The sequence below is a fragment of the Nicotiana tabacum genome, chromosome 6 (assembly GCF_000715075.1).
Source record: "Nicotiana tabacum cultivar K326 chromosome 6, ASM71507v2, whole genome shotgun sequence".
NCBI classification, from domain to species: domain Eukaryota; kingdom Viridiplantae; phylum Streptophyta; class Magnoliopsida; order Solanales; family Solanaceae; genus Nicotiana; species Nicotiana tabacum.
Window position 1 is genome coordinate 198,395,049 of NC_134085.1, and position 72,089 is coordinate 198,467,137.

The window sequence follows — 72,089 nt, forward strand, 5'->3', positions numbered from 1 at the left end:
TTAAACCCTAAGCTGAACTCTTTTCCTTTAGTCAGTATTAGGGTTTTAAACCCTAAACTGAACTTTTTCTTTAGTCAGCATTAGGGTTTTTAAACCCTAAACTGAACTCTTTTCCTTTAGGCAGCATTAGGGTTTTAAACCCTAAACTGAACTCTTTTCCTTTAGTCAGCATTAGGGTTTTAAACCCAAAATTGAACTCTTTTCCTTTAGTCAGCATTAGTGTTTTAAACCCTAAACTAAACTCTTTTCCTTTAGTCAGCATTAGGGTTTTAAACCCTAAAATAAACTTTTCTCTTTAGTCAGCATTAGGGTTTTAAACCCTAAACTGAACTTTTTTCCTTTAGTCAGCATTAAGGTTTTAAACCCTAAACTGAACTATTTTCCTTTAGTCAGCATTAGGGTTTTAAACCTTAAACTGAACTCTTTCCCTTTAGTCAGCATTAGGGTTTTAAACCTTAAACTGAACTCTTTTCCTTTAGTAAGCATTAGGGTTTTAAACCCTAAACTAAACTCTTTTCCTTTAGTCAGCATTAGTGTTTTAAACCCAAAACTGAACTCTTTCCCTTTAGTCAGCATTAGGGTTTTAAACCCTAAACTGAACTCTTTCCCTTTAGTCAGCATTAGGGTTTTAAACCCTAAACTGAACTCTTTCCCTTCAGTCAACATTAGGGTTTTAAACCCTAAACTGAACTCTTTCCTTCAGTCAACATTAGGGTTTTAAACCCTAAACTGAACTTTTTCCTTCAGTCAGCATTAGGGTTTTAAACCTTAAACTGAACTCTTTCCTTCAGTCATCATTAGGGTTTTAAACCCTAAACTAAACTTTTTCCTTTAGTCAGCATTAGGGTTTTAAACCCTAAACTGAACTCTTTCCCTTTAGTCAGCATTAGGGTTTTAAACCCTAACCTGAACTTTTCCTTTAGTCAGGATTAGTGTTATAAACCCTAAACTGAACTCTTTTCCTTTAGTCAGCATTAGGGTTTTAAACCCTAAATTGAAATCTTTTCCTTTAGTCAGCATTAGGGTTTTAAACCCTAAACTGAACTTTTTTTCTTTAGTCAGCATTAAGGTTTTAAACCCTTAACTGAACTTTTTCCCTTTAGTCAGCATTAGGGTTTTAAACCCTAAACTGAACTCTTTTCCTTTAGTCAGCATTAGGGTTTTAAACCCTAAACTGAACTCTTTTCCTTTAGTCAGCATTAGGGTTTTAAACCGTAAACTGAATTGGTTTTAAACTCTAAACTGAACTCTTTTCCTTTAGTCAGCATTAGTGTATTAAACCCTAAACTAAACTTTTCCTTTAGTCAGCATTTGGGTTTTTAAACCCTAAACTGAACTCTTTTCCTTTAGTCAACATTAGGGTTTTAAACCCTAAACTGAACTCTTTTCCTTTAGTCAGCATTAGGGTTTTAAACCCTAAACTGAACTTTTCCTTTAGTCAGCATTAGGGTTTTAAACCCTAAACTGAACTCTTTTCCTTTAGTCAGCATTAGGGTTTTAAACCCTAACCTAAACTTTTTCTTTAGTCAGCATTAGTGTTTTAAACCCTAAACTGAACTCTTTTCCTTTAGTCAGCATTAGGGTTTTAAACCCTAAACTGAACTCTTTCACTTTAGTCAGCATTAGGGTTTTAAACCCTAAACTGAACTCTTTTCCTTTAGTCAGCATTAGGGTTTTAAACCCTAAACTGAACTCTTTTCCTTTAGTCAGCATTAGGGTTTTAAACCCTAAACTGAACTCTTTCCCTTTAGTCAGCATTAGGGTTTTAAACCCTAAACTGAACTCTTTCCCTTTAGTCAGCATTAGGGTTTTAAACCCTAAACTGAACTCTTTTCCTTTAGTCAGCATTAGGGTTTTAAACCCTAAACTGAACTCTTTTCCTTTAGTCAGCATTAGGGTTTTAAACCCTAAACTGAACTATTTTCCTTTAGTCAGCATTAGGGTTTTAAACCTTAAACTGAACTCTTTCCCTTTAGTCAGCATTAGGGTTTTAAACCCTAAACTGAACTCTTTTCCTTTAGTCAGCATTAGGGTTTTAAACCTTAAACTGAACTCTTTTCCTTTAGTCAGTATTAGGGTTTTAAACCGTAAACTGAACTGGTTTTAAACCCTAAACTGAACTCTTTTCCTTTAGTCAGCATTAGTGTTTTAAACCCTAAACTGAACTTTTCCATTAGTCAGCATTAGGGTTTTTAAACCCTAAACTGAACTCTTTTCCTTTAGTCAGCATTAGGGTTTTAAACCCTAAACTGAACTCTTTTCCTTTAGTCAGCATTAGGGTTTTAAACCCTAAACTGAACTTTTTTTCTTTAGTCAGCATTAAGGTTTTAAACCCTTAACTGAACTTTTTCCCTTTAGTCAGCATTAGGGTTTTAAACCCTAAACTGAACTCTTTTCCTTTAGTCAGCATTAGGGTTTTAAACCCTAAACTGAACTCTTTTCCTTTAGTCAGCATTAGGGTTTTAAACCGTAAACTGAACTGGTTTTAAACTCTAAACTGAACTCTTTTCCTTTAGTCAGCATTAGTGTATTAAACCCTAAACTAAACTTTTCCTTTAGTCAGCATTTGGGTTTTTAAACCCTAAACTGAACTCTTTTCCTTTAGTCAACATTAGGGTTTTAAACCCTAAACTGAACTCTTTTCCTTTAGTCAGCATTAGGGTTTTAAACCCTAAACTGAACTTTTCCTTTAGTCAGCATTAGGGTTTTAAACCCTAAACTGAACTCTTTTCCTTTAGTCAGCATTAGGGTTTTAAACCCTAACCTAAACTTTTTCTTTAGTCAGCATTAGTGTTTTAAACCCTAAACTGAACTCTTTTCCTTTAGTCAGCATTAGGGTTTTAAACCCTAAACTGAACTCTTTCACTTTAGTCAGCATTAGGGTTTTAAACCCTAAACTGAACTCTTTTCCTTTAGTCAGCATTAGGGTTTTAAACCCTAAACTGAACTCTTTTCCTTTAGTCAGCATTAGGGTTTTAAACCCTAAACTGAACTCTTTCCCTTTAGTCAGCATTAGGGTTTTAAACCCTAAACTAAACTCTTTCCCTTTAGTCAGCATTAGGGTTTTAAACCCTAAACTGAACTCTTTTCCTTTAGTCAGCATTAGGGTTTTAAACCCTAAACTGAACTCTTTTCCTTTTGTCAGCATTAGGGTTTTAAACCCTAAACTGAACTATTTTCCTTTAGTCAGCATTAGGGTTTTAAACCTTAAACTGAACTCTTTCCCTTTAGTCAGCATTAGGGTTTTAAACCCTAAACTGAACTCTTTTCCTTTAGTCAGCATTAGGGTTTTAAACCTTAAACTGAACTCTTTTCCTTTAGTCAGTATTAGGGTTTTAAACCGTAAACTGAACTGGTTTTAAACCCTAAACTGAACTCTTTTCCTTTAGTCAGCATTTGTGTTTTAAACCCTAAACTGAACTTTTCCATTAGTCAGCATTAGGGTTTTTAAACCCTAAACTGAACTCTTTTCCTTTAGTCAGCATTAGGGTTTTAAACCCTAAACTGAACTCTTTTCCTTTAGTCAGCATTAGGGTTTTAAACCCTAAACTGAACTTTTCCTTTAGTCAGCATTAGGGTTTTAAACCCTAAACTGAACTCTTTTCCTTTAGTCAGCATTAGGGTTTTAAACCTTAACCTGAACTTTTCCTTTAGTCAGCATTAGTGTTTTAAACCCTAAACTGAACTCTTTTCCTTTAGTCAGCATTAGGGTTTTAAACCCTAAACTGAACTCTTTCCCTTTAGTCAGCATTAGGGTTTTAAACCCTAAACTGAACTCTTTTCCTTTAGTCAGCATTAGGGTTTTAAACCCTAAACTGAACTCTTTTCCTTTAGTCAGCATTACGGTTTTAAACACTAAACTGAACTCTTTCCCTTTAGTCAGCATTAGGGTTTTAAACCCTAAACTGAACTCTTTCCCTTTAGTCAGCATTAGGGTTTTAAACCCTAAACTGAACTCTTTCCCTTTAGTCAGCATTAGGGTTTTAAACACTATACTGAACTCTTTCCCTTTAGTCAGCATTAGGGTTTTAAACCCTAAACTGAACTCTTTCCCTTTAGTCAGCATTAGGGTTTTAAACCCTAAACTGAACTCTTTCCTTCAGTCAGCATTAGGGTTTTAAACCCTAAACTGAACTTTTTCCTTTAGTCAGCATTAGGGTTTTAAACCCTAAACTGAACTCTTTCCTTCAGTCATCATTAGGGTTTTAAACCCTAAACTGAACTTTTTCCTTTAGTCTGCATTAGGGTTTTGAACCCTAAACTAAACTTTTTTCCTTCAGTCAGCATTAGGGTTTTAAACCCTAAATTGAACTCTTTTCCTTCAGTCAGCATTAGGGTTTTAAACCCTAAACTGAACTCTTTTCCTTCAGTCAGCATTAGGGTTTTAAACCCTAAACTGAACTCTTTTCCTTTAGTCAGCATTAGGGTTTTAAACCCTAAACTGAACTTTTCCCTTTAGTCAGCATTAGGGTTTTAAACCCTAAACTGAACTCTTTTCCTTTAGTCAGCATTCGGGTTTTAAACACTAAACTAAACTCTTTTCATTTAGTCAGCATTAGGGTTTTAAACCCTAAACTGAACTTTTCCCTTTAGTCAGCATTAGGGTTTTAAACCCTAAACTGAACTCTTTTCCTTTAGTCACCATTAGGGTTTTAAACCCTAAACTGAACTCTTTTCCTTTAGTCAGCATTAGGGTTTTAAACCCTAAACTGAACTTTTCCTTTAGTCAGCATTAGGGTTTTAAACCCTAAACTGAACTCTTTTTCTTTAGTCAGCATTAGGGTTTTAAACCCTAAACTGAACTGGTTTTAAACCCTAAACTGAACTCTTTTCCTTTAGTCAGTATTAGGATTTTAAACCCTAAACTAAACTTTTCCTTTAGTCAGCATTAGGGTTTTTAAACCCTAAACTGAACTCTTTTTCTTTAGTCAGCATTAGGGTTTTAAACCCTAAACTGAACTCTTTTCCTTTAGTCAGCATTAGGGTTTTAAACCCTAAACTGAACTTTTCCTTTAGTTAGCATTAGGGTTTTAAACCCTAAATTGAACTATTTTCCTTTAGTCAGCATTAGGGTTTTAAACCCTAAACTGAACTCTTTTCCTTTAGTCAGCATTAGGGTTTGAAACCCTAAACTAAACTTTTCCCTTTAGTCAGTATTAGGGTTTTAAACCCTAAACTGAACTCTTTTCCTTTAGTCAGCATTAGGGATTTAAACCCTAAACTGAACTATTTTCCTTTAGTCAGCATTAGGGTTTTAAACCTTAAAAGGAACTCTTTCCCTTTAGTCAGCATTAGGGTTGTAAACCTTAAACTGAACTCTTTTCCTTTAGTCAGCATTAGGGTTTTAAACCCTAAACTGAACTCTTTTCCTTTAGTCAGCATTAGTGTTTTAAACCCTAAACTGAACTCTTTCCCTTTAGTCAGCATTAGGGTTTTAAACCCTAAACTGAACTCTTTCCCTTTAGTTAGCATTAGGGTTTTAAACCCTAATCTGAACTCTTTTCCTTTAGTCAGCATTAGGGTTTTAAACCCTAAACAGAACTCTTTCCCTTTAGTCAGCATTAGGGTTTTAAACCCTAAACTGAACTCTTTCCCTTTAGTCAACATTAGGGTTTTAAACCCTAAACTGAACTCTTTCCTTCAGTCAACATTAGGGTTTTAAACCCTAAACTGAACTTTTTCCTTTAGTCAGCATTAGGGTTTTAAACCCTAAACTGAACTCTTTCCTTCAGTCATCACTAGTGTTTTAAACCCTAAACTGAACTTTTTCCTTTAGTCAGCATTAGGGTTTTAAACCCTAATCTAAACTCTTTTCCTTTAGTCAGCATTAGAGTTTTAAACCCTAAACTAAACTCTTTACTTCAGTCAGCATTAGGGTTTTAAACCCTAAACTGAACTCTTTTCCTTTAGTCAGCATTAGGGTTTTAAACCCTAAAATGAACTCTTTCCCTTTAGTCAGCATTAGGGTTTTAAACCCTAAACTGAACTCTTTTCCTTTAGTCAGCATTAGGGTTTTAAACCCTAAACTGAACTCTTTTCCTTTAGTCAGCATTAGGGTTTTAAACCCTAAACTGAATTTTTCCTTTAGTCAGCATTAGGGTTTTAAACCCTAAACTGAACTCTTTCCTTCAGTCATCATTAGGGTTTTAAACCCTAAACTGAACTTTTTCCTTTAGTCTGCATTAGGGTTTTGAACCCTAAACTAAACTTTTTTCCTTCAGTCAGCATTAGGGTTTTAAACCCTAAACTGAACTCTTTTCCTTCAGTCAGCATTAGGGTTTTAAACCCTAAACTGAACTCTTTTCCTTCAGTCAGCATTAGGGTTTTAAACCCTAAACTGAACTCTTTTCCTTTAGTCAGCATTAGGGTTTTAAACCCTAAACTGAACTTTTCCGTTTAGTCAGCATTAGGGTTTTAAACCCTAAACTGAACTCTTTTCCTTTAGTCAGCATTCGGGTTTTAAACACTAAACTAAACTCTTTTCATTTAGTCAGCATTAGGGTTTTAAACCCTAAACTGAACTCTTTTCCTTTAGTCAGCATTAGGGTTTTAAACCCTAAACTGAACTCTTTTCCTTTAGTCAGCATTAGGGTTTTAAACCCTAAACTGAACTTTTTTCTTTAGTCAGCATTAAGGTTTTAAACCCTTAACTGAACTTTTTCCCTTTAGTCAGCATTAGGGTTTTAAACCCTAAACTGAACTCTTTTCCTTTAGTCAGCATTAGGGTATTAAACCCTAAACTGAACTCTTTTCCTTTAGTCAGCATTAGGGTTTTAAACCGTAAACTGAACTGGTTTTAAACTCTAAACTGAACTCTTTTCCTTTAGTCAGCATTAGTGTATTAAACCCTAAACTAAACTTTTCCTTTAGTCAGCATTTGGGTTTTTAAACCCTAAACTGAACTCTTTTCCTTTAGTCAGCATTAGGGTTTTAAACCCTAAACTGAACTCTTTTCCTTTAGTCAGCATTAGGGTTTTAAACCCTAAACTGAACTTTTCCTTTAGTCAGCATTAGGGTTTTAAACCCTAAACTGAACTCTTTTCCTTTAGTCAGCATTAGGGTTTTAAACCCTAACCTAAACTTTTTCTTTAGTCAGCATTAGTGTTTTAAACCCTAAACTGAACTCTTTTCCTTTAGTCAGCATTAGGGTTTTAAACCCTAAACTGAACTCTTTCACTTTAGTCAGCATTAGGGTTTTAAACCCTAAACTGAACTCTTTTCCTTTAGTCAGCATTAGGGTTTTAAACCCTAAACTGAACTCTTTTCCTTTAGTCAGCATTAGGGTTTTAAACCCTAAACTGAACTCTTTCCCTTTAGTCAGCATTAGGGTTTTAAACCCTAAACTAAACTCTTTCCCTTTAGTCAGCATTAGGGTTTTAAACCCTAAACTGAACTCTTTTCCTTTAGTCAGCATTAGGGTTTTAAACCCTAAACTGAACTCTTTTCCTTTTGTCAGCATTAGGGTTTTAAACCCTAAACTGAACTATTTTCCTTTAGTCAGCATTAGGGTTTTAAACCTTAAACTGAACTCTTTCCCTTTAGTCAGCATTAGGGTTTTAAACCCTAAACTGAACTCTTTTCCTTTAGTCAGCATTAGGGTTTTAAACCTTAAACTGAACTCTTTTCCTTTAGTCAGTATTAGGGTTTTAAACCGTAAACTGAACTGGTTTTAAACCCTAAACTGAACTCTTTTCCTTTAGTCAGCATTTGTGTTTTAAACCCTAAACTGAACTTTTCCATTAGTCAGCATTAGGGTTTTTAAACCCTAAACTGAACTCTTTTCCTTTAGTCAGCATTAGGGTTTTAAACCCTAAACTGAACTCTTTTCCTTTAGTCAGCATTAGGGTTTTAAACCCTAAACTGAACTTTTCCTTTAGTCAGCATTAGGGTTTTAAACCCTAAACTGAACTCTTTTCCTTTAGTCAGCATTAGGGTTTTAAACCTTAACCTGAACTTTTCCTTTAGTCAGCATTAGTGTTTTAAACCCTAAACTGAACTCTTTTCCTTTAGTCAGCATTAGGGTTTTAAACCCTAAACTGAACTCTTTCCCTTTAGTCAGCATTAGGGTTTTAAACCCTAAACTGAACTCTTTTCCTTTAGTCAGCATTAGGGTTTTAAACCCTAAACTGAACTCTTTTCCTTTAGTCAGCATTACGGTTTTAAACACTAAACTGAACTCTTTCCCTTTAGTCAGCATTAGGGTTTTAAACCCTAAACTGAACTCTTTCCCTTTAGTCAGCATTAGGGTTTTAAACCCTAAACTGAACTCTTTCCCTTTAGTCAGCATTAGGGTTTTAAACACTATACTGAACTCTTTCCCTTTAGTCAGCATTAGGGTTTTAAACCCTAAACTGAACTCTTTCCCTTTAGTCAGCATTAGGGTTTTAAACCCTAAACTGAACTCTTTCCTTCAGTCAGCATTAGGGTTTTAAACCCTAAACTGAACTTTTTCCTTTAGTCAGCATTAGGGTTTTAAACCCTAAACTGAACTCTTTCCTTCAGTCATCATTAGGGTTTTAAACCCTAAACTGAACTTTTTCCTTTAGTCTGCATTAGGGTTTTGAACCCTAAACTAAACTTTTTTCCTTCAGTCAGCATTAGGGTTTTAAACCCTAAATTGAACTCTTTTCCTTCAGTCAGCATTAGGGTTTTAAACCCTAAACTGAACTCTTTTCCTTCAGTCAGCATTAGGGTTTTAAACCCTAAACTGAACTCTTTTCCTTTAGTCAGCATTAGGGTTTTAAACCCTAAACTGAACTTTTCCCTTTAGTCAGCATTAGGGTTTTAAACCCTAAACTGAACTCTTTTCCTTTAGTCAGCATTCGGGTTTTAAACACTAAACTAAACTCTTTTCATTTAGTCAGCATTAGGGTTTTAAACCCTAAACTGAACTTTTCCCTTTAGTCAGCATTAGGGTTTTAAACCCTAAACTGAACTCTTTTCCTTTAGTCACCATTAGGGTTTTAAACCCTAAACTGAACTCTTTTCCTTTAGTCAGCATTAGGGTTTTAAACCCTAAACTGAACTTTTCCTTTAGTCAGCATTAGGGTTTTAAACCCTAAACTGAACTCTTTTTCTTTAGTCAGCATTAGGGTTTTAAACCCTAAACTGAACTGGTTTTAAACCCTAAACTGAACTCTTTTCCTTTAGTCAGTATTAGGATTTTAAACCCTAAACTAAACTTTTCCTTTAGTCAGCATTAGGGTTTTTAAACCCTAAACTGAACTCTTTTTCTTTAGTCAGCATTAGGGTTTTAAACCCTAAACTGAACTCTTTTCCTTTAGTCAGCATTAGGGTTTTAAACCCTAAACTGAACTTTTCCTTTAGTTAGCATTAGGGTTTTAAACCCTAAATTGAACTATTTTCCTTTAGTCAGCATTAGGGTTTTAAACCCTAAACTGAACTCTTTTCCTTTAGTCAGCATTAGGGTTTGAAACCCTAAACTAAACTTTTCCCTTTAGTCAGTATTAGGGTTTTAAACCCTAAACTGAACTCTTTTCCTTTAGTCAGCATTAGGGATTTAAACCCTAAACTGAACTATTTTCCTTTAGTCAGCATTAGGGTTTTAAACCTTAAAAGGAACTCTTTCCCTTTAGTCAGCATTAGGGTTGTAAACCTTAAACTGAACTCTTTTCCTTTAGTCAGCATTAGGGTTTTAAACCCTAAACTGAACTCTTTTCCTTTAGTCAGCATTAGTGTTTTAAACCCTAAACTGAACTCTTTCCCTTTAGTCAGCATTAGGGTTTTAAACCCTAAACTGAACTCTTTCCCTTTAGTTAGCATTAGGGTTTTAAACCCTAATCTGAACTCTTTTCCTTTAGTCAGCATTAGGGTTTTAAACCCTAAACAGAACTCTTTCCCTTTAGTCAGCATTAGGGTTTTAAACCCTAAACTGAACTCTTTCCCTTTAGTCAACATTAGGGTTTTAAACCCTAAACTGAACTCTTTCCTTCAGTCAACATTAGGGTTTTAAACCCTAAACTGAACTTTTTCCTTTAGTCAGCATTAGGGTTTTAAACCCTAAACTGAACTCTTTCCTTCAGTCATCACTAGTGTTTTAAACCCTAAACTGAACTTTTTCCTTTAGTCAGCATTAGGGTTTTAAACCCTAATCTAAACTCTTTTCCTTTAGTCAGCATTAGAGTTTTAAACCCTAAACTAAACTCTTTACTTCAGTCAGCATTAGGGTTTTAAACCCTAAACTGAACTCTTTTCCTTTAGTCAGCATTAGGGTTTTAAACCCTAAAATGAACTCTTTCCCTTTAGTCAGCATTAGGGTTTTAAACCCTAAACTGAACTCTTTTCCTTTAGTCAGCATTAGGGTTTTAAACCCTAAACTGAACTCTTTTCCTTTAGTCAGCATTAGGGTTTTAAACCCTAAACTGAATTTTTCCTTTAGTCAGCATTAGGGTTTTAAACCCTAAACTGAACTCTTTCCTTCAGTCATCATTAGGGTTTTAAACCCTAAACTGAACTTTTTCCTTTAGTCTGCATTAGGGTTTTGAACCCTAAACTAAACTTTTTTCCTTCAGTCAGCATTAGGGTTTTAAACCCTAAACTGAACTCTTTTCCTTCAGTCAGCATTAGGGTTTTAAACCCTAAACTGAACTCTTTTCCTTCAGTCAGCATTAGGGTTTTAAACCCTAAACTGAACTCTTTTCCTTTAGTCAGCATTAGGGTTTTAAACCCTAAACTGAACTTTTCCGTTTAGTCAGCATTAGGGTTTTAAACCCTAAACTGAACTCTTTTCCTTTAGTCAGCATTCGGGTTTTAAACACTAAACTAAACTCTTTTCATTTAGTCAGCATTAGGGTTTTAAACCCTAAACTGAACTCTTTTCCTTTAGTCAGCATTAGGGTTTTAAACCCTAAACTGAACTCTTTTCCTTTAGTCAGCATTAGGGTTTTAAACCCTAAACTGAACTTTTTTCTTTAGTCAGCATTAAGGTTTTAAACCCTTAACTGAACTTTTTCCCTTTAGTCAGCATTAGGGTTTTAAACCCTAAACTGAACTCTTTTCCTTTAGTCAGCATTAGGGTATTAAACCCTAAACTGAACTCTTTTCCTTTAGTCAGCATTAGGGTTTTAAACCGTAAACTGAACTGGTTTTAAACTCTAAACTGAACTCTTTTCCTTTAGTCAGCATTAGGGTTTTAAACCCTAAACTGAACTTTTTCCTTTAGTCAGCATTAGGGTTTTAAACCCTAAACTGAACTCTTTCCTTCAGTCATCATTAGGGTTTTAAACCCTAAACTGAACTTTTTCCTTTAGTCAGCATTAGGGTTTTAAACCCTAAACTGAACTCTTTCCCTTTAGTCAGCATTAGGGTTTTAAACCCTAACCTGAACTTTTCCTTTAGTCAGGATTAGTGTTTTAAACCCTAAACTGAACTCTTTTCCTTTAGTCAGCATTAGGGTTTTAAACCCTAAATTGAAATCTTTTCCTTTAGTCAGCATTAGGGTTTTAAACCCTAAACTGAACTCTTTTTCTTTAGTCAGCATTAGGGTTTTAAACCCTAAACTGAACTCTTTTCCTTTAGTCAGCATTAGGGTTTTAAACCCTAAACTGAACTCTTTTCCTTTAGTCAGCATTAGGGTTTTAAACCGCAAACTGAACTGGTTTTAAACTCTAAACTGAACTCTTTTCCTTTAGTCAGCATTAGTGTATTAAACCCTAAACTGAACTTTTCCTTTAGTCAGCATTTGGGTTTTTAAACCCTAAACTGAACTCTTTTCCTTTAGTCAACATTAGAGTTTTAAACCCTAAACTGAACTCTTTTCCTTTAGTCAGCATTAGGGTTTTAAACCCTAAACTGAACTCTTTTCCTTTAGTCAGCATTAGGGTTTTAAACCCTAAACTGAACTCTTTCCTTCAGTCAGCATTAGGGATTTAAACCCTAAACTGAACTCTTTTCCTTCAGTCAGCATTAGGGTTTTAAACCCTAAACTGAACTCTTTCCCTTCAGCCAGCATTAGAGTTTTAAACCCTAAACTGAACTCTTTCCCTTTAGTCAGCATTAGGGTTTTAAACCCTAAACTGAACTCTTTTCCTTTAGTCAGCATTAGGTTGTTAAACCCTAAGCTGAACTCTTTCCTTCAGTCATCATTATGGTTTAAACCCTAAACTGAACTTTTTCCTTTAGTCAGCATTAGGGTTTTAAACCCTAAACTGAACTCTTTTCCTTTAGTCAGCATTAGGGTTTTAAACACTAAACTAAACTCTTTTCATTTAGTCAGCATTAGGGTTTTAAACCCTAAACTGAACTTTTCCCTTTAGAAAGCATTAGGGTTTTAAACCCTAAACTGAACTCTTTTCCTTTAGTCAGCATTAGGGTTTTAAACCCTAAATTGAAATCTTTTCCTTTAGTCAGCATTAGGGTTTTAAACACTAAACTGAACTCTTTTCCTTTAGTCAGCATTAGGGTTTTAAACCCTAAACTGAACTCTTTTCCTTTTGTCAGCATTAGGGTTTTAAACACTAAACTGAACTTTTCCTTTAGTCAGCATTAGGGTTTTAAACCATAAACTGAAAACTTTTCCTTTAGTCAGCATTAGGATTTTAAACCCTAAACTGAACTCTTTTCCTTTAGTCAGCATTAGGGTTTTAAACCCTAAACTGAACTGGTTTTAAACCCTAAGCTGAACTCTTTTCCTTTAGTCAGTATTAGGGTTTTAAACCCTAAACTGAACTTTTTCTTTAGTCAGCATTAGGGTTTTTAAACCCTAAACTGAACTCTTTTCCTTTAGGCAGCATTAGGGTTTTAAACCCTAAACTGAACTCTTTTCCTTTAGTCAGCATTAGGGTTTTAAACCCTAAATTGAACTCTTTTCCTTTAGTCAGCATTAGGGTTTTAAACCCTAAACTAAACTCTTTTCCTTTAGTCAGCATTAGGGTTTTAAACCCTAAAATAAACTTTTCTCTTTAGTCAGCATTAGGGTTTTAAACCCTAAACTGAACTTTTTTCCTTTAGTCAGCATTAAGGTTTTAAACCCTAAACTGAACTATTTTCCTTTAGTCAGCATTAGGGTTTTAAACCTTAAACTGAACTCTTTCCCTTTAGTCAGCATTAGGGTTTTAAACCCTAAACTGAACTCTTTTCCTTTAGTCAGCATTAGGGTTTTAAACCCTAAACTGAACTCTTTTCCTTTAGTCAGCATTAGTGTTTTAAACCCAAAACTGAACTCTTTCCCTTTAGTCAGCATTAGGGTTTTAAACCCTAAACTGAACTCTTTCCCTTTAGTCAGCATTAGGGTTTTAAACCCTAAACTGAACTCTTTCCCTTTAGTCAACATTAGGGTTTTAAACCCTAAACTGAACTCTTTCCTTCAGTCAACATTAGGGTTTTAAACCCTAAACTGAACTTTTTCCTTTAGTCAGCATTAGGGTTTTAAACCCTAAACTGAACTCTTTCCTTCAGTCATCATTAGGGTTTTAAACCCTAAACTAAACTTTTTCCTTTAGTCAGCATTAGGGTTTTAAACCCTAAACTGAACTCTTTCCCTTTAGTCAGCATTAGGGTTTTAAACCCTAACCTGAACTTTTCCTTTAGTCAGGATTAGTGTTATAAACCCTAAACTGAACTTTTTTCCTTTAGTCAGCATTAGGGTTTTAAACCCTAAATTGAAATCTTTTCCTTTAGTCAGCATTAGGGTTTTAAACCCTAAACTGAACTCTTTTTCTTTAGTCAGCATTAAGGTTTTAAACCCTTAACTGAACTTTTTCCCTTTAGTCAGCATTAGGGTTTTAAACCCTAAACTGAACTCTTTTCCTTTAGTCAGCATTAGGGTTTTAAACCCTAAACTGAACTCTTTTCCTTTAGTCAGCATTAGGGTTTTAAACCGTAAACTGAACTGGTTTTAAACTCTAAACTGAACTCTTTTCCTTTAGTCAGCATTAGTGTATTAAACCCTAAACTAAACTTTTCCTTTAGTCAGCATTTGGGTTTTTAAACCCTAAACTGAACTCTTTTCCTTTAGTCAACATTAGGGTTTTAAACCCTAAACTGAACTCTTTTCCTTTAGTCAGCATTAGGGTTTTAAACCCTAAACTGAACTTTTCCTTTAGTCAGCATTAGGGTTTTAAACCCTAAACTGAACTCTTTTCCTTTAGTCAGCATTAGGGTTTTAAACCCTAACCTAAACTTTTTCTTTAGTCAGCATTAGTGTTTTAAACCCTAAACTGAACTCTTTTCCTTTAGTCAGCATTAGGGTTTTAAACCCTAAACTGAACTCTTTCACTTTAGTCAGCATTAGGGTTTTAAACCCTAAACTGAACTCTTTTCCTTTAGTCAGCATTAGGGTTTTAAACCCTAAACTGAACTCTTTTCCTTTAGTCAGCATTAGGGTTTTAAACCCTAAACTGAACTCTTTCCCTTTAGTCAGCATTAGGGTTTTAAACCCTAAACTGAACTCTTTCCCTTTAGTCAGCATTAGGGTTTTAAACCCTAAACTGAACTATTTTCCTTTAGTCAGCATTAGGGTTTTAAACCCTAAACTGAACTCTTTTCCTTTAGTCAGCATTAGGGTTTTAAACCCTAAACTGAACTATTTTCCTTTAGTCAGCATTAGGGTTTTAAACCTTAAACTGAACTCTTTCCCTTTAGTCAGCATTAGGGTTTTAAACCCTAAACTGAACTCTTTTCCTTTAGTCAGCATTAGGGTTTTAAACCTTAAACTGAACTCTTTTCCTTTAGTCAGTATTAGGGTTTTAAACCGTAAACTGAACTGGTTTTAAACCCTAAACTGAACTCTTTTCCTTTAGTCAGCATTAGTGTTTTAAACCCTAAACTGAACTTTTCCATTAGTCAGCATTAGGGTTTTTAAACCCTAAACTGAACTCTTTTCCTTTAGTCAGCATTAGGGTTTTAAACCCTAAACTGAACTCTTTTCCTTTAGTCAGCATTAGGGTTTTAAACCCTAAACTGAACTTTTCCTTTAGTCAGCATTAGGGTTTTAAACCCTAAACTGAACTCTTTTCCTTTAGTCAGCATTAGGGTTTTAAACCTTAACCTGAACTTTTCCTTTAGTCAGCATTAGTGTTTTAAACCCTAAACTGAACTCTTTTCCTTTAGTCAGCATTAGGGTTTTAAACCCTAAACTGAACTCTTTCCCTTTAGTCAGCATTAGGGTTTTAAACCCTAAACTGAACTCTTTTTCTTTAGTCAGCATTAGGGTTTTAAACCCTAAACTGAACTCTTTTCCTTTAGTCAGCATTACGGTTTTAAACACTAAACTGAACTCTTTCCCTTTAGTCAGCATTAGGGTTTTAAACCCTAAACTGAACTCTTTCCCTTTAGTCAGCATTAGGGTTTTAAACCCTAAACTGAACTCTTTCCCTTTAGTCAGCATTAGGGTTTTAAACACTATACTGAACTCTTTCCCTTTAGTCAGCATTAGGGTTTTAAACCCTAAACTGAACTCTTTCCCTTTAGTCAGCATTAGGGTTTTAAACCCTAAACTGAACTCTTTCCTTCAGTCAGCATTAGGGTTTTAAACCCTAAACTGAACTTTTTCCTTTAGTCAGCATTAGGGTTTTAAACCCTAAACTGAACTCTTTCCTTCAGTCATCATTAGGGTTTTAAACCCTAAACTGAACTTTTTCCTTTAGTCTGCATTAGGGTTTTGAACCCTAAACTAAACTTTTTTCCTTCAGTCAGCATTAGGGTTTTAAACCCTAAACTGAACTCTTTTCCTTCAGTCAGCATTAGGGTTTTAAACCCTAAACTGAACTCTTTTCCTTCAGTCAGCATTAGGGTTTTAAACCCTAAACTGAACTCTTTTCCTTTAGTCAGCATTAGGGTTTTAAACCCTAAACTGAACTTTTCCCTTTAGTCAGCATTAGGGTTTTAAACCCTAAACTGAACTCTTTTCCTTTAGTCAGCATTCGGGTTTTAAACACTAAACTAAACTCTTTTCATTTAGTCAGCATTAGGGTTTTAAACCCTAAACTGAACTTTTCCCTTTAGTCAGCATTAGGGTTTTTAAACCCTAAACTGAACTCTTTTCCTTTAGTCAGCATTAGGGTTTTAAACCCTAAACTGAACTCTTTTCCTTTAGTCAGCATTAGGGTTTTAAACCCTAAACTGAACTTTTCCTTTAGTCAGCATTAGGGTTTTAAACCCTAAACTGAACTCTTTTTCTTTAGTCAGCATTAGGGTTTTAAACCCTAAACTGAACTGGTTTTAAACCCTAAACTGAACTCTTTTCCTTTAGTCAGTATTAGGATTTTAAACCCTAAACTAAACTTTTCCTTTAGTCAGCATTAGGGTTTTAAACCCTAAACTGAACTCTTTTCCTTTAGTCAGCATTAGGGTTTTAAACCCTAACCTAAACTTTTTCTTTAGTCAGCATTAGTGTTTTAAACCCTAAACTGAACTCTTTTCCTTTAGTCAGCATTAGGGTTTTAAACCCTAAACTGAACTCTTTCACTTTAGTCAGCATTAGGGTTTTAAACCCTAAACTGAACTCTTTTCCTTTAGTCAGCATTAGGGTTTTAAACCATAAACTGAACTCTTTTCCTTTAGTCAGCATTAGGGTTTTAAACCCTAAACTGAACTCTTTTCCTTTAGTCAGCATTAGGGTTTTAAACCCTAAACTGAACTTTTCCTTTAGTTAGCATTAGGGTTTTAAACCCTAAATTGAACTATTTTCCTTTAGTCAGCATTAGGGTTTTAAACCCTAAACTGAACTCTTTTCCTTTAGTCAGCATTAGGGTTTGAAACCCTAAACTAAACTTTTCCCTTTAGTCAGTATTAGGGTTTTAAACCCTAAACTGAACTCTTTTCCTTTAGTCAGCATTAGGGATTTAAACCCTAAACTGAACTATTTTCCTTTAGTCAGCATTAGGGTTTTAAACCTTAAAAGGAACTCTTTCCCTTTAGTCAGCATTAGGGTTGTAAACCTTAAACTGAACTCTTTTCCTTTAGTCAGCATTAGGGTTTTAAACCCTAAACTGAACTCTTTTCCTTTAGTCAGCATTAGTGTTTTAAACCCTAAACTGAACTCTTTCCCTTTAGTCAGCATTAGGGTTTTAAACCCTAAACTGAACTCTTTCCCTTTAGTCAGCATTAGGGTTTTAAACCCTAATCTGAACTCTTTTCCTTTAGTCAGCATTAGGGTTTTAAACCCTAAACAGAACTCTTTCCCTTTAGTCAGCATTAGGGTTTTAAACCCTAAACTGAACTCTTTCCCTTTAGTCAACATTAGGGTTTTAAACCCTAAACTGAACTCTTTCCTTCAGTCAACATTAGGGTTTTAAACCCTAAACTGAACTTTTTCCTTTAGTCAGCATTAGGGTTTTAAACCCTAAACTGAACTCTTTCCTTCAGTCATCACTAGTGTTTTAAACCCTAAACTGAACTTTTTCCTTTAGTCAGCATTAGGGTTTTAAACCCTAATCTAAACTCTTTTCCTTTAGTCAGCATTAGAGTTTTAAACCCTAAACTAAACTCTTTACTTCAGTCAGCATTAGGGTTTTAAACCCTAAACTGAACTCTTTTCCTTTAGTCAGCATTAGGGTTTTAAACCCTAAAATGAACTCTTTCCCTTTAGTCAGCATTAGGGTTTTAAACCCTAAACTGAACTCTTTTCCTTTAGTCAGCATTAGGGTTTTAAACCCTAAACTGAACTCTTTTCCTTTAGTCAGCATTAGGGTTTTAAACCCTAAACTGAATTTTTCCTTTAGTCAGCATTAGGGTTTTAAACCCTAAACTGAACTCTTTCCTTCAGTCATCATTAGGGTTTTAAACCCTAAACTGAACTTTTTCCTTTAGTCTGCATTAGGGTTTTAAACCCTAAACTGAACTCTTTTCCTTCAGTCAGCATTAGGGTTTTAAACCCTAAACTGAACTCTTTCCTTCAGTCAGCATTAGGGTTTTAAACCCTAAACTGACTCTTTTCCTTTAGTTAGCATTAGGGTTTTAAACCCTAAACTGAACTCTTTTCCTTTAGTCAGCATTATGGTTTTAAACCCTAAACTGAACTCTTTTCCTTTAGTCAGCATTAGGGTTTTAAACCCTAAACTGAACTCTTTTCCTTTAGTCAGCATTAGGGTTTTAAACCCTAAACTGAACTCTTTTCCTTTAGTCAGCATTAGGGTTTTAAACCCTAAACTGAACTATTTTCCTTTAGTCAGCATTAGGGTTTTAAACCTTAAACTGAACTCTTTCCCTTTAGTCAGCATTAGGGTTTTAAAACCTAAACTGAACTTTTGCCTTTAGTCAGCATTAGGGTTTTAAACCCTAAACTGAACTCTTTTCCTTTAGTCAGCATTAGGGTTTTAAACCCTAAACTGAACTCTTCCCTTCATTCAGCATTAGGGTTTTAAACCCTAAACTGAACTCTTTTCCTTCAGTCAGCATTAGGGTTTTAAACCCTAAACTGAACTCTTTTCCTTCAGTCAGCATTAGGGTTTTAAAACCCTAAACTGAACTCTTTCTTTTAGTCAGCATTAGGGTTTTAAAACCCTAAACTGAACTTTTCTTTTAGTCAGTATTAGGGTTTTAAACCCTAAACTGAACTTTTCCCCTTTAATCAGCATTAGGGTTTTAAACCCTAAACTGAACTTTTCCCTTTTAGTCAGCATTAGGGTTTCAACTCTAAACTGAACTTCTCCCCAGCTAGTCAGCATTAGGGTTCCAACCCTGAACTGAACTATTTCCATTCCGCCAGCATTAGGGCTCCAACCCTTAACTGAGCATTTGTCTGTCAGCCAGCATTAAGGCTCCAACCCTGAACCGAGCATTTTTACCTTATGGAAATATTAGGGATCCAATTCCGGAGTTGCATTTTTGTTGTTCAATCCTTTCATCAACTCTATAAACTTCCTGGCAACTAACTCACGAAATTTTCCTAGTAGAACTGGGGCAGAAAATTTCGTTCAGTTGTTTTTCCTCGCACGTCTGACCTCGAGCCACACGGATTGAAACGACTCACAAGATGCGTCTCAACTCAGAATAAAAGAAGAAAAAGACAAAAAAGAAGATGTGCCGAGATATTCGGAAAGGCGAGGTGCGGATCGTTCAAAGTCCCGAATTCTACCAACCCCGTCTTACCCAGTCTCGGAAATAAACAAGCACCTGCAACTTGCAAGCATCAAGATTCAGATCGAAGTCTACAAGCAGAATCAGCTAAGACCCAGGATCAAGTCGCAAAAGAATCATAGATAGGAATCTTGTAACTAGCGGTTGGCATGCATACGTAGTTAGTTCAGTTTCAATTTTCCTTTGTTTGTAATAAGGGAGTCAATAAGCAGCAACAGCAGCGGCAACAGCAGTAACGGCAAGCGTTGCAGTCCCATGGTAGTCCCAGTTACCCAAAGTTTCCCGAAATACATTGACCTAATTCCTGTTTAGCCCAGCAGTAATCCGCTCACTTTATCTTTGCACGAAAACCCTTCGTGTTTCCGAACAAAGAGGGGCAACTGTGAGCACGTGATTTTTGTTTTCGCGACATTCACTCCAAAAGAAACAAAAATAATAGCAATTGGTCTTGTTGTACAATTTTTGGATTTTTACGTGGCATGTTGTTAATTATTTATGATTTTTGCCCATTTTATTTTTATTAAAACAAAATATAAAAAATGTGTATCATGTGTAGTTTGAACCGTAATCCGGTTATTAAATGGAAAATCATAAAATATGCATTTTTTGTCCTGATTATTGCCTTGTTTGATTTTACCTACTTTTAATATTTTAATATGCGTGTAATAATTACATTAAGTGTTAATTAATGGTGTTTAATTTTTATTTAATTAGGTTTTGTGTTTAAGAAAAAATTAGAAATAAAAGTAAAGGGTGCAATTTGTTTTAAATAAATTTGGGCTGGTTCCCCATTTCAAAATCTGAGGCCCAAACGAGCTGCCCAAGCCACCAGTCCAAACAGCCAATCTCCAAGCCACAAAAACGACGTAGTTTGACACCAAAACTACGTCGTTTCAATGCCAATCCATCTCGACCATCAAACCAAACTGATCCAACGGTCCAGATCTCTCACCCATAACCCCATTACCCGACCCGTTACCCGAACCAACCCTGACCCTTACTAAGCCAAACGACACCGTTTCATTTAAGCCTTCAGATCCAAGCCGTTGATCTCGATTGATCCAACGGCTGAGATCAAGCCATCCACCCCATATATAAGCTTTCCACTCATACCCCACCCCCTATCCAAATACCCCTCCTTCGTCCTCATCCTTTCCAACAGACCCAAACCCCGGAACCCTAGCCGCCCCCTTTCCCCTCACCATTAATCCCGGCGGCATGGACGCCGGTGACCCCCACTTTAACACCATAGATGCACCTCACCACCCTGAACCCAAATCCACCAACCGCTTAGCTCGAATCCCCTCCCACCTTCTCGAATCTTCATTTGAAGATTCGAGTCGGACCTCGACTTACACCGATCTACCCCAGCTTCACACCAGACAGTCCCCGGACCTCCCTCGTGACCAAACCATGCTTGGTTTGGTCCGAATCTAACCAAGGAAACCCAAAACCCAAATCTGCCCTCTAAGAACCCTAGGAATCCTCATGCCTGGTCTGTGTCCGTTTGAGCCGAGTGATTAGGGTCTAATGGACCTTAATCGAAGTGTTCTCAGTTGAAAACACTTCGATTAAAGTTCGTTCAACCCCAAGAAAGATCTATTCAAATCCAAGCTAAGGTTTTCTGATTTTTAAAGTTTTAAGGTAATTTTTGTTTTCTTTATCAGTTTGTTTTGTCTGTTGTATTTGAATGTCTATTTAGGTGTCCAAATATTTTGTTTAATTTATGTTTTGAATGTTTATCAACTATTGTTGTCCACTTTGCCCGGACCTCTGTATTTGGTCAAGTTTTTCTTTCATTTACTGATAATGTGTGTATGTGTAAGCTGTACAATCAACCGAATTTGAAGTTGGTCGATTAATTAATTCCCAAGGTCATATTTGTTTTGACAGTACAATCTGAACCCCTGCTCAATACTGTTTGATTCCAATCCTTGGCTGTTGATTGTATATGTTGTAATTAGTATAGTCGAGTCGACATACGTCGTCGATTAGTTCCAGCTGTTGAATGGTAACAATTTGTTTCATACTGTTTGTTTTCTGCTAAAGCTTTGTTTGAATGCAACTAGGAACTAAGTATAGCTGTTGGTGTTTGTTCAAATTGAATCCGAAACATTATACGGTTTAGTTTATAGTTACAGTTCAGACTTTGGTTTAAAATTGATGGCATGTGCATTCTTGGGCATCATGTGCACTGTGCTCCTTTAATATTTAGGGCAAATAGGACAGCATGTGCTGTCAGAACACACCCCTGCTGCCCATATCCTGCTTTAGTTTAGAAATAATAAACCTCACTTAAAAGGTAGATCTGCCAGGGGAATATCATGGGAGTTTGTTTATATTTAAATAGTGAGTGGAAACTGGAAAGAGAGGAGGCCACATGGGAAGGTTTCTGATGTTTTTAACAGGCTGTGCATAGCCTGATATTAGGTTATAAAAGGGGAGCAGAACTTCGATCAAAAAAAAATAAAAAAGAGAAGAGAGATATATAGAGAGAGAGAGCACATAATAGGCATATACAGACTGATTTTAGAGAGCATAGATGTAGAAAAGGGGGAACAAGAAATAAAAACAGTCAGAACAATCAGAAACTGTTTCTTCCTATTGTTGTTTGGGCTTCATTTGTTTTCAACTTGTTCAAACAATTCTGATTCTTTGAAGTTCCAATTGAGTCTACTGGTTGAGTGTTTTCATTCATTTATTGCTGGTTCTGGTCTGCCTGGAGTTTTGATTCTACTCCATTGTGGGCTGCTGTCATTTGGCTACCTTTTCTATCGGCTATAGTTGCATTCTTGCACTCAAGCCTGTTCTGCTGTATTGTTTTGTTTGCTGCTGCTACTTTGTCTGCTGCTGTTACTTTGTTTCCTATTGCTGCTGATTTTCCCTATCTCCTTCTTCTTCTCCTCTGCATTTTCAACATTCCAGGTACACATTTCGAGTCCTATATTGGTGTAACTGAAACAGTTTGAAAGCATGAAATGAAAGATGTTGAAGAAGTTTAAGTATTTGTTGTAATACTCATGGTATATTGATGGGCTCGTATAATTGATTGGTTTGTAATTCAATAGCATGGAAGGATAGTTAATTGATACTTAACTGAGTTTTAGTCTCTTGTGTTTTAGTTTATAGTTGTTTGTTGGTACAAGGTATGTAATTGTACAGTACACAGAATGCACGGATAATTGACATAGTGACTGACCAGATTCCTTTTCAGCTATAATGATATGCATAGGATAGAATACTTCAACTTCATACAATGCTGTTCTGTTTTATTTTAGTTCTTTTATCGGGTCCCGTTAGACAGTATATAGGATCACGTTCGAATCCCCATTAGTAACGATGCCTAGTAGTCAATTCCCTTAATCTAGCCTAAATAAGTTTAGTTAAATTCAATTCAAGAAATGTTTGGATGTAAGTGTAGCGTTTCATCAGCTTGTATGTAATTTTTACCAAATTAAAAGCAGGTTCCACAAGGTATGGAATTCTTCATCTTGTAGACAACTATTCAGATGATTAACAAGAAATCCGGATTTGGCTAAAAAGCATGCAACTGAATTAGCACGTACCTTTTCCTTTCTATTTTTTTTAGAGACAAACATAATAGAAATATAGCCACTTTAGGATATCCCTTTTAAAAAAAATAATGAGATGAGCCTCGTGCAAATAAAGATACACATTGCGAGGCCCTCAATAATTAATCATAATAAATATTTAGAATTTGGGATGGGCTGTCTAGTGAATTTCCCCGCCTTATCCAAAGACAATAACGCGTTAGACTCTTTAGGCGCGGTTTAATTAAATTACATTCTTAAATTCGGGTGCACATTGATGTGACCCAAATCCCAATCTCAACGGAGCCGAAATGTGTTAACAACTACGGGTGCATTGACTGTGACGTGGTTCGAGATGCATTTTCACGACGTTGCAATTCTATAAAAATACATGATAATAATAAAAGTGGTTTTTTTTAACTTAATAAAAGCACATAAGTCACAACATGTATTTAAATCAGATATTTAGCCATTATAACAATTTAAGCGACCGTGCTAGAACCACGGGATTCGAGGGTGCCTAACACCTTCCCTCGGGTCAACAGAATTCCTTACTTAGAATTTCTGGTTCGTAGACTTCATTTGGAAAAGTCGAATATTTTCCTCGATTCGGGATTCAAGATAAACCGGTGACTTGGGACACCAAAAGCCAAACCTTTCCCAAGTGGCGACTCTAAATTAAATAAATAATCCTATTTCGAATATTGTCACTTAAATTGGAAAAACTCTCTCGCGCATTTTTACCCTTCAGGGGGGGCGCGCAAAAAGGAGGTGTGACATCACTAGAGTGGTGTATTGGATTAGAGGAGATCGTTGGGAACATTAATGAATATGAATGGATTCGATTTCAGCATATTGGAAGGATAATATCGAGGTTCGGCTCGAAGAATTGCTATGGTATTTGCCAAAGGAGAAGTGGCTTCATGAATGGTTGATCTGAGAGATGGTTATGGTTTATTGCGTGTTTCATTTATCATTGGCAATATATGAAAGTGTTAGAATGAGACTTTAGTTGATAGGAGGTTTTCTACCGGTATTCGGTTGTTGTGGGCAGCTGCTATGAATAGAAGTTATCACTACGAGCATTTGAGTTACGTGGTTTATCATGTAATTGCACCTGAGGTTGCAAGTATGGGTTATTACAGCTGGTTCGAGCTTATTCTGAATATAAATGTGAAATTCCAATCGTATTGAGGATTTTAGAAATGGAAATGTGGTTCTATGGTTTATGGGCTAGATTGGGTTGTAAAATTTCAGTTACAATGTGTTATCGGACCTATATGAGATAGGGTGACGTGGGATCACCCCCGGGTATATGCATGGTAAGGTTATTCAGTGATTGGTTGGCTTTTGGAACAACTCTAAGCACGTTCGAGGACGAACATATGTTTAAGTGGGGGAGGATGTAACGGCCCGACCGGTCGTTTTGAGCTTTTGCACTTCGCTCGCTAATTCTCGGGCATGACTTGCCCCATGTGGTGTATTATGACTTATATAAATTGTTGGTGTTGGATTTCAGGTTAATCAGAATGAATTTGGAAGAACAATCTCAGTTGAAAGCTTAAAATTTGAAAGGTTTGACCAAGATTTGACTTGTGTGTATTTGATCTCAGATTGGAATTTTTATGGTTTGGTTAGCTCCTTTAGGTGATTTGGGACTTAAGAGCGTGATCGAAATGCATTTTGGAAGTTCGTGGAAAGTTTAGGCTTGAATTGGCGAAATTGAGATTTCAGCATTTTTCGGTTGATAGGTGAGATTTTGATATAGGGGTCAGAATGGAATTCCGGGAGTTGTAGTAGCTTCGTTGTGTCATTTGGGATGTGTGTGCAAAATTTCAGGTCATTCGCACGAGATTTGATATGTTTTTTGATCGAAAGCATAATTTAAGAGTTCTTGGAGATCTTAGGCTTGAATCCTATGTTAAATTGGCGATTTGATGTTGTTGTGAGCATTCCGAAGTTTTGAACAAGTTTGAACAATGCCATTGGATGTGTTGGTACAATTAGTTTGAAGTTCCGGGAGTTCCGGGTACGTTCCGGGATATTTTAGGCCGAAAATCATAGTTGTAGCAGGTCCAGAAGGGTTGCAGGCCTCGGAACCCACACGCGCGGTCCGCACAAAAAGAAGTGTGGCCGCAAAATGTGTTGTGCGGACCGCACAAAATGAAGTGCGGTCGCCGTAGGTGTTGTGCGGACCGCACAAAATGCAGTGCGGCCGCGGTGGGGGACATTTCACTGGTCCTATTTCTTAAGCTCATAACTTTTGCTCTACAACGAATTTTGAGATGATTCCAAAACAAAAGTTGTAGCTCTTCATGTCTAGTTTCCAGAAAAGTAAAGATATCGTAATTTGGACATATGTAACGAAATGTATGGCCAAAATACTAAAGTCTCTAACTACAGAGGAAAGCCTGTGCGGCCGCGGTCGTTTTTGTGCGGACCGCACTGGTTTTGTGCGGACCACGGTCGATTTTGTGCGGTCCGCGAAGGTGGAAATCTGTAGGGTACTCTATAAATATGAAATTTTGGGTTTTATTTGATATTTTGTCCTAGAGAGCTCGGATTTTGGCGATTTTTCGAAGGTTTTTCAAGAAATTCATCGGGGTAAGTGATTCTAACTCAGATTCGGTGAGAGTACATGAATCCATCATTGAATTCATAATTTAATTCGTGATTTGGGATGGAATTTGGGAAGAAAATTGTGAAATCTTCATATGGTTAGACTCGTGAGGGTATAAGGATTCTAGTTTTGTGAATTTTGTCAAATTCCGAGATGTGGGCCTGGGAACTGGGTCTGACAAATTTCTGGAATTTTGTGGTAATTCGATTGTTTCACTTGGGCTTTGTTCCCTTAGCATATTGTGACATATTCGTTCTGATTTTGGATAGATTCGACGCACGTGGAGGCTAATTCGAGGGCCAAAGGCATCGCGAGCTAGAGAATTAGCCGGTTCGAGGTGAGTAATGATTGTAAATGATGATCTAAGGGTTTGAAACCCCGGATTGCACATTGTAGTGCTATATTGAAGTGAGGCACATGCTTGTTGACGAGCGTGGGGTCATGCACTATTGGGGATTGTGACTTGGTCCGTCCCGATTGATGATTTTACCGCGTATTTGACTGAAACTTATTTGTTATCATCATGATTTGAGCTGATTGCCATATTTAGGCTTCGTGCCAACTATTTGAACCCTTCAGGGTTTTTTATTACTATTTCCTCAATGCTTTGACTTATTGATTGAACTTAGTCATGTTATTTTCCACTGTTTTACCACTCAGCCATTTTTACTCTGTTTTGAGACTAAAATGATATTCTAAATGATGTTTTGGGCTGAGAAAAATTGTTTTACTAATGCCCGAGGGGCGTGTGAGTATTTTTGACTGAGTAAGGCCGAGGGCCTAGTTGTGAGGAAACACTAATACTAATTGAGGCCAAGGGCCTGAGATAGGTACGCCACAAGGTGGCTTGTTGATATTGTTTATGAGGCCGAGGGACTGAGATATATACGCCACGAGGTGGCTTGACTGATATGGGGCCGAGGGCCTAGATTTGATGCCACGAGATGGCTTGATATTGTGTTTAGTCCATAAGGGGCCCCTCCCGGAATCTGTACACCCCCAGTGAGCGCGAGTACCCATTGTGATGTGAGATATAGTCCGAGGGGTTGATATTGTTCTATTTGATAGCCCGAGGGGCTGGTATTGTTCTATGTGATTGCCCGAAGGGCTGGTACCGTTCTATGTGATTGCCCGAGGGGCTGGTATTGTTCTGAGATATTGCTCGAGGGGTGGAGTTGTTGACATTGTGCCCGAGGGGCGAACCTTTATTTGTTTATCTTTCATATTTACTTGTCATTTTACCTGTGAAACTATGGTATTTGTGCCCGAGGGGCAAATTCCTGTGCTTATCTACACTAACTATTTTGCATTCATTTGTGTAACCGTTCAAAAAGCTATTTTCAAAGAAGTTTAAACTGAGCTAAGATATATTAAGAGATTTTTACAGCTTCACTGCTTTCTTACTGGTTTTAGACTGCTTCTATACAGTATCTTGATATGTTTTACGTGATTTCTTGCCTTCAGTCTTTATTTATTATTATTATTCACTGAGTCAGAGTACTCACATTACTCCCTGCACCTTGTGTGCAGATTCAGGTATGTTTTGGTTGATCGGAGGCAGAGTCATCAGAGTTTAGCAAGGTAACTATCGGCGGTCGCAGCGCTGCTTTTCTCTCTTTTCATTTCATTAGACTGTATTTGTACACTCCAGGTTTTCAGTTGTATTTATACCCTAGTAGATGCTCGTGACTTGTGACACCCTGTTTAGGGCTGTGTCGGGTTGTATAGCCGCTACTTTTTATCATTAAATCATGTTTAGACTGCTTTTATATTGTTTAATTGTTTTAAAAAGTGAATTGGGTTTAATTGGCTGGCCTTGTCTTCACGAGAGGCGTCATCACGACCGGGTTCGGGGTTAAGGTCATGACATTTAAGTATTAAAATTGAGTAAACATGGCTGAGTACGAACACAGCAGAAAAATAACATGAGTGAGTTCAAGTATAAAGTCAAAACAGTGAGGAAATATCAATAAAAATCCCCGAATGGTTCAAATAGTTGGCACGAAGCCTAAATATGGCAATCAGCTCAAATCATGATGATAACAAATAAGTTTCAGTCAAATACGCGGTAAAATCATCAATCAGGACGGACCAAGTCACAATCCCCAATAGTGCATGACCCCACACTCGTCAACAAGCATGTGCCTCACTTCAATATAGCACTACGATGTGCAATCCGGGGTTTCAAACCCTTAGAGCATCATTTACAATCATTACTCACCTCGAACCGGCTAAAAACTAGCTCGCGATGCCTTTGACCCTCGAATTGGCCTCCACCCGCGTCGAATCTATCCAAAATCAGAATGAGGACATCAAAATATGCTAAGGGAACGAAGCCCAAGCGAAAACAATCAATAAAGGACACAAATCCCGAAATTACCAAAACCCGACCCCCGGTCCCACGTCTCTAAATTCAGAAATTTCGACATCAATAGATTCCTCATCTCCCCACGAGTCTATGCATATCAAGAACAGTAAAATCGGAGTCCAAATGACCCCTCAAATCCTCCTTTAAAGGCCTCTTAAACTCAAGCCCTAATCCTCCATTTTAAGCCCTGTAATTCCTTTAATTACAGCCTTAACCCATGAAATACTACCATAGAAATGTGTTTTAGGTTCAAAATCCTCACCTTAACGAAGTCTCCTGAATTTCTCTCTTCAAAATCGCCCAAAGCTCTCGAATCCGTATTCAAAAATGGTGAAAACCTTCAAAAATCGCGAAGGAAGACTTATATACATTCTGCCATGGGATAGCCGCATCTTCGGTCCAAAACCTGCTTTTGCGGTACCGCATATTCGGTCAAATCCTTCGCTTCCATTCACTTACCCAGCCTATATCACATTTGCGACCCAACTTCTGCATCTGCGACATCGCAGATGCGGTCACCTAACCGCTTCTGCGGTCTCTACTCATCTGGCCCTTTTTCGCTTCTTCAATAGATCACCCCCACGTGCAGCACCGCACCTACGGTCCCCAATCCGCAAGTGCGAAAATACCAGAAGCAGCAAATTCAGCTGCTGCAATAAAATTCTAACTTCTCCGTTAACCATCCGAAATCACCTCGAGGTCCTCGGGACCTCAACCAAAAGCACAAACATAATCCAATACCTTATTCAAACTTGTTCCAATCATCTCAAACAACATCAAATCAACCAAAACACCTTGGATTCAAGCCTAAGTTTTTAAAATCCTCCAAATTCAGCTTTTGATCAAAAACCTAACCAAACTGCGTTCGAATGACCTAAAATTTTATACACACATCCCAAATAACATGATGGAGTAGCTGCAACTCTCAAAATTCCATTCCGACCCCTATATCAAAATCTCGCCTATCAACCGGAAATCGCCAAAAATTCAACTTCGCCAATTCAAGCCTAAAACTACTCTAACCCTCCAAAACCCATTCTGATCACACTTCTAAGCTATAAATCACCTCCCGAAGCTAACCAAATCATTGGAACTCGCATCCGAGCCCTCTAATACATAATTCAACATCCGGTTGACTTATCCAACTTAAATTTCCTTAAAAGAGACTAAGTCTCTCAAACCTTACCAAAATTATTCCGGACTCGATCCGACCAACCCGATACCATAAAATACAGATAACGAAGCATAAAGAAGCAGAAATGAGGGAAACGGAGCGGTAACTCTTGAGACGACTGGCCGGGTCGTCACACTAGGTTATAAGTCGATGAATCAATTATAACACATTAATTGATATAAGTCCAGACGTTTTGTTTTTAATATTCAATGATGCATCTGAGTAGGTTATAAGTCGATGAATCAATTTGCAAGTGTATCAATACCTAAAAAAATTCGGCCCTGTGTTCGAGTCACTTTATATATATATATATATATATATATATATATATATATATATATATATATATATATATATATATATATATATATATATATATATATATATATATATATACACACACACACACACACACACACACACACACACACATACACTTCACTGTAATACTATAACGTATATATAACTTGTTATAATATATGTTAGTGTGTGTATATATATAACACACACACTTCGTGCTACTTTAACTACATATATAGCATGTTATAGTACATGATATTGTATTCATTATTTGTATTGTAACAGAGTTAATGAATTACATGCATTCATCACTAGGCTATAAGTCGATGAATCAATTATAACATATTAATTGATATAAGTCGAGACGTTTTGTTTTTAATATTCAAAGATGTATCTGAGTAGGTAATAAGTCGATGAATCAATTTACAAGTGTATTAATACCTAAAAAAACTCGGCCCTGTGTTCCTAGCGCTTCATGTTCTTATATATATATATATAAGCATATCGTACCAAAATCAAAAGCAGCTTCGGATCAAGTGGAGAAGGCCATCTCTCGCTGATCAAGAATCCTAATAAGGGGGAACCGTCAGCTTTCCTAACTGCACCTGGGGGCATGAAACGCAGGCCCCGTGAAATAGGGCGTCAGTACGAAAAATGTACTAAGTATGTACAATAACAACAAATCCAGTTTGATCCCAACAGGTGGGGCCTGGGGAGGGTAGTCTGTACGCAAGCCTTACCCCTACCTAATGCAAGTAGAGAGGCCATATACTGAGTATGTAAGGCATGAAAATCTATACGTAAAAGGCATAGATGAAACATGGAATAAAGAAATCCATTTGTAAATCTGAATAACTTTGTAAATTATTGATCACTCTAAGCCTATATTACTTGATTCACAATCCCACTCTTTAACCTACTTATAGTACAGACACATCAACTACCTTCATCACGTAGCAGTACACTCACCTCCACGACCAATTCCTAATGGACAAATTCCAATTGAATACACCCCACTCCGCCACGTCCTTATTAACAATAAGCCAAAACCAAGATATCTTGCATGTTATAGTACCCTCTAATATTCAAAACCATAGATCTACTCAAGATTCATGCACAATGATTGCAAAACATGTGAAGACCCACGCGGCACTACTTACCATCCTAACAATCCACTGTTTTCTTTAATGCATGCACACTTTGAGTCCTTAATAGACAACTACAACAACTCTTCTCAAATCATCACTCATACACAGAATAGCTTGGAAATTATCAACAACGCAGAGGCCCTTTTTTCGACCAACAACCAAAATATGTCTCCGAGAGAGAATATACAAAACAACAACCAGTTTTTTCCACCTCCCCAGGCTAACCATGCAGGGGCCACAATTTCCATACATCTCAACCCCGTTGATATACACTTCTCAGACGATGATAATGGATCAACCACTCCAATCTTGGTTGGAGATGGGCTTGCAAGGTTCTGCACTGATCTTCACCATGGAAATGCACAATCAGGAGGTTGTTCTCCTAGTTCAAAACCCTACGCACTTGGCAGAGATAATGACAGAAGGAATGAGACTAGGCATGGAGGCCTACACTCAGAACCAGTGGTTCACCACACAGACTCATCTCATGCTGGATCACCATGCATCAACTTCAACACAACACCAGTGGTCTTACCCCATGAGCCTAATGAACCTGCATGGAAACCCAACAGTCAACCTCCTACCCTTTTACCCTTCTCACCATATGGGGCAGGTGTGTGCTCGTTGGTTCCAATCACTCCACTCCTTCAATCCACTATCTCCCTACTCGAGTCCACTAGAAAATTTCACCCCACAGGAGAGTCCACCACAGACACCACCCCCATCACCACATGTACTAGACATCCAAATAAGGCAAGAGTTAGCAGAGATACTAGCGGAGATGAGGGAAATAAGAACGAAATTTTGGTGGCTAAAGGGAATTCTGCTCTACGACCTCAAAGAACAGTACGAAAAAAGGTTTATTCTGAAATGATCACCAGACCTAGTAACATGCAGTCTAAACTTTCATCTTACAACCAATCCAGAAGTAGGGAAGTATGCCATGGTCATAATCCCAACACTTCATCAGATTCCTCAGTGGGTGAGTTTGGAGCAGATAACATCTCCTGTTGTCACTCCAATGACTCCAACTTCACTAGGTCACACCACTAGCCCTAATTCTTATATGAACTTCTTAGTCGGGAACTGTAGGGGATCACATAATCCTGAGTTTAGACGACACTTTAGGTCTTTATTGGATAATCATAGGCCAGTGCTCGCTATTTTGCTTGAAACACACATGCACGATCATACAAGGCTCCGTGATAATTTCAGCTTTACCAGCATGTCCCAAGTATCTGCAAATGGTATAATATGTGGTCTAGTAGTGCTGTGGAATGAGGATCGTATCAATGTGACGGAGATGAGAATATTTGACCAAAAAATAAATTGCCTGGTTCAGATATATCCCACAAAACCTCAATGGATACTATCTGTAATTTATGCTAGCAATTACTATAAATTACGTAATATTCTTTGGAATAATTTAATTAGTTTGCATGATACTGTTTGTATGCCATGATTAATAGGGGGTGACTTAAACGAGGTGCTAGAGTCAAGATAGAAATTTAGGGGACTCCCTATTAGTAAATAATAGAGCGGATAATTTTGGTAACTGCCTTAATTATTGCACATTAATTGACTTAGGGTTTCAGGGTAATCATTTCACATAGACTAACAAGCGTAGACATGGTCACAATATTAGAACGGCTTGATCGTTTTTTAGCTAATTATGATTGGATAAACTTGTACCTAGAAGCAACTTTGAAACATCTACCACGTACTTATTCTGATCATTGCCCACTATTAATTACAATAGAACCCACACCTAGGATATAGCAAAAAAAATTATATTTAAAACCATGTGGACATCACATCCACAATTTCAATAAATAGTTCATAGTGCTTGGACTAATGATCAACCTCTACTTCAAACTACTAGAAATTTTCAGGCAGTAGCCACTCTATGGAATCGACAAAATTTTGGGAATATATTCCAACAAAAAAGAAAGATATTAGCTAGGTTGGCAGGAATACAATCTTCTATACACTACCCTACAAGCATATTCCTCTAAAATTTAGAAACTAAATTAACTTTGGATTACAGTAACATATTATGTTTAGAAGAAGAGTTTTGGAAATTGAAATCACGCATCACCTGGTTAAATGAGGGTGACACAAACACTAAATTTTTTCATATGTCTACCCTTCACAGACGTAGAAAGAATAGAATAAATGCTTTAAAGGATTCGGTTGGTAACTGGACTTTTAACTAAAATGACTTGCAAAATCAAATTCTTACTTATTATAAGAATTTATCTACAAATGAGGATTTGCTATCTATTAAAACACATCAGGACTCGAATACACATCACCTATCTATTTGTGACACTCAAAGAATAGAGGAGCCTCTTAGCCAAGACGAGATTAAATGTGCTTTATATAACTTTAAACCCTATAAGGCTCCGGGTCCTAACGGGCTACATCCGTTCTTCTACCAAAAATATTGGTCTGATGTAGGTAACAAAGTTACTCTCTTTTATCATGACATCTTTAATACTAAGGTCATTCCTCATGAGCTAAATAGAACCTTCATTTTCCTTGTACCAAAGGTAAAAAAATCCGTCAACTATTCAACAGTATCGGCCCATAAGCTTATGTAATACAACCTATAAGATAATTACTAAAATAATTGTCAATAGACTTAAACCAATTATTAGCAAAATAATAGGACCTACACAAACTAATTTCCAATAAGGCAAAAGAGCCTCTGATAATGCTATAATAATGCAGGAAACTTTGAATTATTTTGCGAAAATGAAAGGCAAGTCTCCTTCAATACTCTTAAAACTTGACTTGAAAAAAGCATTTGATAGATTGGAATGGTCTTTTATAAGAAAGACACTTCTTTATTTTAACATTCCTACATCTATGATAACTTTAATCATCTCCTGCATTACACTTCATCCATTTCTATCCTAATTAATGGATCCAGGACTCAGTATTTCACACCATCAAGAGGTATTCGTCAGGGTGATCCTTTATCACCATACCTATTTAAAATGTGTATGGAAATATTTTCACGCAGCATATCAATCTCTGTGGACAACCTCCAATGACTGCCAATCTGTCTATCAAAAGAGGGATCATCCCTATCACATCTTTTCTTTGCGGACAACATTATTCTAATTTCAAAGTCGCTACCAAAAGTTGTCATGCTATAATCGATGTTCTAAATCACTTCACACACTATTCAAGGCAAAACATCAACTTAGAAAAATCAAAAGTTTTTTCTCAAAAAATTGTACTCACTCTGATCGGAATTTTGTCATTGACTCTTTCCAAATTAAGGAAAGAACATCCTTTGGAAAATATTTAGGGTTCCCAATATTCCAAGCAAGACCTAAAAATGTTGGCTTCCAATTTCTCCTAGATAATTTTAAAAATCGACTAGCAGGATGGAAAATAAATTTTCTAACTATGACAGGACGAACTACTCTTATCAAATCTACTCTAAATAATTTACCGAACTATATTATGCAATATATTCATATTCCAACGTACATCACTAATAAAATGGAACAAGACCAGCGTCATTTTCTATGGGGTACTACTCCAACAAGAAAGAAAATGCACCTTATTAAATAGAATAATATTACAACTCCAAAAGAAGTAGGAGGTTTGGGTATTCAAAAACTACGCCAAAAGAATTCTACTTTGCTTGCAAGCCTAGCCGAGAGAGCCTTTAAATCACCACAAATAATGTGAGCAAAATTACTCATTAATAAATATCTTCATAAGACCATAATAAATACTCACTCGAAAACTTGGAATAATATTATACGAGGTTGGCAACACTGCCAAATGGGGATCAAATGGAGGATGGGGAAGGGTATGAACATAATTTTGGGATGATCCTTGGATAAAGGCAGGCACAACAATTCGCTCTTTAATTCATGGTCCCTTACCTTCAGACCATAATAATATTAAAATATTCGCTCTACTAAATGACACAGGTTGGAACTGGAATAAAATACTGTTTGAATTAACACATGATATAAGACAATCAATTCTAGCCACTCATATATTTATGTTTGATAATAATGGAGACCAAATTTACTGGGGCTTAACACCAATGGAAAATTTTACTGTCCACTTGATGTATACCGCTTTGGAAAGACAGTTACAGCAACCCAGTAACAATTCAGCAAAATTTTCCTGGATATGGAAGCTTCCCATTCAACCTAAAATTAAAAGTTTCATTTGGTTACTTTACCACAATAGGCTACCAACACGAATTTTTCTTAGAAAAATTAATATAATACAAGATGCTACTTGCCCTTACTGCCAACAGGAGGAAGAAACTATCACACACATATTTCTTAATTGCGCAAATGCTAAGAAATATTGGTAGGAATTAGGACTCATGCATCATATTAATACAATTATACACTTGTCAGCCACACAAAACTGGCTACATGAGCTGATAAGCTATAAAGGCTTCAAACTTCCTTATAATATGAATCCATACACTTACTTACCAATAAGCTTATGGAATATTTGGATAACACAAACAGAAATATATACAACATGACTCGGGATAACATTGGCGTTAAACATACAACATATCAAGCAGCTGAATTCTCATATTTGGCAGCTGAATTCTCATAAAGAAAAAAAAGAACTAAAACTAACATAAAGTGGAGTCCTCCAAGGACACCTTTTACAAGTTAAACACATATGGAGCACACTCAGCCACAACTGGCGACATTGAAGGGATAATTAAAAATTCTAACGCTGAATGGATATTAGGTTTCTCAGGAACAGTACCAAGGGACACATCCATCTCTGCAGAATTATACGCATTGATTCATAGGCTCAAATTGGCATACGAGTACAATTTAGTGCCTCTGGAGATGGAGGTGGATGCAAGGGAAATTATCATAATGTTTCAATCAGATCATATTTCATTTTCTAACATGATAAATGATTGCAGGTACTTCCTGGGCCAGCTAGGTAAGCCAGTAGTGCAGCATGCATACAGAGAACAAAATAGGGTAGCAGATCAACTGGCAAAGGCAGGCCATAATTTTGGAAACAACTATATGCCTAGTGTTTTTGAAGATCTCCCAGTTTTGGTTGCAAAAGTTTTTGAAGAAGACATGGATGGTATGGCAGCTCCTTCAACATGTCAAGGGAATGTTTTGCAAAATGGCAGTGGGGATCTCAATTAGCCACCTTCGACTATGAACTGTTGTTATGATGATAGTTCCACTAGGAATACCATGACAAACATAAATGTTAGTAGTAATCAAGTACCTTGTAATAGTATAATACTTTGTAATAGGGTGCTACTTATGCACCACCCCTTCAGACAAAAAAAAGTGTTTACAATTGTATTTCCTTTAATAGGGCTTTGAAATAATAAATAATGTTTAACAGCAGTAACTTATAATTGTTCGAAATCACTCAACTATCAAACACTGTACATTCTCAAATCAATGTCTGCTTTTAGAATACTGCTATAAAATTCACTCTCAGTATCGCCTACATTTATGCACAAAATAACAATGATATATATCTAGGGGGCATTGGGCATTTCGAATTGGATATGAAAATTTCATTTGGATTTTCGATTTTCGGATTGAAGAAATAATAATCCAAATCCAATCCAAATAAGCTTGGATTGGATCGGATTTTTAAAATTCGGTTTCGGATTAATCGGTTTGGATATTTGGATATTTGGTTTTGAGCTTATAAGTTGAATGTTTCTTCTTTTTACAAAAATGAATAACCAAATGATGTACTAATATTAAATTGTCTGAAAAGTTCCTCATTCTCACGGCAATCATCCAAATAAAATATTCAAGTAATGAAATTATTTCAAGGAAATGTAATATAGACATTAATACGGCTGATAAGAAGTAGCAATAATAAAACTATATTCAAATAGAAAGTATTCTGACAGTAACTTTATAATTAATACATTGAATATATGAGATAATATCTGATGAGTAGGTATTTGAACTTATTAATATTGACATATGGATAATTGACTATATACAAAATATACAAATTTCGAATTTTCGGATATCCAAGATTCCAAAGTACCAAATATCCAAAATCCAAAAATTTTAAACCCAAAATCCAATCGATAATCCGAAAATCCAAACCAAAAATCAAAAAGTTTGGATTTTGAGTTTTCCCCAACTATGCCCACCCCTATATATATATATATATATATATACCAACCCAGACGTTACAAATTTCTCTAGAATCCAGAACCACAGATATCTTCATATCTGTTTGATCCTAACTTCCATTGCCCCATAGTTGATACAAGAGTCAATGACCTGTTTCATCACTATATATATAGTCACCTCGTCCTAAAATTTTAACCCTAAAGAATGATCAAACTCGGTCACTAAGATTCTGTACAGTTCTCAGTTGGATAAACCTGCAAAGGTAGCATGAAGCCATTAACTTCCACTATCATTGTTGAGACATAATATAATTAAATAATTAAAAATTTGCTCTCTCTAACAATTTAAGATGAGATGATCACATGATTATGAAATCAAACCATTGTCTACCTGTGGGCGTTTATCTTCGCTGAAGCTGACAGTCCTGAATTTCAGCTCTCCTCTGCTGGTTGTAAGTTCATCCAAAATCTCAGCATCACAAATTTCTATTTTACCTTCTTCAGTTGCCTCCGTTTCCTAATAAGTATTTGAAAGTTTAATTATAAGCTGATAGATCTCTTTTAAGACATCAAAATCCTAAAATAAAGCGATTATTGGGATTACCCTGAAAGAGAAGCTAAGTGCACGTTTTGGGGTACCAGCAATTTCTTCATATTCGGCTGCATCGAGCTCTTGCAAATGACGAGGGTGGAACAATTTGGGGAGCAAATGCTGCCTTATGCTTATAAGGAGGAAGAATGGCAAGGGGAATAGAATGCCAGCTATGGGAATCCAAGTGACTCCAAATACCACAAGTAAGTATACAAGTTGGAAAACTGTGAAGATTGCAATGTATCTGAATGGTACTGACTCCACAAAAGATGCATGTACCCCTTCAAGGACCCTGTCATTATGATCAACTCAGGTTAGTTCAACAAGTCACATAATTTGTCATAATGTTAAAAAAGGGCATATGTTATTGTTTGTGTGTATCTGTTTGTGATATAAAATGTAACAACCCACGGATCACTGACGGTTGAACTCCGAAGGGGGTTCACTATGAAGCTTGCCCTAGGCAAATGCCAAGTTAGGGATGAAAAGGAGAAACATTAGGAATTCAATTGTCGAGGCGCTTTTTAGTTAAAATAACTACGAGACGCCAAGGGTTTGGTCAAAGTGAACAATACCTCGACAGTTAGGCCTCAATCGTCACAAAATGTTACTTTTTACTTTTGTAAATGGATCATTATATTTTTGGGTCGCTCTAAAAGATAAAGCCGGCAAAGGTATATTTATGTGTATATTAAGTGTAAATATACATATAATATACAAATCATATACATAATCAGTGCTAGTTAAAAGAGCAAGAATTGATATATTTATTTAAACACTTCAATATTCATATATCACGAAAATAACTTACTTAAATCTCCTGCCAGGGGTGATGAAGAGAAGCAAGATTCTTTCCCATAGTTGATTTCCCGGCAAGCTGTCAATAGCCATGTATGCAAAATATCCCCAAAGAACTGAGGTTGGTATCTTTTTTATTACTGGCATAGCACCTACTGATGCTGCTACTAGTAGTGACTGCAATAGATTGCTCACTCTTTGTTCATTGACTCGAACGGGCAAGTAAGCATCAATATGCTTCTCAGGATCAAATCTGCCATTTGATTTTTCCCCATTTCCATTTTCAATTTCATGTTTCATTATTGCCTCTTTCAAGTGTTTCAATTCTTTAGCTACTGCATTCTGCAATAGGCATGAAAGAATAAGATGTGTCAGTGATCAGTATTCGATGCTAGTATTATTTGAAAAGTGAATAATGGTTAAAAGTTGGATAAAGTGGCTCAGAGTTAGGTTTATCTAACTCAAAAACAATGATGCAATTCTGAGAAGATAGACTTACAACAGGAGAACTATCTATCTCTATGAATACAGCTTGCATGTTTCCATAGATTTCAGAGTTGCTTGCTTTTCTTCTGATACTCTCTTTTGCGCTTTCAACCATCTTCTTCCTAATCAACTGGTTGGCAATACATGAAGTGTTTAGCGTTCAACGTAGCAGCACTAGAGGCAACATAATAAGTATCTTAACAGTCATCGACAAATTTAATCATATTTACCTGTTTCTTAAGAATAGCCAAACTTTTAGTATGCATAGGGGATTGTGGCAGGACACCATTTGAAGGAGGCAATCCAATCAAACCACATAGCAAAGTCTGAGGAGACAGTATCAACCCTTGTCATTAGTCTTGATTATTGAAACATAGACATATAATTAGAAAAAAGTAGAAGAAATCTACAGATGATATGGTTACCATAAATCCCAAGAGTAAGATATCATAATGATAAGCAGAAGGATTCTTTAAGTTGAACTCCTTTTGTTGTGCCATCTGAGAAGCAACACTGTGATCGAAAAAATAGAGTCCTGCTATCATCACAGCCGGTATTATGGCAGCAAATATGTATGTTGGAGGAACCTTCCCCATATCCTGTAGTTGAGTTATGTGTTAAAATTTCAAGAATTCTCATTACCTACTTGAAGAAGTAACCTTTCAAAATTATTCACACCTTAATTACAGTCCAGTGATATAAAGATGCAGATTCCCAAGGAAGGGGACTATAGAGAGTTCTAGGAACTCCAGATGGAACTTTGTTTGGCACGATAAATGAGAGTGCTGACCACACAAGAACCATTAAAGGAACTCCATAGTCCGCGATGAAGCTTCTAATCCAGCCTGATTTAATATGAAAAAGAAGATGTGATCATTAGAGACCTATATTTTCATTAAGTGACAACACACTGATACCATGTTAGGATTACAAACCTGTGCCATACCACCATGACCTTGCTTTCCTGCTTTTTAAGGCTGTGTAGAGAAGGCCAAAAGTAAATATGATTCCAAGTAGGCCATTTGTATAAAGCCAATGGAATTGATTTTTCTCTGAACTTGGGTCATCGGATTTAGGAATATGAAACTCGCTCACTAATCCCTACAGAGTTACATTTCAAACGTATTCTAATTAAGAATCCATTCTTTTATATGTACCAAGAATCAGAGTCTTAAAAAGAATTTCTGTTTCTGTAGTTAGAGTACCTTAATTGCCTCTTGAATGAAAAGTACGGTGATAAGCATGCCAAAAGTCTCCCCAGCAATCCTTGTAAATTTACTAATGATAGAGCAGGCATTAAATATTGCTAGAAGAAACAACATGAGAGCTGTCCAAACACAAACCCTGCAAAAAATTACATCATAGATATGAGAATCGTGATATTTTTGCCTATAAAACAATCTTATCTGAAATTTTACATATTACGAGTAACATTACCATCCAGCCCAAGCCAAGTAAAGGGTCTGTCCCAATTCTTCTTTCCCTTTAGCAAACTTGTAGAGGTAACTGTACATAATAATAGTAGGTTCTGCAACTCCTAGTATCATAATAGGTTGCCCGCCAAGTATTGAATGAATGATTCCACAAATTGCTGTAGAAGCTAAAGTTTCCACAGTGCTCAGGCTCCCATCTAATAATGCAAATAAAAACTTATATCAGAAATGCATTTGATTGCTTTTAGAAATTGGATTTCATCAAAAGTTAGAAATGTAAAAGAACCTGTATCTCTGCTCAATTGTTCTCCAAAAGCAATAACTGGAAGAGCAGATGCGAAAAATATGTATGTAGTTGGAGCTAATATCCTGGCATATACACCCAAAAGTAGCAGTTAGATTAGAACTTAAAAGCAAGAAACACATAAACTATCATTTGAAAAACATGTTTCAAATAAAGAAAAATAATAGTATACCCTATTCCAGATCTAATTCCAGCAATCCAATCCTGCTTGTAGTAAGAAACGCGTCCTCGAATATCCTCTGCAATGCCTTCAAATGGAGTTCCGAAACGACTCTTCATCTCTGCTGAACCAAAAAAATGAGAAGAAAACTCTGAAGTTAACCAGAAAAAATTAGTATTGATATATCTAAGGCACGACATGCATTAATCTTGTTCTTCATTAGAGACTTGATTTTGTTGTTTCTATCCAGAATTTAAATGTGATGGATTCTATCTTTATGTTCGACCCTGAATTATATTTAAATTTGATGGGTTCGACATCTATGTTCTTAATGCTTAACACATTGCACTTTGAAATAATGGTTAAAGATCTAATATTTGTTGAAACTTTAGTAATTTTTCACATATATATCCATACTCCATATTCTGTTGATAGCGTGCACTCTCAATCCGCCATCGGGTAGAAATGTGGACAAAAAAAAAAGGCCAGCCCGGTTCACTAAGCTCCCGCTATGCGCGGATCCGGGGAAGGGCCAGACCACAAGGGTCGATTATTGATTGTACGCCCGATCCGCCATTGGGTAGAAATGTGGGCAGACAAACAAATGAATGTTCTTAGAAACGGAAAATAGCAGAACAGAAAAGAATAACTGGACTAGGGGGATGTATCTCAATAATAGTATTTGGTTTTATATACAAGATTCATAGAGACGTCATGCATTCATCTATTTTTCAGAGATTAAGTGGATTGAAAGAACTTTTACTTACCCGATAATTGTCTCGCTTTTCCCAGAAAATGGCTGAAAATTATGCAGAGGTAGTTTTTCCTAGAGACGTTTACTTGTTTCTCAGTAGCTTATAGTATTTCCTCGTTTAGGAGAACCAAACTACTTATATATAAGAAGAAAAATGAGCTCTTATTTGCTAGTGGGGACTTAAACACCTTGCCAAAACTTGTATTTTTGTGCCATTATTTTTCTTGGAACAGAAATTCTCTGAAACTACACAAGACCACAACAATTGGCTAGCTGGCCATGTCTCTGAGAAGAAGACAATTTAATTAGTTTAAAACAATAATAATATAGTGGTGTAATACTCAACGGTCAGGCATGACGAGCTAAGCTAATTTTATGATTAAGATTATGATATGTATTTCCTTATTCAAATGCTCCTTCTCGATAAAAGTTTTCTAGATTAATTGTTTTCACTGCACAAGGACAGTGCAAAAGTACAGGAATAGTCATTGCATAACGCGTAGAGGTGTCAATGGTACGGTTCGGCCGGTTATTGTATAAAATTTGTACCATACCAATTTTTCGGTTATTCTATTATGTATAACCAAAATTAAACTTTTCGAACCGTCCCAATCATGTCGGTTTCTCTTCGGTATCGGTACGGTTCGGTTAATTTTCGGTATTTTTTTTTAATATCATGTAAAATTCACCAGTAGAAGTAGAATTGCAATAACATACGTTCTTTTATAGGACTTAGCAAAACTCTCTAGACATTTTAACTGTTTAAAGGGTGATGAATTAAAAAAAAAAGATGGTTAGAGTATAGATCCATCAACTATTCTACAACAGCGTAAAGAAATCAAACAAAGGCAAAGAAGATATTAATCACACGACTTGAAAGATATACCAAGCTGGGACTCAAGAATAAAGTCTATATAAGATTAAATATTCAAAAAGATAAATCTAAATTATATGAAAGGAAACATATTCAATACATTGTAGTTTGCTACTCATAATCGCTAGAATACTTTGTGTCTTGCTAATAAAGATACTTGAAATAACTTAGTTTAAGTAGAAGTAGCATAATATGTTTTAGGAATTAGTATTTTGAGTTTAATTACTTGTTAGCTTGTAATAGTTTTCATAATTCCAAGGCTCAAAGAAAATTTAATGCATTATTATTTTTAAACTTACTAAATAAATATATTTTCTACATGTAAAATTTATTCGGTACGGTTCGATATTTTTTCGGTTTATTTTTATAAAATAAAAAACCTACCCTAATTATCGGTGCGGTTATATATTTATATAAAAACCTACGGTTTCTTAAAAAGAAAACCTAAAAATCAGTTCGGTGCGATACGGTTCGGTCGGTTTTCGAATATCCATTGACACTCGTACGCGTGACCGAACCCAGGATATTGGAGTATTATATTTTCAAGTTTAACGCGTTCAAAGAAAGATACTGTGATTTTATTTATTTATTTTCGGCCTACGACATACTAATGGCATAACAGCTTGTTTGCGTAGTTATTACGTATCGTTTCATAATGTATTGTATTGTACTATACTGTATCGTTTGACGAATATAATATTTGAATAGACTGTATTGTTTGTCATTGTTTCGTGATATCATACACCAAATATGAAGAATAAACTTACAATATTATAATGAAAAATTATGATAGGGGGTAAAATTATTATATAAAAAGGTAGGGTAAATGATAAATAAAATTATTTAATAATAATGAAGGGTGAGATGAGAAAAAAATAAGATACCGATGCGGCCACACCAAATCGATCGTGGCACATTTCGTCGTTACGTAACGATAAATTTAACGATACGATACAATAAAATTTAAGTAATAATCAAAACAAACACCATATTTAACGTAACAATACGATACAATACAATAGGTAACAACCATCCAAACAAGCTAAGCTGTAAATTGCCGCAGTTTTAAGAAATATTATCGAAATATATGATTATTTTATAAATCTAGAGCCTTCGACCGTGACACAAATTCACCATTTTATTAATATACATATACATATATTCCATGATGATGAAGAAGATCTTGGTTATATCACCATTTATGTTTCATTCATTTGTTATATATGAGTTGTACTTACCATTCATTTGTAAGTACCTGTGACTCGCACAAGACTACGCGGAATGCCAGATAATATATGTTCCCATGGGTTCTTAAAAACAACTAAATTTTGTCCCGTTACAAATACTTTATAAATTATTTTCTGGCTAGGAATGGAGTATTCTCACAGCAACTTTTTCTCCTCCTTTACCTTTGACTAGAAAAATTGCAAATTCAGACAAGACAAGAACAAGCAATACCAAACCCATTTGGTTTGGGGGGAAAGTAATAAGTAGTGGAAATCATTTAGTAGAATTTCATCCAATATAGATAAATTTACCACCGAGCAGTACCTTTTAATTAAAGTTATATCCAACAAATGTGAGTTTTTATATGTGGACGAATCCATATTTCAAAGTTAGCAAAATCTATCTATATCTATATCTATATCTATCTATCTATCTATATTATTATAAAAGCACGAATGTTTCACGCTAAATGTTGAACGACAAAAATATTCTTAAAATATTAATCGACTTTTATGCCTTTAAATAACAAAATAGTAGTTTAATAAAGGAAGTTAAAGATGGATGTAATTGTAATATTCAAACTAATTGTAATATGAGTCAAATAGGCATTAATCATAACCGACAGTAAACTCCTTCAAAATAGCTCAAGTTCTAATTGTAATATGAATAAGTATCGCTCTAAAGTATTGTGCGAAATAGCTGGCTCATACACCTAAATTCCACCGATCGACTTGCGAGCTAGAGATATTATCTAATACCATTCAGATTTTAGCTTGTGTGGGATTTGAATTTATTGCATGAACCATGTAGAAAACGGATAAGTACTTCTACGAAAGTAGCCACTATTCAACATTCTCCATCACAAACTTTTAGAGAGAATGTTAGACATAAGTTCTGGTGTTGCTGTGGAAAAAAAAGTTACAGAATTCAACAAATTTCTCGAAAGGTATTACTCCATTAGTTTTTTTTGTTTCCTTTTCCAAAATTGGGGATAGCTTTATTTATTTTATTTCGGATCATATATATTTATTAGACGTTAATGAATACTTTTCTTTGATTCTGATTTCTGAATTAATTTGTTTGGTATGGACACATTACAAGATAACTCATGTAAAGGTACAAGGATAGTGTGAATAGAGGTTAGACAATAATATCATACGTGCAAAAATTATAATTGGCCAATGTGCTTCAAAGAATTCATCTGAAAGTAGTTGTTTAGTACAATTATATATCTTTTACAATAAGAAAAAGCATATGACCAAACATGCAATACCCATGAATAATTATATATGTTGTATTTTCTAGAGGAATTCTTAGTATAGTCAATAAAAATTACGGTTGTGATAGAATAGTCAAAGCAACAAAAAGGAAACATACGCTAAAAATATCATATAATACAAATCTAGAAGTATTTGGTTAGGTACTACTAGCATATTTCTACATTATAAATTCTAATATTTAATTTAGCTAAATGGATTATTGCGGTAGGTTCACCCGATTATTAATCACTTAGAATTCATGTGTTATGCCACTGTATTAACATTGACTTTCAACATTCGAAAGATGGTGCATTGTTTCCATATCAATTACTTTACAAATATTTTCATCATGTATATAATTCTACAATAATTTAAACTCATGTTCTTCGCATTAATAATTAACTAAAACTTTACGTGCGTTGCACGTGTATAGAAACTAGCTTCTATAAATATCTTGAGTTATAGAGTTTCAAATATTATTGTTTTTTTTATTAATGATGATTGCTTTATAAAGATTTTTTCGGTTGTATCGTAAAAATAATTAACTAAAGATTTAAGACTCACGGGCATGCTTGACACCAACGTATAGATACTCGTCACCATGCCTATATGCCATACTCAACAATTAACACATAGCAAGTAAGACTCGACTCATAATCCCTCAAGCTAAGGTTAGACCAAACACTTACCTCGATGCTACGAAAACAATTCAAGCCTCAACTATCGTTTTACCTCTTGATTCCACCACCAATTCGCTTGTATCTAGCCACAAGTTACTTAACTATATCAATAAATGCTAAATGAATCAATTCTAATGCATGAAAATAGGTTTCTAAAGTTTTTCCCAAAAAGTCAAAAATCGACCCCGGACCTACATAGTCAAAACCCGAGGTTCGAACCAAAACTTGATTGCCCATTCACCCACGAATCCAAATATATAATTTGTTTTGAAATCGGACATCAAATCGAGGTCCAAATCCCCAAAATTTGAAAAACCTAAGTTCTACTCAAAACACCCAATTTCCCCCATGAAAACCCTTGATTTTGAGTTGAAATCATGTGAAAAGATGTTAAAGATAAATAAAAACGAGTTAGAAATGACTTACAATCGATTTGGAAGAGTACTTATCTTTGAAAAATCGCCCAATGGTGTTTAGGTTTTGAAAAGGGTTGAAAAATGGTTGAAAATACGTCTAAGTTATGATTTAGCAGGTTGCAGATGTCGCAATTGCGACCAGGGTTCGCAATTGCGAACCCTTAAGGAACCTGCTGACATCGCAAATGCGAAGGATATGTCGCATTTGCGAAGGGTACCTCACAAATGCGAGATAAAGCTGGCCTCGGGTTCTTCGCATTTGCGACCAAAACCTTGCATTTGCGAACCATGCTTTCATCGCAATTGTGATGCCTGATCTCGCAAATGCGAGATCTGTTGGGCACATGCCCATATTGTTCAGTCAAAGGCCCAATGGCCTAATCCTATTCTCTTTTGGATTTGGTTTATTCCTATTTTGAGTGAGTTTTGGCTTTAAGAGAAAGCACCACTCATGATCTATAAATAGGAAAACCTTGGAGAATTATTCTATGCTCATTGATATAAGTCTTTGAAAAACTTAAGCACATAAGAGTGGTTTTTGAGAGAGGTTTCATCAAGAGAGAAGAGAGAAGAAATATATTTGTTTTGCTGTAGATTTTTATTCCGACCAGCCAACTTCAAATCACATTTCCAATTCGTTAACCGTTGGATCGGGCTGACATTTTGACTGAGTGTTCGTAACATCATGGTGTTTGATTTGAATGGTGAAGATCGGATTTGGAGGCTTGTAACATCTGATTTCGACCCTCCAATAGCAGCTTCGTTTTTGTGGATTATACTTTTTATTCAATTGATTAGTTGTTGCTCTTGTTGCTATTGTTGCTCCGTGTTTGACACTTGTTGTATAGCCAATTTGGAGAACTTTTGTAACCCTTTTATTTTTATAGTGGAGCCTTTCTTTGAATCTTTGTGATCCCGTGGTTTTTACCTTCGATTTGAAGGATTTTCCACGTTAAAATTTGGTGTTCTTTATCTTCTCTATTTTCAGGTTTGCCTCTTCCTCGACATAACAGTGGTATCAAAGCCTTAGTTATTTATCCAGATTGTTATGGAATGTAGGCGAATATGAGCAAGATGGTATGTTTAAATGAGAGAAATTATAATGTTTGGAGAAGCAAGATGAAAGACTTGTTGTTCGTGAAGAAGATGCATCTACCCGTTTTTTCAGCTCATAAACCCAAGAGTATATCCGATGAAGATTGGGATTTCGAGCACCAACAAGTATGTAGATATATACGACAATGGGTTGAAGATAATGTTCGCAACCATATTGTGAACGAGATACATGCGAGATCATTGTGGGAAAAGCTAGAGACTCTTTATGCTTCAAAAATTGGGAACAATAAATTGTTTCTGCTAAAGCAATTGATGACATTTAAATACAAGGAAGGTAGCCCTATCCTTGATCACATAAATGATTTTCAGGGCGTCCTTAATCAGCTATCTGGAATGGGAGTTAATTTTGATGATGAGATACAAGGACTTTGGCTTCTTAATACTCTGCCAGACTTTTGGGAAACTCTTCGTGTTTCTTTGACAAATTCAGCTCCTGGAGGTAAGGTGACCATGGAATATGCCAAGAGTGGTGTGTTGAACGAGGAAGTAAGGAGAAAATCTCAGGGTTCGTCCTTACAAGCAGATATCTTGGTTACTGAAGACCGAGGGAAAGATAGAACAAGAAGCTCAAGGAATAGAGGTAAAAGTAGAAGTAAGTCAAGGTCCAAATACTATAATATTACATGCAACCACTGTGGCAAAAAAGGACACATCAAAAGGTTTTGCCTCAAGTTGAATCAAGACACTAGAGAAGGAAAGAAAGCTGAAAATAATGAGAACAATATTGTTGCTATTGTTCGAGATGGCCTTCTTTTTGCTTATGATGAAAATGTCATCAATTTGGTATCCCAAGAGACGAGCTGGATAGTAGATTCTAGAGCTACCTCACATGTCACACCAAGAAAAGACTTTTTCTCATCTTATACTCCTGTTGATTCTGGAGTGTTAAAAATGGGAAATGCCAGTGAAGTTAAGGTTTTTGGTGTTGGCACAGTTTGTTTGAAAACTAATAATGGTTCAACGTTAGTTCTTCAAGATGTCAAGCATGCTCCAAACTTTCCTTTCAATTGATCTCCGCGGGAAGATTAGACGATAAAGGTTACCATAATGCCCTCTTTAATGGCCAATGGAAGCTCACCAATGGCTCGTTAGTAGTGGCTCGAGGAGTCAAATTTGGTTATTTATATGTGACATAGGGCTCTATTCTTAATGACTCAATAAATCTGGTAGAAAGTGATACTTTGTCAGAATTGTGGCATCGAAGATTGAGTCATATGAGTGAGAGGGGGATTACGTGTTTGGCTAAGAAAAGTTTGCTTTATGGAGTGAAACAAGCAAAGCTGAAAATGTGCATACATTGTTTAGCTGGAAAACAGAAAAGGGTTTCCTTTCATAGCCATCCTCCCTCAAGAAAGCCCTATTTATTGGAGCTAGTACACTCTGATTTGTGTGGTCCTTTTAAAGTAAAGTCAAAAGGTGGTGCACTTTACTTTGTGACCTTCATTGATGATCATTCTCGTAAGCTTTGGGTGTATCCTTTAAAATCTAAAGATCAAGCACTTAGAGTGTTTAAGGAATTTCAAGCCTTAGCTGAGAACCAAACTCTGCCTGGGACATCACCATCCAAAGCAACTACAGGAGACAAATTGATAACATAGGCAACAGTGTTAAGTGCTTCCGCCTAAAATGTATTTGGAAGTTTAGCCCCTGAAAGTAAGCATCTAACTCTCTCAACTAAAGTTCTATTCATCCTCTCTGCCAAACCATTCAATTGAGGTGCCTTGGGCAGAGTTTTCTGATGACGAATTCCTTTTTCCTTGCAATAGTTATCGAAGTCCCACATTGTTGGGTATGCAAACAAAATCCCACATTGGTAGCTGAAAAGATTGGGAGCCTACATATAAGGTGTAGGAATCTTTTAATGGTGTGAGGCCTTTTGGGGGAAACCGTGCAGGCTTGGCCCAAAGCTGACAATATCACACCATGTTAAGAGTATCTTTGGGCCATTTAGCCCAACAACTGGTATTAGAGCCCCGGTTCAGCAGAACGAGTATGGAGATGGCGGAGTGATGGTGCAGGGCGATGCACACACAAGAAGAAGCTAGTTGCGGGCTTCGATTTCCATAATACTCTAACAATGTGGGTGGTATACAGTGAATCTCGAAAATTGACCCGTGAATCGTGGTACTGGGCCACGTGGAACTTTGTTCGAGGGGAAGATTATTGGGTATGCGAACAAAGTCCCACATTGGTAGTTGAAAAGATTGGGAGCCTACATATAAGGTGTAAGAATCTCTTAATGGTGTGAGGCCTTTTGGGGAAAACCGTGTGGGCTTCGCCCAAAGCGGACAATATCACACCATGTTAAGAGTATCTTTGGGCCATTTAGCCTAACAAGATCAGAGGCCCGCTACAAACCTGCAATACACCAGCAATTCTCCTAAGTTCAAATTTCACTCTGCGGCCTATCTAAAACCCACTTAAACCCTCGGGGCTCCAAACCAAACATGCACACTAACCTAAAAACATCATACGGACTTGCTCGTCCAATCAAATCATCAAAATAACATCAACAACTATGAATTTAGCATCAAAATCAAAGAAAATCTCAAGAACTTTCAAAGTTTCAAATTTTACAACTAAGGTTCCGAATCACGTCATATGACCTTCGTTTCTTACTAAATTTTACAGGCTCAACTTAAATCACATATAATACTTGTACTGGGCTCCAGAACAAAAATACGGGCCCGATACCATCAAATTCAAACATATTTCATTTCCAAAAACTCATATATATTCTAGAAAATAATTTTCTTTAAAAATTTATTTCTCGGGCTTGGGACCGCAGAATTCGATTCCAGGCATACGCCCCAGTCCCATATGTTCATACAAACCCTCCGGGACCGTCAAATCACGGGTCCGGGTTCGTTTACCTAAAATATTGACCGAAGTCAACTTAAATTCATTTTAAAAGCAAAATTTATCATTTTTTTTTACAAATTTTCATATAATGGCTTTCCGGATACGCGTCCGGACTGCGCATGCAAATCGTGGTGAGACAGAAAGAGGTTTTTTTTAAAGCCTCGGAACACAGAGTTTATTTCTAAAAGAAGTGATGACCTTTTGGGTCATCACAGTTTTGTATACCCCTCATGTTTCATCTCTTCAACCCTCATGACTAAGAAGAAAAAGAAAAGGAAGAAGAAAAGAGGAGCTATTGGGTCTTGTAAAAATCACCAATATTGACCTTTTGAAAAAGCTTGAAAATTTAATCGGGTCTTGTTGATTTTGGTATTCCATGACCTAAAAAATTAGTTTGAATTCGTGATTATTGTTGAATAAAAATTTACTTAGGTGATTAATTTTGATAAAATTCAAAAAATACCATTAACAAGTTTGAAGCTTTGGGTTTGAGCTTGATTTTGAAATTTCTATAAGAATTTGTGATGGATGTTGTTAAAAGTTGTCAAAAATCGGACAAAGAGTTGAATCTATAGTTGGGGAAGAAGGTGCTTATAGTGGAAGGGTTGGTGGTAGTATAGTGGTGGTGAAGAAGATGATGGGGTTGGGGAGATGAGGGGGGTGGGGTGTTTTTTTTGTATTTTTTTCTTTGGGAAGATGAGGAAGGGGGGTGGGGGGCAGAGGGTTTTTTTCAGTTTTTTTTAACAATTTATGACACTTGTCAGATGTTGATTGGCGCGTGTAATAACAATCTTTAAGTAGATGTGGTCAAACACCGAAGTGGTGTGTAATTAACATACCTTTAAAAGTTTTGGTGTGTAACATTATTCCTGTCTTTAACAATTGTGTAAGAAGAATTTTGGGACAAGATCGATAGGTAAAATATGTATTTTGCCTTTATATATATTTCCATCTTCAATTTTTCAAAAGAGAAGGAAACATTAGCGATGCACATATTTAGTTATCTAATCTAAAAAAAATTTCAGCCGGGGACTATGCTATCCGAAATCAGGTCAAATTCAAACTAAATAAAGCATCAAAAAAATAAAATGAGAGTGAGATAAGGGGAAAATTTTATTGTGTCTCATACAACTTACACTAGTTGTATGAGACAACGTTTTATCTCACAGTTTTGTGGACTCAAAGAATTATGTGGACCCAACAGTGTAAGATGGGTTCCATAATTTTGTGAGATAAAAATGAGCCTCATACAACTAGTGTCAGTTGTTTGAGATACAAAATAAAACTTCTCGAAAGAAGGGGACTTTTTCAACTGTTAGTCAAAAAAACAAAAAGGGCCTATGAACTCGTTGTCAAAACGGAGATTTTCTGGATCTCACATTCGAGACTCTTAAGGTTTGATACTCCTCCTCAATTTTGCCAAGAAAATAGTGGAGGGGAAAATTAGCTCTACACCAATTAGATTCTCCAGTTCTGGTAAGGAAGGGACAAGCATTTGCTTCCTCTTGTTCATGTTGCTTAACATTACTGAAGGAGACGAGAAAGAGTTATGAAGACAGACAGTGAGACTATTTGGACTAGGACCCCCCACCCCCCCACCCCCCAACAAAACCCCATAAGCCTAATAGTAGGAAAAATATAATAATAGTTACTCCCTCCTATCACTTTTACTTGGTGTCTATATTAAAAATAAATATTTATTTTGACTTGGCATTTTACGCATATCAAGAAAAGACAACAAATTTTTTTATCTTTTACCTATAGTATTTATTACTCATTTCAAGTTATTTTCTTAAATCCAATAAAATATGCATTAATTAATATGGATATCATGGTAAATTATACATTTTATTTATTATTTCTTAAGGGGCGTGAAAAGTCAAAATGTGTCGCGCAAAAGTGATCGGAGTAATTCAATTTATTCAATCTTTTTCTTTCTGTGGATATGAAGAAAAGAAATGCAGAATACCAAAAGTCGGCTATAATCAACTCAATTTTCTGAATGCCGATAAAATAGACTAGTGAAGCATCTTATCTAAACCAACCATGTGACATCTTCAATTTTAAACTATTGTGTCACAGGTATATTTTGATTTAAATATTGAAATTTTAAATTCAAGAAGAAGATATCACATTTAATAAAGGAATTAGTAATATTTAAAAGTAATATGCTACCTGAGTCAAACTAATTTGTTGAACTCAAATATAGTATTGCGGAAGAATATTTTAAATAATTAATAATGATGTGATGGCTATCTATGGAAATATGAATTTTCTCTCCGTCGGTGTAGTCCAAGTGTGCAACCTCTAATTCCTTTCAACTTTTCATATTATTTTAATTTGTTATTTCCGCCTTACTACGTTTGTCTTCCTTCATGGCCATGCCAGCTATAGTTCCTTTTCCCGTTCTTATTTTCCTTCTTTATGAAAATACAGAAACACATATATATAAACACGTTTTCCATATACATGACGCGCCAAGTTCTTTCAAGAGCTGCCAAGTCATAGGGATGGTAACAGTGCGGTGCTATTGCCGGTTTAACCTTAACCCGCAAAGATTTCAACCCTCCCTACCCTGACTCCCACAGCAAAATTTCAGTTTTCAACTGGCACTGCGTGATACCGTCCCGTCCCACCCCGCCCCCTGTTTAAATTAGAAATGCTGTTTCGTTGGAAGGACCAAGTTCAAAATCGTGTTACTGAAAACTGCAAGTGCATAGTAGAGTTAACCTAAGAACATGAATGTATTCCCCAAATCCAGTTCCCACCAAACAACTTAAGACTGTAAGTCTTTTGTTTCTTTAAAAGGAAAAAATGAAGCACCTTATTTTTATTTAGGAGTATAAATGCCCTTTAGATGAGTGACTCCACATTAATTAAGGAAGGATCTTTATGTTCACTAAGGAAATCAGGTCCCGTGCCCAAAAAAAATAAAGAAATGTAAGGGGTTAATTTAATTTTTCGTATAAGAAAAACAATTTTACAAAAAGAATGTGAAATTATATAATAAGCAACACATGGAAAACAGATATATTGGTAAAACTAATTATTTTGTTAATTTTTGGTAGCGTGATAACCAATATATTGTTATTCACCGAATTACTAATCCTATATTATAGTTTCAACGCAGTTAGTTCATGGCATAAATAAAAAAGTTCACGACATAAAACTCTACATTTACTTCACATCATAAAACTATGCGTTGCCAAAAAAAATATTTGGTAACACTAGCCCCTTTCCTGCATTATTTTGAGGGAAATGAAATATTGAATAGGAATATGTATATTATACTTCGATACGATCACACCTAAAATAGCAAAAGTGCCTTCGAACTTAGGCATCTTATTTAGGAAATAAAAATGAAAATCTGATAGTATAACATATGAAAAGTACATTACTTTTTGTAAGTTATAAAACTTGTACACGTACATCGACTAGTAAAGCTAATTAATTCTTGATTGTGGTATTATGAACCTTGCATTATAAATCATGTATTACCATTTATTGTATACCAATATTCTCGTATTATCATAACATCATATACAACAATATATGTATTTTACCCTCTATACAAGTAGTCCATGAAACAAATAACAATTTAACGATAAAATATGTTTTATGATGCTCTAATCCAATGTGGCATAATTGCATGTCGTCCTTCGGAGCGAGGATATATTACTGGTGTGTGTAAGAAAAATGAGTAGATATTGACCAAGAAGAAGGAAATAAGGCTTATCCGAAAATTACTGTATCGTGGTAAGGCACTGTCTTGAAAGCGATTTCGGTCCGACTGGATGCAAATCGTTAAGATCGGTCGGTCCCCAAGGTTCCACAGCACCACCAATCACGTACACTCGTGGCTAGAAGTTTGGAATTTGCACAAAACAATTGTCCAGAAAGAAGCGAAAATGAAGGTATTTTCTGTGTTGGATAATTCGCAAAGAAGACTGCCTTTTATATGCAAAGCTATTTGTCATGATGGATAAGGAGTTTGGGCTCAAGGATGACATTGGGCCGTTTGAAGATGCAAGAATTGGGCCAACTAGGAAAAGCAGAAGAACTAAAAGACCACCACAAAGGTTTTCGGGCTTTATATGAGATCTGTGTTAATGAATTGGGTACATTGGAATGAGAATATTAGCGAGGGCACACGAATGGTTAAATAGCCAAATAGTAGCACTAATGTGAGGAGCTGAATTTTTGTAGAAACTTTCTCTCTGTGGTCTCTCTCTCCCTCGACTATTTCTTCTGTGGCTATGTCTTCCCATCCCCTTCTTTCTGTCCCTATCTTAGTTATGTTAATTTCCATCTTGTTATTCTCTAAATTCCATGTATTGAGTTTCAATTAATCAAAGATCAATTTTCAGTTCCTATTTGCGATTGTGTTGTTTGTTAAATTCTTAACATTGGTTCTTTCATTGAGAGTACTACATGGTAGATTCTTCCGAGGTAGTGGTCATTTTAGATCGATTCACCGGTGGAAATCCAGCGGGCTGGATTTTTCAGGCGGAGTGGTACTTCAACTTTTGTCGTATCCCTAAGGACTATTGGATATCTCTCGCTTCATTCTACATTGGCGGCGATGCACTCGCTTGGTTTGACTAGCTTTACTGCAATGACCAGTTCTTTGATTGGAAATATTTTACTGAGAAATTGGTTATGCGCTTTCAGAAACGGACTTTTGCAGATTCGGTGGAGCGTATGGCCTATCTCTCACAGACTCGTTTTGACTGTGTTCATTTTAAAATTTCGGTCCCTCCTAAAGCCCAGCGGCCTGCCTTTGCTCCTCTTAGCAATAGCCTCAATTCTTCTGATGGATTTGACTGCTCACCTACTGCTGATTTGTAGGCCAGGCTAACTAGTGACGACAATTCTCCAAAACCTCCAATAGAAATACCGGATAAAGAAGCTACAGCTATTGCGAGCAGCGCTGTCCAACTGTTTGATGAAAGTTCTGAGAGGTACATTGCTGCAACTTCTTTTGATAATGGTTGTATTCAACGATAACTTGAATTTGAGACCTTTGAAAATATGTATCTTGCTGAATTTTTCTTAAAACCTGAGCCTATTCCGGATTTATATCTTGATAAATGTTTTATGGAGAATGAGGATGGCATTTCAACAAGTGCAATGCATTCTGATAAACTAGTGCCTGAAGTTGTGCATGAAAAATCCAATGGAGAAGTAGAACATGATGAAGGTTTTCTTTCAATCTGGACGGATAACATGGTGAGTGTACCGCAGTTTGCTTTTCAGATATATAGTCTATGCAAGCACTGTTCAAACATAGTGGTGGATGATTTCAAGGAAATTCTTAGGAAACCGGCTTGTCCTATTGATACCATGTTCAATGATCAATATATTTGGAATCAATTTCCATTTAATCCTATTGCGATGGATTTGTGTGTTTGGGATCCAGGAATAAGTTCTATGTTCCTGGCTCTAACAGGTTCTACAGAGAATGTCGAGGAACTACTTTTGTTGGGATGTACATGCAAGTTTCCGTTTTTTAACTTTATGACTAAAGTGTGGGATCCTGGAGAACCATGGTGTGTTACTTCATATATTTTACAATCTAATTTGTCACTAGAATTCCTTATTTTGTTGTTGGCATTGTATGATGACTATATGGTGCAACACTTGGAACTTGATATTTCAGAGAAATTTTTACTGAAGGATATAACTGTTGCCTTTGGAAGCAATTTGATAGCCACGTGTTTTAACAAAAGGCTTGGAGTAAGGTATTATAGTGTCCCGACATTTCATTTAAAATGTGTATTTGCTACTTTTGGACTTGCACCAGAGAGTTTAGATGTGGGTTCTAAGTGGCATGGAAAGACTGATGAACTGCAATGTATATGAAGCAATATTAATATGTGGCTCATAGTGCCAAGGTATTATGTCTCAGCTAGACATAAGAACAGTGCATTAGTTGCAAATGCAATTGAGGGTTTAAGGATTAGTGGTGTATTTTTTAAGGCAATTAGAAGTGGTGGTGCTTCTATCTGCTTGACTTATGGATTTGAACAACAATTTCATAAAATCTCTTAGTTTTTTAATCCTAGAGGTGGCATTTTGCTGGTTCAATTAGCGCAACTATGGATTATTTCTTTGAGGGTTGTGCCACATTCTACAGTCAAAGATGATAACTTATTTGGTGGAACCTTAATCGAGAGATACATGCCATTATCATTTTATGCAATTGGAGAAAGAGTTGCTCAATCTTTTAGTCAAAGAAATAACTTGAGAAACTCTTTATAGGAATCAATTTCACTGCACATTCATAAATTATGTTTCCTTCTATGTTCTCTCTCTTCAGTATTTATGTAGCGTAGAAGGCAGAGTAACCATGGGCAACAACAATTAGTGGCAAGGGTTCTGACATTCTTGATGCTAAGAGTGATTTTTAAACACACTAAGGAAGGAATAGATAGCTCAGTTGTTTGGCTTGCACTAGGATAAAAACAAGATTTTTCAAGCATCGAAGTAGCTCTTGTAATGCATTCTGTTATTAAAGGAAAATTTGAGCTTGAAGAGATCTACAACTTTTATCAAGATAATTTGTTAACTGAGGATATTTGGTTGCTTGACACACACTTGAGTCTTTACAGCTTCTCCCTTATGTTATCATTGTTGCTCTACTCGAACCTTGAGGACAAGATTCTAATTGAGGATAGGGTTAATGTCATGATTGATAAGGAGTTTGGGCTCAAGGATGGCATTGGGTCGTCTGAAGATGCAAGAATTGGGCCAACTAGGAAAAGCAGAAGAACTAAACGACCACCACAAAGGCTTTCGGGCTTTATATGGGATCTGGGTTAATGAATTGGGTATATTGGAATGAGAATATTAGCGAGGGCACACGAATGGTTAAATAGCCAAATAGTAGTACTAATGTGGGGAGCTGAATTTTTGTAGAAACTTTTTCTCTGTGGTCTCTCTCTCCCTCGACTATTTCTTCTGTGGCTCTGTCTTCCCATCCCCTTCTTTCTGTATCTATCTTAGTTATGTTAATTTCCATCTTGTTATTCTCTAAATTCCATGTATTGAGTTTCAATTAATCAAAGATCAATTCTCAGTTCCTATTTGCAATTGTGTTGTTTGTTAAATTCTTAACACTATTGGATAGTTATAGATAAAGAAATTAATTTGTAGCAGTTATAAAAATTAAAAATAGAGTTGTTACAAAAATTACAACATTCAATTCAAAGGGAATAAATTTGGACATAAGCTCAAAAAAATGAAGAAATAATTTTAGCAAAATCAAATTTGGAATAGGCCTCATGTATATCTCGGGGGAGGGAGGGGGAATCGACCCGTTTTGCTTTCAGGACCAATTTCTCATGTGCGAGAGACCACTCCCTTTTACTAGCTATTTACAAGCCCAACAAAGAGTAATTTAATATAAAGAGAAGAAAGAAACTTTTCACAATAGATGAGGGTCACTTTGTCTTTCACAAAAGACAAAGAAGTAAAGAAGGAAAAGGGACTAAAATAAATCTGTTACTTTGCATTACCAAATAAAAATAATACCAACAGTGTCTATGATAAAAATTTACTGGTATTAAATATTTATATCAAACTATACTAATTTATCATGGTTAAGTGATAAAATCATATATAGTACTAGTCTTGGCGGAATGCCCCCGTTTTTTACGGTTTAGTGAAATATCCCCATTTTCTTTACTTGAATACCATAGTTCTTCAATATTTAAAGCTTGAAGTTCTAGTTTGGTGGTGGAAAGTAGAAGGTTAATGGTCCATTATTGTTAAAATTATTTGAATGTTAAAAATTTATGCTTTAATTTTTGATTCAGACACTGATTTAGTGATTTACGGTGCAAATCTCAAAACTCCATTGTTGGACGTTAGAAAGTGTTAAAGAAGACGAAGTGGGTCCTTTTGATTTGGTGTTATTTGACTAAATTGGTGATCGGGGATTGTTTGTGCTGGTATTTGGAAGCTTTATTTCAAGTTTGAGATCATTTGGAGCAAATTGTTTAATCAGAATTGAAGTTGTACATTCAAAAAATACTTTTTGTGATCGGGTTGCGCGCCGCAACAAGAGGAATAAGGGTGATACGTGTTGAGGAGTAATTGTCACGACCCGGATTTTTCCACCATCGGGTGTCGTGATGGCGCCTACTATCGGAGCTAGGCAAGCCAAATATTTAAAACACCTTTCCTGCTTTCTTTCAAACAAAATGATAAACGAGACAAAATTTGAGTGGAAGACTTTAAATCTAAAGCAACTGAAACCAAAAGTGCGGAAGTTTAATGCACATCACTACCCAAGGTCTGGTGTCACTAGCTCACGGACTACTACAGAATACTACAAACAATGTCTGAAAGGAAATACATCATGTTTGTCTGATACAAGATGAACAAACGAAAAAACATGGGAAGGGACTTCGGCCTACGAACGCCAGCTAGGCTACCTCGAGAGTCCCTGGACTGAAGACAGCTCCCAGAAATCCTACTGTTGTGGTCCGTAAGCTGCTCCCTGATCTGTGCACAAAAATTTGTACAGAGTGTAGCATCAGCACAACCGACCCCATGTGCTGGTAAGTGCCTGGCCTAACCCCGGCGAAGTAGTGACGAGGCTAGACAGTACCTACCACAATTAACCTGTACGGATATATATACAACAAGTGCAAGAAAACAATAACAAGATAATACAAAGTAAAACTGGGAGGGGACATGCTATCGGGGAGTAACAGATAAAAATGAAATATCGAAAATAAGCAGAAGAGACTCCGGTTCCCATGATATATATATATATATATAAGTGGACGGTGTGCCACACGATCCCATAATATCATATATAAGTGGACGTCATGCCACACGATCCCATAATATCATATATAAGTGGACGGCGTGCCACACGATCCCATAATATAGTTCATAATATCTGACTTCATATAGTAGACCCCTCCAGAGGAGAATGACAACTCAATACCTTTAACCCGGCAAGGGTACAGCTAACAGCCCAAAATATCCCGACAAGGGAGAATATATATATCAGTCTACACATCCCGGCAAGGGAGTATTCACAACACATTCTCCTTTTTAAATCCATTCTTCCTCAACTAACACCTTCATGTTCGAGCTAACGCTCCAAAAGTACACCAATCACAATTTTACCTCAGCCGTTCATATTATGTGAAACTCATCAAATAAACAAGGAACTTGTATTACATTATTCGAATTAAAAGCAATCAAGACTCACGGTCATGCTAGACTCCGGTGCATAGATAACCGTCATCATGCCTATACACCGTACTCCACATTAGCAAGTAGAAAATATCATCCTAATCCTATTCCCTCAAGCCAAAGTTAGAACAAACACTTACCTCGAATGCTCCAAACTCAACTCATGCTTCTAGTACAGCTTTACCTCTTGATTCCACCACTAATCCGCTCGAATCTAGTCATAAGTTACTTAATCACATTAATAATTACTAAATGAATCATCCCCAATGCATGAAAATAGATTTTTCAAGGTTTTTTTTCAAAAAGGTCAAAAATACCCCTGGACCCACGTGGTCGAAACTCAAGGCCCGGACCAAAACCCGGTTACCCGTTCCCCCATGAATCCCAATATATGATTCATTTTTAAATCGGACCCCAAATTGAGGTCCAACTTCTCAATTTGTAGAAAACCTAGGTTCTACCCAAAACACTCAATTTTCCCCATGAAAATCTTTGATTTGAAGTTTAAATTATGTTAAAAGATGTTAATGAATAAAGAAATTAAGTTAGAAATCACTTACCAATCGTTTTGAAGAAGAAACGTTGTTTGGAAAATCGCCTCTTAGGTTTTGGGTTTTTGAAAAGTGAAAAATGACTGAGATTTCCGAACTTGTATACCTTTCTGAGGACCTGGCGCGAACCGCACAAAAATGTGTTGCGGCCGCGCCGAGTGGGAGAAAAATGGGGCTTCTCTGAACCCTTCCAGCGCGGACCGCACTGTTTTGGTGCGCGGCCGCGCTGGTTGACCTGAAACCCTAGCCCTCAGACTCAGCCACGCGGACCGCACAGAAAAGCATCGCGGCTCCAGTGCGGACCGCGCGGAAATGACCGCGGCCGCGCTGGTGTCTGCAACACCTGAACCTGCATTTTCTTAAGTCCAAGACCTCCCGAGCCCCATTCAAAACTCACCCGAGCCCTCGGGGGCTCCAAACCAAACATGCACACAACCTTAAAAACATCTTACGGACTTACTCGGGCGATCAAATCGCCAAAATAACATCATATACATAGGATCAAGCCTCAAACACATGATTTTCTTTCTTCAACTTTCATAACTCAAATTCTCCATTTTTAGTCCAAAACACGTCATATGACGTCCGTTTTTAACCAAACTTTACAGATAGTGCTTAACACATATTTAAGACTTGTACCGGGCGTCGGAACCAAAATACGAGCCCGATACCTATATTTTCTAACCCCTTTTTCATTTCAAATTTTCAGAAAAACAATTTCTTCCAAAAATTCATTTCTCGGGCTTGGGACCTCAGAATTTGATTCCGAGCACACGCCCAAGTCCCATATTTTTCTACGGACCCTCCGGGACCGTCGAATCACAGGTCCAGGTCCGTTTACCCAAAATGTTGACCGAAGTCAACATTATGCATATTAATACCAAAATTCATCAAATGTTTCACATAATTCACATATTCTAACATAAAAACTTTCCGGCTACGCGCCCGAACTGTGCACACCAATCGAGGCAACTAAAAGCGAGGTTTTCAAGGCCTCAAAATCGCGGAACAAGGAAGAACTACGGTGATGACCCTTCGGGTCGTCACATTCTCCACCTCTAAAACAACCGTTCGTCCTCGAACGGACAAAAGAAATAAGTACCTGAGTCGGGAAATAAATGAGGATAACGGCTCCGCATATCGGACTCGGACTCCCAGGTCGATGCCTCAAGAGGCTGACCTCTCCACTGAACACGTACCGAAGGAAAACTCTTCGACCTCAACTGTCGAACCTGCCGGTCTAGAATAGCCACCGGATCCTCCTCATATGACAGATCCTTGTCCAATTGGACAGTGTTGAAATCCAACACGTGCGATGGATCTCCGCGATACTTCCGGAGCATAGATACATGAAACACGGGATGCACAACTGACAAGCTAGGTGGCAAGGCAAGTCTATAAGCCACCTCTCCCACAAGATCAAGAATCTCAAATGGACCGATGAACCTAGGGCTGAGCTTGCCCTTCTTCCCAAATCTCATCACGCCCTTCATAGGAGATACACGGAGCAATACCCGCTCACCGATCATGAAAGCAACATCTCTGACCTTGCGGTCTGCATAACTCTTCTGTCTGGACTGAGCTGTACGAAGTCTATCCTGAATAATCCTAACCTTGTCCAAGGCCTCCTAAACCAGATCTGTACCCAATAATCGAGCCTCTCTCGGCTCAAACCATCCAACTGGAGACCGACATCGCCTACCATACAACGCCTCATACGAAGCCATCTGAATGCTGGATTGGTAGCTGTTGTTGTAGGCGAACTCTGCTAAAGGCAAAAACTGGTCCTACGAGCCTCCAAAATCAATGACACAGGCTTGGAGCATGTCCTCAAGAATCTGAATAGTCCTTTCGGACTGACCGTCCATCTGGGGATGAAATGTTGTACTCAACTCAACCTGGGTGCCCAACTCTCGATGAACCGCTCTCCAGAAATGTGAGGTAAACTGCGTACCCGATCCAAAATGATAGATAGCGGAACCCCATGAAGGCGAACAATCTCCCTGATATAAATTTTGGCTAACCTTTCGGACGAATAGGTGGCTGCAACAGGAACAAAATGCGCTGACTTGGTCAGCCTATCAACAATGACCCAAACTGCATCAAACTTTTTCCGAGTCATCGGGAGTCCAGTAACGAAATCCATCGTAATCCTCTCCCACTTCCACTCGGGAAGTGCAATCCTCTGAAATAGACCACCGGATATTTGATGCTCGTACTTAACTTGTCGACAATTCAAACACCAAGCCACGTGCACAACAATGTCTTTCTTCATCTTATGCCACCAATAGTGCTGCCTCAGATCCTGATACATCTTCGCGGTGCCCGGGTGAATAGAATATCGAGAACTGTGGGCCTCCGCTAAGATCAACTCTCGAATCCCATCAACATTGGGCACACAAACTCGCCCCTACAATCTCAATACACCATCATCATCTAAGGTTACTTTCTTGGCACCTCCACGCTGCACCGTGTCTCTCAAGACACACAAATGGTGATCCTCAAACTGCCGCTCGCGGATACGCTCTAATAATGAGGTACGAGCAACCGTGTAAGCTAACACTCTACTAGGCTCGGAAATATCCAACCTCACAAGACGATTGGCCAAGGCCTGAACATCCAAAGCAAGCGATCTCTGGCTGACTGGAATATAAGACTACCCATGCTGGCGGACTTCCTGCTCAATGCATCAGCCACCACATTGGCCTTCCCCGGGTGGTATAAGATAGTAACATCATAATCCTTTAGCAACTCTAACCACCTCCTCTGCCTCAAATTCAACTCTTTCTGCTTGAACAGATACTAAAGACTCTTGTGATCAGTGTAAACCTCACATGTCATGCCATATAAGTAATGCCTCAAGATCTTCAAGGCATGAACAATGGCTGCCAACTCGAGATCATGAACCGGATAATTCTTCTTGTGGATCTTCAACTGCCTCGAAGCATAAGCAATGACTTTGCCTTCCTGCATCAACACTGCACCAAGCCCAATACGAGACGCATCACAATAGACCGTATATGGCCCTGAACCTGTGGGCAAAACCAATATTGGTGCCGTAGTCAGAGCCGTCTTGAGCTTCTGAAAGCTCGCCTCACACTCGTCCGACCACCTGAACTGGGCACCCTTCTGGGTCAATCTGGTCATAGGGGCTGCAATGGATGAAAACCCCTCCACGAACCGACGATAGTAACCTGCTAACCCCAGGAAACTCCGAATCTCCGCAGCTGAAGCTGGTCGAGGCCAGTTCTTGACTGCCTCTATCTTCTTCGGGTCTACCTGAATACCTGTTGCTGATACGACATGACCCAGGAATGCGACCGAACTCAACCAAAACTCGCACTTTGAGAACTTAGCATACAACTGACTTTCCTTTAGGGTCTGAAGGACCACTCTGAGGTGCTGCTCATGCTCCTCCTGACTGCGGGAGTATATAAGAATATCGTCAATGAAGACTATCACGAACAAGTCCAAATAAGGTCTGAACACTCGGTTCATCAACTCCATGAACGCTGCTAGGGCATTAGTCAATCCAAATGACATGACCAAAAACTCATAGTGCCCATACCGAGTGCGAAATGCTGTCTTAGGGACATCAGATGCCCTAATCCTCAGCTGGTGGTAGCCAGATCTCAAATCTATCTTTGAAAACACCCTCGCACCCTGAAGCTGGTCGAATAAATCGTCGATCCTCGGTAGTGGATACTTATTCTTAATTGTAACCTTGTTCAATTGCCGGTAATCGATGCACATTCTCATCGAACCATCCTTTTTCTTAACAAACAACACCGACGCACCCCAAGGCGAAACACTAGGTCTAATGAAACCTTTCTCAAGCAAATCCTGCAGCTTTTCCTTTAACTCTTTCAACTCCGGCGGGGCCATGCGATATGGCGGGATAGAAATGGGCTGAGTGCCCAGGGCCAAATCAATACAAAAGTCGATATCCCTATCGGGCGGCATACCCGGCAAGTCTGAAGGGAAAACCTCAGGAAACTCCCGAACAACGGGCACAGAATCAATAGAAGGGGCCTCCGTGCTAGAATCGCGAACATACGCCAAGTAGGCCAAACATCCCTTCTCGACCATATGCCGAGCTTTCACATATGAGATAACACTGCGAGTACAATGACCAGAAGTCCCTCTCCACTCTAAATGGGGTAAATCCGGTAAGTCTAAGGTCACGGTCTTGGCATGGAAATCCAAGATAGCATGGTACGGGGATAACCAATCCATCCCCAATATAACATCAAAGTCGACCATGTCCAAAAGCAACAAATCAACACATGTCTCAAGACCCCCAAACACTACGATACAAGAACGATGAACTTGGTCGACCACAATAGAATCGTCCACCGGTGTTGACACATAAACAGGAATACTCAACGAGTCGCTAGGCATAACCAAATAGGGTGCAAAATAGGATGACACATATGAATACGTAGATCCGGGATCAAATAGCACAGAAGCATCTCTATCACAGACCAGAATAGTACCTGTAATCACAGAATCTGATGACTCAGCCTCTGGCCTGGCTGGCAAAGCATAACAACTGGGCTGGGCCCCACCTCCCTGAATCATATCCCTAGGATGATCTGCTGCTGGTTGACCCCTACCTCTAGCGGTCTGAGCTCCACCTCTAAGACCTCTACTTCCACTTCTATGTCCTCTACCCCCGCCTCTAGCTGGCTGGGCAGGCTGTGGGGAAACTGGTGCCTGGATCATCGGGCGAGAACCCTGCTACTGCGAGCTGCGGGAAGCTCGAGGGCAATATCTAGCAATGTGACTCACATCGCCGCAAGTATAACAAGCCCTCGGCTGCTGAGAAAAACGAAGTGGTAGTGCATTGATAGGTGCTGATGGTGAACTGAAGAGCTGCTGGTCAAAATACTACGGCTGAGAACCACGACCACGTGGTGTACCATGAGAAGCCTAGAGAGCTGACGGAAAGGGCCTCGAAGGATGGCCTCTACCATAAGAATCCCTACCCCCAGAAGAGGTACCACTGAATCTACCAGAATGACGGGGCCTCTTATCAGACCCATGACCACCTCCCTTAGCAAGTTCCATCTCTATCCGGCGGGCACCATCTGCCGCCTCCTGAAATGAAATCTCACTACCGGCACTCATGGCCATCTGTACACGGATCGACTGGGCCAACCCATCAATAAACCTCCGCCCCCTCTCTCTATCGGTGGGGAGTATCACAATGGCATGACGAGCAAGATTAATGAACCGGGTCTCATACTGGGTGACCGTCATAGGACCCTGCTGGAGACGCTCAAACTGCCTGCGAAGAGCATCTCGCTGAGTAACTAGAAGAAATTTCCCCAAAAATAACTCTGAAAACTGATCTCAGGTCAATGATGGCGACCCTGCTAGCCCGGCTAAACAGAAATCCCTCTACCAAGTCTTGGCGGATCCTGCCAGGTGAAAAGTGGCGAAGTCGACCCCATTGGTCTCTACAATGCCCATAGTCCGTAGAACCTCATGACAACTGAATATGAAATCATGAGCATCCTTTGAGGGGGTGCCACTATATGTGGTTGTGAAGAGCTTGGTGAAACGATCAAGCCTCCACAAAGCATCCGCGGACATAGCCGCACCATCGCTAGATTGAGCCGCAATACCTGGCTGGGCTGCAAAGCTGGCTGAACTGCCACGGCTAGCTGAACTGCTGGAACTTGAGCCTGAGGAGCTACCGGCTCTAGAGTACGAGTATCAGGAGTCTGAACTCCTCCGCCAGCCTGAGATGTAGCTGGAGCTACGGGAAGCAAACCCGCTCTAGAAATGCCCTCCATAAAGCCTACCAGTCGGACCAAAACGTCCTGAAGCACTGGAGTGGCTATGAAACCCCCTGGGACCTTAGCTGGGCCCACTGGAACAGCTGGGGCCGGAACCTCCTCCTCAAAATTGACCTGAGGCTCCGTCGCTGGAAATGCTGCTCGGGGTTGAGCTCTGCCCCGGCCTCGGCCTCTAGCACAGCCTCGCCCTCACCCTCTGCCCTTAATAGGGGCTGCTTCTGGGGGCTCAGGCTGTTTCACGGTAGAAGAGGAAGCACGTGTCCTCGCCATCTGCGAAAGAATAGAGCGGAAAGACAATCAGTACTTGAGGAACAAAATCGCACGACAAGAATGAACAAGGTAAAGTTTTCCTAACTCAGTAGCCTCTGCGGGATAAATACAGATGTCTCCGTACCGATCCCTCAGACCCTACTGAGCTTGACCGTGAGTTGTGAGACCTAAGTAACCTAGTGCTCTGATACCAATTTGTCACGACCCGGATTTTTCCACCATCGGGTGTCGTGATGGTGCCTACTATCGGAGCTAGGCAAGCCAAATATTTAAAACACCTTTCCTGCTTTCTTTCAAACAAAATGATAAACGAGACAAAATTTGAGCGGAAGACTTTAAATCTAAAGCAACTGAAACCAAAAGTGCGGAAGTTTAATGCACATCACTACCCAAGGTCTGGTGTCACTAACTCACGGACTACTACAGAATACTACAAACAATGTCTGAAAGGAAATACATCATGTTTGTCTGATACAAGATGAACAAACGAAAAAACATGGGAAGGGACTTCGGTCTGCGAACGCAAGCTAGGCTACCTCGAGAGTCCCTGGACTGAAGAAAGCTCCCAGAAATCCTACTGTCGTGGTCCGTAAGCTGCTCCCTGATCTGTGCACAAAAATTTGCACAGAGTGTAGCATCAGCACAACCGACCCCATGTGCTGGTAAGTGCCTGGCCTAACCCCGGCGAAGTAGTGACGAGGCTAGACAGTACCTACCGCAATTAACCTGTACGGATATATATATACAACAAGTGCAAGAAAATAATAACAAGATAATACAAAGTAAAACTGGGAGGGGACATGCTATCGGAGAGTAACAGATGAAAATGAAATATCGGAAATAAGCAGAAGAGACTCCGGTTCCCATGATATATATATATATATATATATATATATATCATATATAAGTGGACGGCGTGCCACACAATCCCATAATATCATATATAAGTGGACTGCGTGCCACACGATCCCATAATATCATATATAAGTGGACGGCATGCCACACGATCCCATAATATCATATATAAGTGGACGGCATGCCACACGATCCCATAATATCATATATAAGTGGACGGCGTGCCACACGATCCCATAATATCATATATAAGTGGACGGCGTGCCACACGATCCCATAATATCATATATAAGTGGACGGTGTGCCACACGATCCCATAATATCATATATAAGTGGACGGCGTGCCACACGATCCCATAATATCATATATAAGTGGACGGCGTGCCACACGATCCCATAATATCATATATAATATCTGACTTCATATAGTAGACCCCTTCAGGGGAGAATGACAACTCAATACCTTTAACCCGGCAAGGTACAGCTAACAACCCAAAATATCCCAATAAGGGAGAATATATATATCAGTTTACACATCCCGGCAAGGGAGTATTCACAACACATTCTCCTTTTTAAATCCATTCTTCCTCAACTAACACCTTCATGTTCGAGCTAACGCTCCAAAAGTACACCAATCACAATTTTACTGCAATCGTTCATATTATGTGAAACTCATCAAATAAACAAGGAACTTGTATCACATTATTCGAATTAAAAGCAATCAAGACTCACGATCATGCTAGACTCTGGTGCATAGATAACCGTCACCATGCCTATACACCGTACTCCACATTAGCAAGTAGCAAATATCATCCTAATCCTATTCCCTCAAGCTAAAGTTAGAATAAACACTTACCTCGAATGCTCCAAACTCAACTCACGCTTCTAGTACAGTTTTACCTCTTGATTCCACCACCAATCCGCTCGAATCTAGTCATAAGTTACTTAATCACATTAATAATTACTAAATGAATCATCCCCAATGCATGAAAATAGATTTTTCAAGGTTTTTCCCAAAAAGGTCAAAAATACCCCCGGACCCACGTGGTCGAAACTCGAGGTTCGGACCAAAACCCGGTTACCCATTCCCCCATGAATCCCAATATATGATTTATTTTTAAATCGGACCCCAAATTGAGGTCCAACTTCTCAATTTGTAGAAAACCTAGGTTCTACCCAAAACACCCAATTTTCCCCATGAAAATCTTTGATTTGAAGTTGAAATTATGTTAAAAGATGTTAAGGAATAAAGAAATTAAGTTAGAAATCACTTACCAATCGTTTTGAAGAATAAAAGTTGTTTGGAAAATCGCCTCTTAGGTTTTGGGTTTTTGAAAAGTGAAAAATGACTGAGATTTCCGAACTTGTATACCTTTCTGAGGACCTGGCGCGGACCGCACAAAAATGTGTTACGGCCGCGCCGAGTGGGAGAAAAGTGGGGCTTCTCTGAACCCTTCCAGGGCGGACCGCACTGTTTTGGTGCGCGGCCGCACTGGTTGACCTCAAACCCTAGCCTTCAGACTCAGCCACGCGGACCGCACAGAAAGGCATCGTGGCCGCGCGGCTCCAGCGCGGACCGCGCGGAAATAACCGCGGCCGCGCTGGTGTCTGCAACACCTGAACCTGCATTTTCTTAAGTCCAAGACCTCCCGGGCCCCATTCAAAACTCACCCGATCCCTCGGGGCTCCAAACCAAACATGCACACAACCTTAAAAACATCTTACGGACTTACTCATGCGATCAAATCGCCAAAATAACATCATATACATAGGATCAAGCCTCAAACACATGATTTTCTTTCTTCAACTTTTATAACTCAAATTCTCCATTTTTAGTCCGAAACACGTCATATGACGTCCGTTTTTAGCCAAACTTTACAGATAGTGCTTAACACATATTTAAGACTTGTATCGGGCGTCAGAACCAAAATACGAGCCCGATACCTATATTTTCTAACCCCTTTTTCATTTCAAATTTTCATATCAAATTTCAGAAAAACAATTTCTTTCAAAAATTTATTTCTCGGGCTTAGGACCTCAGAATTTGATTCCGGGCACACGCCCAAGTCCCATATTTTTCTACGAACCCTCCGGGACCGTTGAATCATAGGTCCGGGTCCGTTTATCCAAAATGTTGACCGAAGTCAACATTATGCATATTAATACGAAAATTCATCAAATGTTTCACATAATTCACATATTCTAACATAAAAACTTTCCGGCTACGCGCCCGAATTGTGCACGCCAATCGAAGCAACTAAAAGCGAGGTTTTCAAGGCCTCGAAAGCACGGAACAAGGAAGAACTACGGTGATGACCCTTCGGGTCGTCACAGTAATAAGGGTGGATAGTTCGGATCAGGTTGCACGACGTAACAAGGAGAACTAAAAGAAAATATTGATATTGTTGTTTCTATTCATTTGATGGGATCAGGATGCACGCCGCATCGGTTGTTGTTATGTGTTCATATTTGTTGAGATCCATTATTGTGATGTTGAAACACCCTTAAGGATTGGTTATAGCTGAATACTAGTAGGACAGTTGGATTCTGAATTTATTTAATGTCAATTATTATTTATTTACATTTGTATCTCTTTTCCGTTTAGTATAAATTGTTGCAGGTTGTATATATTGTATGCCCTACCGTAGCCTCGTTACTACTTCGTCGAGGTTAGGATTGGCACTTACCAGTACATGGGGTCGGTTGTACTGATACTGCACTCTGCACTTCCCGTGTAGATTTCGGAGCTAGTGGCTGATTAGAGTTCGAGGGTGCTGCCTTCAGTTCAGGAGACCCAAGGTAGTCCTGCAGGCATTCGCAGGCCCTAACATCCCCTTTTATCTTTACTATATTCTGTTTTTACTTTTCTTCGAAACAGATGTATATTTTTCTTTCAGAACATTACTTATAGTAATCCTAGACAGTTCGTCAGTTGTGACTCCAGTTCTGGGTAGATGTTATTTTGGATTTCGTTAATGTTCAAGTTAAGCTTTTAAATTATTTCTTCCGCATTTATTTCTGATGATTCATCTTGTTAAGTCATATATATCTGAAAGATAAAGGGAAAAAAGGTGTAATAAAATGTGACATTGGCTTGCCTAGCGAGTTTAATGTTAGGCATCATCACGGCCCCGAATGTGGAAAATTCGGGTCGTGACAAGTTGGTATCAGAGCTCTAGGTTTCTTAGGTCTTACAATTCATGGACAAGCTAGGTAGAGTTTGAGGGATCGGTACAGAGACGTCTATGCTTATCCCCTAGAGGCTATAAAGTTTAGGAAAACTTCACATCTATTCGTTCCTGTGGTGCGACCTGATTTCTCAATGTTAATTGAACTTCCACTATGTTCTTTCGTAGATGGTGAGAACACGTACCGCTTCATCAGCTGATCAGCATCCCGAGCCCTTAGTAGCAGCTCCTGCGAGGGGGAGAGGCCGAGGCATGGCTCAGCCTAGAGCTCGAGCAGCAGCACCAACGGCGGAGCCTCAGGTAGAGTTTAAGGATGAGGTTCCGGCCCAAACAATTCCAGCGGGGCCAACTCAGGTCTTAGAGGGGTTCATCGCTACCCCGGTACTCCAGGATGCTCTAGTCCATCTAGTGGGCCTTATAGAGAGTGTTACCTAGGTAGGCTTACTTCCTGTAGCACCAGTCGTCTCTCATGTTGGGGGAGGAGCACAGACTCTCCCTACCCGCACTCCGAAGCAGATAGCTCCTCAGTTTCAGACTCTAGTAGCTCAACCAGTTGGAGTAGTTCAGCCGGGTGTGGTAGCTCAGACCGATGATGGAGCAGTTATGTCTGCTGATGCTTTGTGGAGGTTGGACAGGTTCACCAAGCTTTTCACTACTACCTATAGAGGTACATCTTCAAAGGATCCCTAGGGCTATTAGGATAGTTTCCATGAGGTTCTTTGGAACATGGGGATAGTGGAGACGGGTCGACTTCACTGCCTTTTGCTTATCAGGTTCCTCTAAAAAATGATGGAGGGATTTTTGTTTGGATAGACTAGTTGGGTCGCCTTCTTTGTTTTGGGATCAGTTTTCTTAGCTATTTCTGGAGAAGTTTCTCCCTGTCACTCAGAGGGAGAACTATTGGAGGTAGTTTGAGTGTCTCCAGCAGGGTTCTATGACCGTCACTCAGTACGAGATCAGATTCATTGACTTGGCCCATCATGCTCTTTTTTATACTTCCCATTGAGAAAGAGAGAGAGGGTGAGGAGGTTTATTAAGGGACTCGCTCAGTCTATCAGATTGCAGATGGCTAACGAGACCGGGAGCGAGATTTCTTTCCAGGATGCGGCCAATGTGGCCGGCGAGTTGAGGCAGTTCTATCTCAGGGGAATGGTCAGAGGGTCTAATAAGAGACCTCGTCATTCGGGTAGGTTCAGTGGTGCCTCGTCTGGAGGCAGGGATTCTTTTGGTAGGGGCCATCTTCCCAGGCCGTTCCACTGAGCACTTCAGGCATCTTATGAAGCTTCAGGGGGTGTGGTTCTTATGTACCTCCTTCAAGACAGTCAGATCCTATCAGAGCACCTCCTTTTTAGAGCTATTATCACGTTTAGTCAGCCCACCGGGGTCAGTCTCAATTTTCTCAGCCGCAACATTCAGGTGGATGTTTTGAGTGCGGTGAGTATGGTCATATCCAGATGGCTTGTCCGAGCTTAGTGGGTGTTCAGTCGCAATAGTAGGGTTCTCGTGTCATGATTCCGGCACTACCCGCCCAGCCAGCTAGAGGTAAAGGTCAGGGAGCCAGAGGTAAGGGTCATCCCGCTAGAGGTGGAGGTCAAGTCATTAGAGATGGAGGTCAGGACCCTAGAGATGAAGGTTAGCCAATAGGAGGTCGTCCCAGAGATATGGTTCAGGGTGGTATGGCCCAGGTCCAATGTTATGCTTTACCATCCAGGCCTGAGGTTGAGGCATCCGATGCTGTTATCATAGGTACGGTTTCAGTATGCAGTAGAGATGATTCAGTTTTATTTGATCCAGTATCTACATACTCCTTTGTGTCTTCTTAGTTTGCTTTGTATTTGGTTGTACCTCGTGATTCTTTTAGTGCTTCTGTTTATGTGTTTACACCAGTGGGTGATTCGATTATGGTAGATCGTGTCTATTGTTCATGCATGGTCGTTATTGGGGGTATTGAGACCCGTGTAGATATCCTACTTCTTGATATGATAGACTTCGATGTCATTTTAGGGATAGATTGGTTGTCACCTTATCATGCTAAACTGGACTGTCATGCCAAGACCGTGACCTTAGCATTGTCGGGGTTGCCTCGTTTGGAGAGGAGAGGGACTCTTTTTCATTCTACTAGCAGGGTTATCTCATATATGAAGGCTCGACGTATGGTTAAAAAAAGGTATTTGGCCTATTTGGCGTATGTTTGCGATTCTAGTACTGATGTTCCTTATATGGATTTTGTACCCGTTGTTCGTGAGTTTCCAGAGGTATTTCCTACAGACCTGTCGGGGATGCCACCCGACAGGGATATTGACTTTTGCATTGATTTGGCTCCGTGCACTCAACCCATTTCTATTCCGCCATATCGTATGGCCCCGACAGAGTTGAAAGAATTAAATGAACGGTTGCAAGACCTGCTTGATAAAGGCTTTATTAGATCTAGTGTCTCGCCTTGGGATGCGCCGATATGGTTCATCAAAAAGAAAGATGGATCGATAAGGATGTGTATCAATTATCGGCAGCTGAACAAGGTCACCACCAAGAACAAGTATCCATTGCTGAGGATTGATAATCTTGCCATGCTTTCGGTTTCCTGGTTCTCTCTACTCCTCCTACTTGGGGCTCACCCTTTCTTCTTCTTCTATGGGATCCTCACCGGGTATTGAAGCTGTAGGTGAGGTAGAAGAGGCACTGTCACTACCCGCAGCTGAGCCCTCAGACAACTTAGAAAAATTTGCACTGACGCTTGGGCAATAGGGGTGCCCGGAGATGTATCTCTCAATATGTTCCTCTCCAGCCAATTAGGAACATATTCTGGCATGGAGTCTGGGTCGGATGCCTCCTGGGAGGGCACATACTCACTTCCCGAATGGGAAGCAACTCTATCAGCAGCCCTTATTATCTTCCAGGTATCTTTG

General features: G+C 38.0%; 1 protein-coding gene across 1 annotated transcript; it reads right to left on the bottom strand.

Moving 5' to 3' along the window:
* Nucleotides 1-36,060: 36,060 nt before the first annotated feature.
* LOC107808090 (boron transporter 4) lies at nt 36,061-41,139 on the bottom strand. The gene is made up of 14 exons (XM_016632575.2): nt 40,882-41,139; nt 40,127-40,235; nt 39,937-40,019; nt 39,655-39,847; nt 39,423-39,561; nt 39,153-39,318; nt 38,896-39,062; nt 38,643-38,816; nt 38,448-38,543; nt 38,231-38,347; nt 37,745-38,073; nt 36,946-37,225; nt 36,733-36,858; nt 36,061-36,596 (listed from the first exon to the last, which is right to left on the bottom strand). Exons 2-14 carry the CDS (start codon nt 40,231-40,233, stop codon nt 36,564-36,566), a joined length of 2,010 nt encoding a protein of 669 aa, XP_016488061.2. The 5' UTR covers nt 40,234-40,235; nt 40,882-41,139; the 3' UTR covers nt 36,061-36,563.
* Between the last annotated feature and the right edge of the window lie 30,950 nt (nt 41,140-72,089).

What these genes read in the sequence shown, in the direction of transcription:
- LOC107808090 (XM_016632575.2), bottom strand. Translation starts at nt 40,233, where the DNA reads ATGAAGAGTCGTTTCGGAACTCCATTTGAAGGCATTGCAGAGGATATT. An exon ending in ATCACTGGACTGTAATTAAG is followed by an intron (nt 38,817 to 38,895) that starts GTGTGAATAATT and finishes ACTCAACTACAG; the next exon opens with GATATGGGGAAGGTTCCTCC. An exon ending in GCGAAGATAAACGCCCACAG is followed by an intron (nt 36,597 to 36,732) that starts GTAGACAATGGT and finishes CTACCTTTGCAG; the next exon opens with GTTTATCCAACTGAGAACTG.